Source organism: Clarias gariepinus, chromosome 22 (assembly GCF_024256425.1).
Source record: "Clarias gariepinus isolate MV-2021 ecotype Netherlands chromosome 22, CGAR_prim_01v2, whole genome shotgun sequence".
Lineage (NCBI taxonomy): Eukaryota > Metazoa > Chordata > Actinopteri > Siluriformes > Clariidae > Clarias > Clarias gariepinus.
In genome coordinates, this window is record NC_071121.1 from 1709659 (window position 1) to 1770640 (window position 60982).

Genomic DNA, 60982 nt, shown 5'->3' on the forward strand with positions numbered 1-60982 from the left:
AAAATTAATTCCTTAAAAAAAGATAAACTAATTCATCTTTTTCTCTGGTAGTTACAAAGCAAAGACACTGGAGACTCCCCGTTAATCCTGGGGAACAGTATGCGGTAGCATGCAGTGGCTGGGTTATGTGCCACGTAAGGTTTAAGGGTCTTGCCCAAGCACTGTGGCAAACCAGGGGAGGTGCGGCTCAACCCCCCCGTATTATCACACAATATATATTATTCTGTAATAGTTCTTGCAAGAACAGTATTGTCAAGTTCATTCGCAAAATCCTCCGAGGGCGAGACCAAAACCTACCTCTGCCGCAGACGAGAAGTTCATTTGGAGTTATCAGCCTGAAAAATGACCAATTAACAGCAGCTCAGATTAGAGGCGTTATGAAGTCTTTACAGAGCAGAAGTAGCAGAAACATCTCACCATTAACTGTTCAACGGAGATTAATGCATTTTTGGACGCCTTCAGCATTCCTTTACAATGTAGAAAGAAATAAAAATCAAAAACCATCATGGAGTTAGAAAGTGACCCCAAACTTTTGAACCGTAGTGTACAGTACATATGACCTTTAAGAGGGCTTCTTTAACACCTCCTGACCAATCAGAATGCAGAATTTGGCACGATCCAGTTTCATATTTGATCTTGTGAGAATCGTGACAAAATCAAAATAACTTCAATTTAATAAAAGAAAAAAAAACTACAGTGGAGGTAAACGGCATTCAGCAACATAGCTCGGTTAAATCACGCTGCAGGAGCTCAGGGGTTTAACAGAAAGAGACGGGGGGTTGCAGAGAGAGAAAAGGAACGAGGGGAAACCCATTAAGGGGCAGCTTATGGTGCGTTCAGTGATGTTTTTTATAGTTTTACGGCCTCTCTCTCGGACTGGGTGCACACGGCCAGTGCTGCGATCCGGAGGCCAGCTGTCAGAGCATGAAGGATCTCCCGCTCCGATTCACTTGTTATTGCGCTGTCCGAGTGACAAGTATACCTATAGAGTGAGTATTTATTTCAGGAATGTTTTGTTCTGTTTTCCTGCTGTGATGAATGTTTCTTTTATAAATCCCGCGCCGGGCCTTTTATGCCGTAAACAATATTTCTCGGAGGCTGAAGATCCCTTGTGCAGCACTCTTGAGGAACCTTGAGATTTCCTGGTTGTGATTTAATGGCTCATAACTCCTGAAAGGCAATCCTTCTTAGGGTTTTTTTTTTCTCTACTTCCTCTTCTTTTCCTGGACACGTCTCTCAGCCAGAAGGAGTAAATTTAGTAAATAAGAAATATTGTAGGTACAGCATTGTTCAAAAATCTTACATTCCTTATCCCCACACACACACACCAAAGAAAATCTGATAATAAAATTTAAATTAAAACATTATCAAGGTATGACAGCAACACACCTTAAGAAATGTAACCAGTTTTAAAGAATTCATGTGATGGCCCTAAAGGGACGTACAGTAAGTGAAACATGGAAATATATATATATATATATATACTGTAGGGGGAAAAAAAGTTTTGCCCATTTAACAAATATACAAAACTTCCACTAAACCTGACCCTAGACCAGATGGATGAGAGCAGTGTCAGTGTCAGAGTTTTATTTTTAGAATGACTCATTTATTTCTTTGTAAACTTTTTTTTTTAAGTTAAATTAATTTTATAGGTTAGGTTAGCTATAATTCCCATCTTTCTCTGACAAACCCCACCTTCTACATTATGATTGGTTACATTTCACTTGTCCCATCTCTGATTGGGTAGATCTTCAATGAGCATGAAATCGGTAGGTAAACGGGAGAATACTTTTTAGCACAGTTTAGCTCGAATCGTGTCTCAAATATTTATTAATTGTAAAATTTGTGGCTCAGTCTTTACTGTTTCATTTTAATGTATGAAGTAATTGTGAGGACAATGATGAGAAGAATTTTGTTAGAGTAACTACTTGTCTAACAAGGTTTATTTTAATGACTTATGTAGTTTTATTTCCTCACATAAATTTAGAAGATAGATAGATAGATAGATAGATAGATAGATAGATAGATAGATAGATAGATAGATTGATTGATTGATTGATCTATTTTTTAAAAGTGACAGCATTGTTTTTGACAGTTTATTCTGACTTTTTAAGTGATTTGTGATTTTTGGGATATACAAATAATTTTTGCTTTTGTTATTTGTTGTTTGTTATTTAGATAGTTTTTAAATAATAAGATAAGAAAGACCCTTGCATCTTTTCTAGGCAAATTGTGCTTTGCACAGCTATGTAACAATATGCGAACATATATTTTTTAAAATGTTGGTCTGGACAGATATTTTAGCAACCAACAAAACCCACTGAGGAAGGTAGAAACAAAACACAAATATTTCTGCAGAAGGCAATCATTCATTTTAAACCACACCCACAATCTACGCTCAGTTATGAATATTTACTATAAGCACTAAATTGTTAAAGAGTGCATTCTAGCTAATTCTGTCACTAGCTACATTGATTTGTGCAGGTATTACACTAGCCAGAGACCACCAAGAAAACCATGGCAACCATCAGCAACTTGAGAAGAAGCAAATAAACGTCTTCTGATTTGTTAAAGCTAGGAGTTTTGGAAGCAGCTGAACACTTCTCCCCAAAACTACACTCCTACTTCTATTACTGTCGGTAGACGATATGAATAGATGTGGAGGAGGCGGAGCTTTCAGATTGACCACAAATAGACACAACTTCTCTTCTTCTCATCTAAGATTAGGAGTTTTAAAGTTAACGTAAGAGTTTTACTTTTAAACGGAATTTTTGTTTATACTGTAGGAATGAGAATGAAGAGAAAACATCACACAGGAACTATTATTGACCTGTCACATGAAGTGTCCGCCATTAACATCCTTGTGAACAAGCTGTTGCTATAGAAACAATAACACATTAGCGGTAATGAGTGAGTTAATTATAAACCTGAAGTTTGCATGAAAATTAATCAGCACCTTCTGACCAATCAGGATCTGAGATAATATAAACGGAAATATTTAACAGCTTGTCTTAAATTCACCAGCTACATGATTATATATCATTGTTAAAGATGTTAACACTAACTGCTTTTCTAGTGCTTTGTTACACACACACACACACACACACACACACATACACACACACACATGCGTTTAGAACAATTTGAAGTGCCAATAAATACCCAGTTGCCAATGTCCAATGTGTAAAAAAAAAAAAAAAATCATTAGCCTGATATCTCTAATTGTGTTTTTCTCTCCTCTGGCGTAATCCTGAGCTGTGTTCATTAACAATGCATGAATTAATTAAAGGCCTTCATAGGATTTCTCCACGCTGAAGCAGGGAGATAAAGAGCACCCCGTCCCTCACGCGCTCCTCCACGTCTCGTCCTCTCGTTTCCCCCGGTCCTCTTAATTGTACCGTTTCCGCATCGTGTCGATAGCTGCATTAATTTCACAATAAGTCAGCCGTATTGATCCCTCATCAATGTTATTTCATTTCTTATAGATACTAATTACGCAGGCGAGGAAGGAGGAAATTGCTCTGTAACACACACACTTTCCTAATAACACGAAAACCACAAAGCAGAGATCAACAACACAGCAGCCCGGTATATTAAGGAGGAAAAAAGCTATTTAACTTATTTGTTTCATAAAGTACAAATTCTTTTAGAAGAGTTGTCATACAAGGGGCCAAACATTTCACTGTTATTCTTTCCGTTAAACTTATTTAAACTCAACACAACGCATGAAAACCTTGTTTACAGAATAACTTTTATTTGACAAGATTGCAAACAAGGAAAACTAATCAAAAGTGTAAAAAAATTGACGCTTTTAAGTAAATAGTTTTTTGTTTCTTTCATTTGAGGTTTAATATCAATTTATTTCATATTTTACTTTATTTAAATGTAATGTTTTGATTGTTTTTATTAGCAAAAATATAATTATAGTGTTGGAAATTGGTAATATTGGTAACATTTTTGGGTGGCTGAAACGGATTATCTGTATTTACATCATTTCCTGTGGGAAAATGTGTTTCACCAGAGTTGATTTAATTCGTATGCTGAGGTTCCACTGTATGCCAAATAAATAAATTTTAAATAAATAAATCTCTTTATTTTATTTAATCATTATTTATTTAAAGTGAATTTTACATAATTTTTTTTTTTTGTATTTTTGTTTTTAATATTCAAGTGGATAAAAATTTGGCAAAACAATTTAGTATTTTTGTTTCATAATTTTTTTCCAGGGTTTTTTTTTTCTTACTTTTACGACCAATTTTTTCCATTTTAAATATTTTGATCATTAAGTTGTTGATTAATTATTCCCCCACATAACATACCTATTTACATACAAACATGTAGTGATTTGTTTCATTTCACATGATATAAAACAGAGTTATTCTTTATCAATTTGTTTAACGGTTTGATAGCTGGTGTAATTTTTTGTGAGCTCAGTGTTTCGATGGCAGCCCTGACGGTGCAAAGTAGAAAAAATAAATATCCGCAAGATTTAAGATTTTAAATTGGCTTGTTAATTCAAATTTACTAAATATCGTGTGATACAGTAATTGTTAAAATGTTCAATCACTTCCTGCAAAATGTTTTTTTAACAAAGCTACTTTTTTGATGCATGAACATCACACTGAAGTCACTGGAGAGATGAATTAAAGCTACTAGTCAATGTCCTAATGTTGACAATCCTCTCTCATACACACACACACACACACACACACACACACACATATATATATATATATATATATATATATATATATATATCAACATTGCCTCTCTCCTGCCTATCACCTCCTCTAATGAACAGAAAGGTCAAAGCGCTAATAAAACTGTTAGCAGAAACGAGTCTCTCCGATGTGTTAATGCACTTTTAATTCCTGTTAGCAAATTTCATCCCCCAGCAGTTTCGTCTCACGCTAATGAGAAATAAAACGGCGCGTGATGGCGGAGGGGGAGCGCGTCAGGCCGCCGGAGTCGACCCGCTCTTCTCAGCCGAGCTCAGGAACACCGGGTGATCTTCACGGGCCGAGGACCTGCTTCCAGCCGCCCGATTCGCACGGGTTAATTAAAGAGCAAAGCTCCATCTGTTCTTCATCAGCTCAGTTCTTCAAATGCATGCAAGTTATTTTCTCTTGTTGTTCGGGCTCAGGCTTAAGTTTGCTTCATCGGCAGGATGTTTATTTCAAAACAATGCCAAAATGATTGATATTCCGAGCGAAATTATGATACGTAAAGAATAAAAAACAAGCTGTGTGAGTGCTGTGATTTAATAGTACTTGCTGAAACTGTTTTTTCTTTTTGCCAACAAATTTATTCATTAAAGTTATCGGTTTATTGTTGTGGATTATCCGCCAAATAAGTTAGATGTTCTGATGATCACATTTCTCCCCCGTCTTTGTGAAAAACTTGTGATGTTACTGAAGGACTGCAAAGATTCACTTGTCCATAATTATTACTGTAAATTTGGACTTGAGGGCAAAATTTTCACAATAAGACTTTGGGTGAAAAAGAGCTGACTATAGAAAAGGTGTACAAACTAATCACAGGACAGGACTGAAAATCCAATTGAATAGAAAAACTTCCTGACATCATGAGCTTTGAACGATGGTTGAACCCAAACATCTCCCTGTGCTGGGTGGGTTTCCTTCAGGTACCCTGGTTCTCTCCCACAGTCCAAAGACATGCAGATTAGGCTAATTGGTGTTCACAAAGTGTGTGAATGAATGTAAAGGTTAGAGCGCAGGGTCAGACATTATACACACCCCTGGAGCAGATAGGGTTAAAGGCCTTGCTCAAGGGCCCAACAATTGCAACCTGGTGGAGCTGGGGCTCGAGCCACCACCCTCCAGGTCATTAACTCAGTGCCTCAGCCCTCTGAGCTACTGCTGCTCTTATGCTAATTCACCAAAAAAAAAAAAAAAAGGCTGTTCTGGCAGTGAACATCACAACATCTTAACAACTATATTAGAACACTCATGTGACATTAGATTCCTGCTTTGATGCTTTTTTGATACGTTATGTGAAAAGGGACATTATGCAATTTAGACATTCTGCGAACAATGTATTATATATTTAACAAACCTGCGTGAGATACTGTAGCGTAATCTCCTGTTTCACTTCCAAACTGATCTCTATTCTCTTTTTTTTTCTTCAGCTATCACCATCACTTGCAATGCCATGATACACATACCGTACATTTAATATTTTTTTAAGAAAATGGAGCAGTAAAATAACACTTAAAAAATGCATTAGTGATCTGTGTACAAGAGGCATAAGATACACAGTCTGTGTGTGGGAAGCTGTTGCATGTCTGGTTCTGTTTTGCTACTCTTAATATGTTACAACCATCACGGACGTACTGTATACGCTGCTAGTTGATGAACAAACAGACGTTATGGAATTATAGCATGAGATTGCTATAGCTTTTTTTATTAAAATACAACTATTTTTTAAAATACAACATATTATTGATAGTAAATTGCATACTCAAATAACCCCAAATAGAACTGCAGGCTTAAGTATACAATGTGAGAAAACTGTAGGAGGTGGATTTGTAGCGTTTTGACACAAAAATTCAGAAAATTCAACAATTTTGTCATTATATTTTAGCATGGCACCTCGCAAAACATTTCTCTTAGTTTGTAATACTATTTATTTTATTAGAAATGTTATATTTTGCTATCAAACTATTCAGTTGTTTTCGTTACACATTCGTACAATTGACAATCTGGAGCTTTAAAATTTGTTAACTTTTAATATTTGTTTATTTTTTGGCACAGGCAGTTGAGAAAATAATTTAAGAAAAAAATTAGTTGAGAAAATATGAATAAATGCTAGAAATAAACTTTGATCTTCTGCTGTTTTGAAGTCATATTTGTAATGTTGTGGTATATGTCACAAATTATGTTAAAGTTTTACTTTTGGCATTTAAAGACAATTATTATTAACCTTTCACTGATCTCTTGGTGACATTTGATGGAGAAATTCTCTTAGACTTAATTAATTGTACTGTGTGTGTGTTTTTTGTGTGTTTTTTATACATAGCACAAAAGAGCTGAAGATCAGCAACAGAAATCATATGAATTAATTGATTAGTAAGATTATCGGAGTAGTCACTGAGCGATAAGTCTGACGTCTACCAGAACACAAGGAATACTGTGAGAGACCTGAGATGAAGAAGTTATGGTACTTCCCTTAAAGAACGTACAGTACAGACGTCCTACTGTACACTAAAATTTTGCTCTGTATTTCTAGTTTTTGTATTTTCACTTTTTATTACATTGTCTTTTAAAATTCCTGTTTGTGGTTTTTGCCAGATCAAGCTGCAAGTCAAACGTCTCACATTGACAATAAATAGGACTGAATGTTCTAAATCATGATCTGATTACAAATGAAATTGATTAGACTTGCCTGTTTTACTACAGTATTTATTGTTGTTGTTGTTGTTGTTGTTGTTGGTTTCAGTTGCTCCTGTCGAAGGGGACGCCACAGCGGTCAATCTGATCGACCTTCCTGACGCAACCGTCCCATTTTATCTGCACTTGGGAACTGGCATTGCATCTGATGGTGTAACTAACAGCATTTAATTCTTTTAATTAATCTTGATTTTAAGTTTCAATGTTATTGCTGCCTTTATTAAACCAGTTTTTACACACCATGATATTTGCTAGAAGATGTTAAAGTGTCCTAAATTAAAAAGGTAGACCTTGCTGTGACCTTCACTAAAAGGTTTTGGAGCAATTTCATAATCAGTGTAAGGTCCAATTATAATCACCGCTCTATATAAATCCTATAAACGAGCACGTTCTTGAGACATGTCAAAGTATATAACAGGCAAAAAACTTTTTTTTTTTTCATGTGACAAAACTCAAAACCACCTAAAATATATAAACAGCATTTCAGATGCATTTACCTTCCTCTCCATCCCTGATAATTTGCTTCTTTACATCAGTGTATTTCAGCTGATTTATTTAATTTTGCACATACCGTTAAACTCAATAATTCACCATGTGTTCAAGTCAATAGAACGAATTTTAAAACAACAATTACATAAAAAAAGAAGAAAGAAAACAGGAAAACAAGCTTGTCCTTTTTTTCATCCATCCTAATGCTTTATTTAAAGTCTGATAACTTGGCGGCAGAGTAAGTTCAGCCATTACTGTACACGGTCAGGCAGACAAGAGCAGAAGAAAACACTCTAACAAAGCCATTAGAGGCAGGAGGAGGCGCAGACGCACTCTATTACCAAACGGTGCCTTTTAATCAATAAAGAGATAAAAGATATTTTAATCAAAGACATATTTCCTTGTTTGTGTAATGCCTTTTTTCCGCCGTGCGCGTAATCTTTAAACGGGTGAAAATGATGCATAATGCACTCCCAGAGAGCCACTCATCCATAGAAAGCCAAAAGCAGACCGTCAGCAGAATCGCGCAGCCGGGCCCGGGCGCTCGCACCGCGCTAAATTGCATTACGACATTTATATTAAAGAAAATTGCATCCTGTAAACTCAAATATTATCCATGCCTCCCCCTGCTACACCCACACACACACATACACATACAAAGGATTACATTACACACACACACACACACACACACACACACCCTGGACTACCATTAGAGCTAGACCTATTTGTCCAACACGCTCGCATCCGCAACAGCATTAGCAGGGTAACCCGAGACACTCATGGTTTACTGAACTCCACTCATTCCAGGCTAAAGAGCTAGCAGAGTTAGCGCTGGGGAACAGATCGGGTTCCAGTCTGTGGCTTTAAACAGCTTTTGATGCGAGATAGAAAAAGCTAATCAGAAGTAAAATGTTTTCCAGGCTCGCTAGCATGGCGTCTAGTTTAACATGTTTGTTTTTTGCTCTAAATAAATTTTCTTTCCTGTTTTGATGGACGTAAAATGCATCAGAATGACACTAAATGTCTCATGGTTAGTTTTTTTATGAAACCCGATGCTGGTGCATATCCCAGTTCCTCCACCTCTGGTGATCTGTAACAATCCTCAAGAGACTGAATCTATAAATCACCTCTTGTTCAGTTTTTACAGTACATTTTTTTCTTATTTATAATCCATATTTCTGTTGAGCTTCTCTTTGACAATTTCATTCATAAAAGTGTTTTTTTATAAATAAAAAATTAAATAGGAAATTTTATAAATATGATGTAGAATTTTGCATCAGATAATGTAATTAAATCATAAATTGTTTTGTCAGTAGAATCGCTTAAAGTGTATCTTGTATCCTAAAAGGGGGTGTGTTGGGGTTTGGGGGGGGGGGGGGAGGAGGGGGGATTCTTATCAAAGTTGATGTACTTTAAAGGAATCCCCCGACCTTCTCTTTAGCAAACACTTTTGTTTTTCTCAGTTGTAATGTTGAACATCTTACTAAGGAGAACTGAACAGAAAAGCTTTTTCAAGCAAAAATAATACACAATGTAGCTGTCAATAACATTTTAATCAAATAATATACACTATATTTCCATAGAATTAATTAAAAGTTTGTTTAAGGTAACTTTTTTCTGATGAAGATTTTGTATGTTTGCAAGTTGTGTGTCCATGATACATAAAAAAATAATAATTATAAAGGAAAAGGAAAGGAAATTTTAGTTTCTTACATTAAAGCAAAGTTCAATGTAAGAATCTATTATTTTATTGAATTAAAAAGTTGATAGTTTCCAAATGTAAAAAAAAAATCATATCTGTAACATTTTTCATGATTTTTTAAATATTATTATTATTATTATTATTATTATTATAATACATATGCTGGTAATTGGATAAATTACATGCATTATATATATATATATATATACTCAGCAAAAAAGAAACGTCCTCTGACTTTCACCTGTTTTTACTTTCAGTAAACTTAATGTGTAAATATCTGTATGAATACTAAAAGAGTCAACACCATAAGACATAAACTAAAAATGTTTCCCAATGTGTCCCTGAATGAAGGGAGGCTGAAAATCAAAAGTACCAGTCAGTATCTGGTGGCCACCAGCTGCTTGAAGTACTGCAGTGCATCTCCTCCTCATGGACTGCCTATTGCGGACAGTCTGAGCACTGATGGAGGGATTGTGTGTTCCTGGTGTGACTCGGGCAGTTGTTGTGGCCATCCTGTACCTGTCACGCAGGTGTGACCTTAAATGCCTACTTTCTGTAAGCTGTTAAGGTCTTAACGACCATTCCACAGGTGCATGTTAATTAATTGATTATGGTTAATTGAACATGCATGGAAAACATTGTTTAATGAAGATCTGTAAAGTTACAACATTATTGTTGAAATCCACAGTCCTGAAAAAGGGACGTTTCTTTTTTTTTTGCTGAGTATATATAATTAAAAAAAATTATATAGGGCTTTATCAAAAATAATAAATGCCATACAGTACACCTACACCACATCTTGACCTACAATACAGTACGAGCTTGATCTTACAGCCTACAGTACATTTACTTCATTATACGTCTGAGCAGTTGAGGGTTTAAGGGCCTTACTCAAGGGCCCAACAGTGACAATTTGATGGTGCTGGGCTTTGAACCTGAGACCTTCTGATCAGTAGCCAGTTAACCACTGGGATACCTCAGTGAGGTTTTTTTAGTAAAAATCAACACAAATCAACACAAACATGCTGCCTGGCTAAAAAAAAAAAAAAAAAAAAAAAGCAGTCCCACACTTCATTCGTAAGATTTCATTTAGAAACCTTTAGCTTTAATTACACACACACACAAAGACACACACACACAGAGACACACACACACTGTGGTGTCTAGTTCATGTGTGGAAATAATTCCCCACTCTCTCCGTCCCATCAGTGAAGAAGAAACCCTCCATAGATGTGATCCTCTGGTGATTCAGTACATTCAGGTGGTCAGCTGACTTCATTTTATTGCCCCATAACGTCACTGAGTCTCGACCTGAGTAACTGATCAACCCCAGATCCCCAAGTGGTTTTCTTATGAACAGACAGCTGTTTAGTCCCAATCCTGTGAATTTACAGTGTGTGTGTGTGTGTGTGTGTGTGTGTGTGTGTGTGTGTGTGTGTGTGAGAACACGTTTTGTCCTTGGTTTATTTGTGTTAATTATTTGGTATATTACTTATTCCTATATATTTAAAACCTTGTTAGATGGGTGTGGCTTAAGATTTAAATATAATATTGATAAGGTCATGTGATGCTCAAGAGTAGACAATAAAAGACATGACAGACATGATCTCTCCAAAAAACATGAAACAAAAAAAAAGATTGACTAAGATCAGCTTTTCGATGTACTTGTAGTGATATTTTGTGAACATTTTGCTGAAAGACTGTGTGTGTGTGTGTGTGTGTGTGTGTGTGTGTGTGTGTGTGTGCGTGTTAAAACCAGCTCTCCTAATGGTGATTCATGCTTTCCGTCAGCTCCCCTGGCAGGCCGGGTTCGATCCCGTGCTCACTGCGCTGTAACGCGATCCCCGCCAACATCATCATAACTGCATGTTGGTGGTGTTTGGGCACTGACATATCGATCGGCCTGCCTTCGCCCGGGAGACGTGATAGATTGGCCTCACTAATCCAACTCCGAAAAAAAAGACACAGCAGGCGGATAAAATGCGGGTAGAGCAGCAAAGCGGTCCGAGCGAGAAGGGGTCGAAGGTCAACCGTCCTGTTTACGCTGCAGCCGCGTTAATAGGTTTTCATCACAGGACGTGATGGACAAAGTTCTGCGTCCTCTCACATTCCCACGCTGGGGTTTCACTCATCAGCTCGAGGAAGCGACGTTGAGTCTTCGGCACTTTAACACCTATTGTACACGTGTTTGAACCAAAGCATGATGGATTTACACCCAAGCTGCATATCTGTTTTTTTTAAGTTAGTTATTTTTAACATTTTTGAGAATGTGAGTGATGAAGTGAAGTTACTGTCACCACCCAAAGGCTGATTCTTTTTCACCCAAAGTGTTTTATTCCTCTTACTCCACAGTAACCACTTTTATTGTTGCATATTTAGTTACATTTAATGTTCAAGTTTTCACTCCTGTTCCAGTCGCATGCACTCTCACACTGTTAACTCACTCACTTACTCACCTTCTGTACCGCTTTCTTCTGTATTCGGGGTCTGGAGCCCTTTCCAGGAGGCATGAGGAGGCCACACCCTGGACAGGGTGCCAATCCGTTACAGGACACACACACACACACACACACACACACATGCCCATTTACACATGCCAATCAACCTAATTAGTCTTTGGACTGTGGGATGAAACCAGAGAACCCTAAGGAAACTCACCAAGCATTGGGAGAACATGCAAACTGCAGAAACAAATAAAAAAGAGTGTACAGTAAACCTCTGATTTAGAAAATGCAAAAGTAGAAAAAGAAATTCTGGCCAGAATCGAGAGCTGGACAGCGCTCATCATTTTCATCATTAAAAAATTAAAATAAAGTAAAATAAAGAGGAAAAAAATAACACAATGAAATTTTTTTTTGTTTTTTTATTTTATACTTTTTAGAAGCTTGTTTTATTTTAATTGTTAAGGATTGTTTGGATTAAAATCCAAAAGAAGTACATCAAATCAAAACAAAAGATTTTTATAAAATATATAAAAATGACCGTTTTACTGTAAATTCTCAGTTTGCAGAGAAGTGAAGAGCCCAGCGGTTGTGAAGATGGATCTTTTTTTTTTTTTTTTTTTTGGCCGTGTATTGTTCTGCCAGGTGGCTGACAGGAAGTGATGTAGCACCGGCGAGGCTTACAGGGTTGGGGGTCAGGAGCGCTGGGCCTTAAACTCTCTGGCCGTAAGATGGCTGAATGAATCATGATCCTGATCCTATCCTGACCCGAGTCCTCCAAGTCCTCCGAGTCCTCCGAGCCTCCACAGCCGACTCCGACCTGACAAATCTGGTGTTTATTTACTAAAAAAAATGGGAAGAGGTAAAAGAGAGCAGCAGGGTGGAGGGGAAAAAGTCGGGAAAATCAATACGAGAGTAACGGGGCCGTGGCCTCCGATTGGAGTTTTTCCACAAGCTTTTGGGATCCTTTAATTTATTTACTTTATTTTATTTACCAGTGTTACATTTATTTTAAAATGCAGATTTTTATAAAAATCATCTGTTTGGATTTTTGGTATGAATATTATGTAGCATTTGACAGAAAAAAACGAAGCTGAGGATGAAGGTATTTTTTGTAGTGTTTAACATTTTTTTAAAACACAGTTCTTATGATTTAGTTGTTTTTTATATTTATTATGGATTTGTTGATTATAATTGTACCCAGTTTTAAGCATTGCGCTTGGTGACATTTTATTTGACTTCATATTTTATTTTATTTTATTTCACCTCTAAATGCTTTGAGCTTTCTACTTAACTAAAAATGTGTGTGTGTGTGTGTGTATATATATATATAAGTTTTTTTAGCAGGCTATCAGGAGAGGAAGAAGAAGAAGAAGAAGAAGAAGAAGAAATCCACAGAGGACGTCTGACCGCCGCAACCTTTCCCCAGCGTTCGCCAAATCAACAAATCAACACATACAGTAATGCCTCACCTCAAGCCGACAGAGATGAAAACACAGTCGTAAAAACTCAGCCATCAAGGTTCATGTCATATCTTACATCATCCTGTTGTCACGGAAGCAAACAAAAAAAATGGCAGAACCAACAACCAAAAAATAAATAAATAAATAAAAAAGGCTTGGCCAGGGATGAAAGTGCATGAAAACGGGAAGTAATTCTAAACCATTTTCTTGCCAGAAACTACACACACACACACACACACACACACACGACTAACCTCAGGAAGACAAATGGTCGAGAGCCAATGAAAGACTGGCTGGCCCACAAATCACCCTGCGCCGCTCGGTCCAGTCCTCATCCATCGCCGGCGTCCTCCATTAGTCATGAGCATGCGGGGAGAAGGGAGCAGCCGCCCGCCGCCGTAATTAGACAAGGACAAATCGCCGGTCGCCGACACCGATGCCTCTGGACGCTAAATAAGGGCTCCGTTACAATCCAGACCGAGGGCTAAAGGGACAAGGGTTCCTCCAGACCTCATTTTGCTATCAGGCTTTCAACAACGTTAACCAGGGATTAGTGCTGAGAAGTTTCAGATGCTGGGTCTGATTACTGATTAGCGATGGTGATGATGATGGTGGTACAGGTGTTTGGGATGTTTCTGAGAAGTTACAGTTGGTTCCGTATCTCTGGTTCTCAGAATGAGATGTTTCTCAGTGTTATTTCTACAAATCTCTGCCTCATTAGTCAAGTCAAGTCAAGTAGGCTTTTATTGTCATTCCAACCATATAAAGTTCAGTACACAGAGAAACGAAACAACGTTCCTCCAGGACCGAGGTGCTACATACATGCAACAACATAAAAGAACAACACAACTCTACCGGAAGCAGCTAGCTAACTAAGAGACCTAATTAGCTGACTAGCTCCGATATGACATATTTACATTTTTTATATTTTTAAGTTAACCTAAAACTATTTCTATACAACAAAGAGACAACAATAGACAACAGACAGCAAACTGCAAGTGCAAATGTGCAAACAAAGAGCTACAGAGTGACAAACACAACAATGTAACACGTTTCAGTACTTTTTGTAGTAATGAGGTATGAGTTGAGGTAGTGGGAGGAGAAAAAGCAAACATTTGACATTTCTGAAGTAGCAGATGATTTACTTTGTGAGTAAAGAGCAGGTAAAATAAATATTGTGCAATACAGTGCAAAAAGAAAAGATCAGGTGGGTTGGTATGAACAAATTGTGAGATGGTTGTAGCTCAGAGTGTTTGTGCATGTGTGTGTTTATCAGTTCAGTCCTGATGTTATTTAGATCTTCTGGGTAATTTGTGTGTGTGTGTGTTTTATCAGTCCAGTCCCTTTGTATTGAGGAAAAGGATGGCTTGTGTGTTAAAATTGTTACATAGTCTGGATGTGAGTGCCCGAATTAGCTTGTAGATGTCATGGTTCTGGTCCTCGGTGGTCAGTAAGTCAAGGGTGTTTAAGTGATGGGTTCTTGAACATGGCTCTTAGATGCAGGGTCTACATGACTTTAATGATCCTAAATGTGTAGCGTCATTATTCTTTTTATTTGTTCCTGTCTAGATTTTTGATTTCCAGAAGCTTCACAATTTGACTGTAAAAAAGAACATGCTCATGATGCTGAGCCTGCAGGTTTCAAACAGGTGGAGCAACCACAGAATGAAGTTTATTGTTGATTTGCAGAATTTTTTCTCAATTTGGCTTTGGTTCTAGATCCTGGTTTTTAGAATCTGCCACAGTAAGGCATGAGGTAATAATAAGACATGGGGTCTGGTTCAGATGCTAGACAGTTATGATTGTGTTATGACAGTTAGCTATAAGGGATGTAGTTTGAAGATGGATGGATGGATAAATAAATGGATGAATGGATGGATGGATGGATGGATGGATGGATTGATGGATGGAAAGCTTACACATACCTTAATTTCTACATCTCAAGGGTCTGGATCTCAGTGTTCAGTGGGCAGCAAGTTGAGGGAAAGAGTTACAGGTGTCCAGATATACAAGTTCTTAATGGTAGTCTAATTGATTAACTATAATTTTGATACATTAATTTTGATACAAAAAAAACACAATTTCTTCTCATTTTAACATCTAGAATGGTTCTCAGATGCTATGTCGTTGCTCAGAGGTGTTGATTTTGAGTGGTGTTTATAAAAGCAGGAGAAGTTCTGTTTGTTTGAGAACATCTCAGTGACCTTTTAAGCAATATTGATGGAAAAGCGCAACTTTGTCCACCGTGGAATGAATGGTTGGATCTGGTTCATGACAATGACAGTATAGGTGTCAGTAAAGAAGCTTCAATATTTCTACTCTATATCTTGAAACTTTAAGTGACATAAATATGTGACATCCATATCTTGAAACTTTAAGTGACATGTTCTTCACTGCACCAGCCTATGTCAAGGCAAAGGGTCTGGTATCAGAGAACTTGGAATGGTTCTAATGCACTTGATTCAGCTTAACATGTCTGAAACCTCCTATTTTAAGACTCTCTGGAGAACCAATAAGCACCACTTCAGAAGGACAAACTCTTTAAAAGTTAACAGCGTAAACATTTCTATTTGTAAACCCTCGCAGAACCTTCAGACCCCTTCCCAGAACCACTGGTATCATCCACATTACCCTTGGAGGATTTAGGGGTTCTTTGGTCAAATTCAGAACTTTTAAGGATTCCACCAGAAAGACAAAACAATCTAGCCTTGGATGCTAATACATGTTTGATGGGAACCAGCAAACATGTTGTGCAATCAATGGTTTGATATAACAGTTTAGAATGCTATATCTTCAGGAGACGAAGGAAATGATGTAAAGCCTCTCGTTTTACTCACTTAGAAAAATATTTTCCCAATTTCTTTGAATAGCTAAGGGTTATTTGTGTTCTTAAAAGAATTAGAGGCTTGAGATCTATAAAAAATAATAATAATAAAGGTTGTATCTAAAAGGCATCAAGAAACACTTTAAAGTTCTAGTGTAAATCTAGTGTTAAAAACTTTTCAAGTTCTTTGAACAGTTAGAGTTCTTTTATTGATGTTACTTTTGTAATCAGAACCCTCTTTAATCAGAAAATTAAATGTTCCATTCTAAAATTGTCTAAAGACAATTTTTAACATTCCATTCAGGAAGAAACACTGTTGCAGGGTTCTACAAAAAAAAAACCTTTTAGAGACAAATCAAAGAATGCTTAAAGGTTCATTTTTCATATCCCCTTTTTTCACAAATTCATATGGGTAAACTTTGATTTATGCCTCATATAAAAATAAATAAGATTCTGATGTTGGTGCTCTTGGGGAACATGTTTAGGAGTCAAAGAAGTCTCTTTAGTATTAAGAGTAAAAAAATTCTACTTCATCATTACTATTACAGAAGAGGTGGTTAACATCTCGTTGAGGACAAGGCACCTACTCTCAGCTGAACTTTGACGTAGATGTACTGTAGAGAACATGAGCATCAAGTTCCTTGGTGCGGACCTGGAGAACCTCACATGTTCCCTCACCTCCAGCTCCATATAAGGAAGCCCAGAAGCATCTCTACTTTCTGTGAATGCTGAAGAAAACTTTCTGTAAAGAAACTTCCATCTCCCATTCTCCATCCTCAATGAAAAATAAATAAATAAATAAATAAATAAATAAATTTATTACATAAATCAATTAATTATTAATTATGAAAAAAAGTTTATTTTTGGTTATGAATAAAAAAGACAAATAAAGTTATATAGTTAAACATTCATATTTGATTAAATATATGTACAAAATATAAAAAAAAATTAAAATGTATCAAACCTTACATTATTCTAAATAATAAATATGCATTATTTACATATTTAATATTAGAGTGTATTTTCACTCCTAAGTAGAACAATATGTTTACATTTATGTTTGCATTTATTTTTCTGCTGCATAATATCCTTTTTCACACTTTATTCCACACCTGACTTGTGGGCTGATCTGTACTGCACCCACTCTACTGTTTTTAGGAATCGTTGTTTTGCTCCAAGTAGAAATGTGCAGCAGACTTCTGAGTTGAAATCATTTAAGCAAATTAAATTTAAGCAGAACAGAAGGAAGGCGGAAGGTGAATGATGCCAGATGAGCCCAGCGTGACCCCAGAGTGACCTCTCAGTAAGCAGAACGTTATACGTCCACAGACTTTATACATTTAACATCTCATCACATTTATCACATTTAACAAATCTCAGTGTAACAGAACCACAGAACAACTTCCTAAGACGAAGTGATTTATTTTTTCTTTATGGTTATATCCTAAAATCATAAAAAACAAAATTGGCTGTTATTATATTTTTTATAATGATTTTTAAATTTGTCAAATTTATTCAATTTGTTTTTAAATTCTTGTAAAATAGCAAAAACCCATTTTTTACAATTTAAAATTTTGTCTTTGATCTTTTGAAGTAATTTTAACCTTTTAATATGTTTAGATAATTAAATGATATTCTTTGTTAACTATATATTTTTATCTTTGTAATAATTTTTCTTTAACCACGGAGCAAGGAATTTTCATTTATTAGAAAAAGAAACATTAAATGTTTCATCAGTTTATTGTTAATGATTACTAAAGCCTGTATTTACACCTTAAATATTAAATTTTACCCTTAAATTTAGGTTCATTATTTTATATAACCCTAACCCCTTTTATTTGTTTCCCCTTAAATTTTAAATATGAATAATATTTTTAATTTATAAAGTTTTACATACTAAAACATTTGTTTGTTTATGTATTAATAATAAAACATAATCAGTTTTTTATTGTTTTTTTTTTATCAGTCTGTTTTTTTATTTTTTTTATTTTATAAAATATTAGGGATATTGTGTGGTCCACCAGTCAATATAACGGCTTTTTTTTTTTCAACTTAACTTACTTATTTATTCTAAATAAATAAAAACGAACAAAAAGACCTTTAAAACATCTGTGTTATTGTTGTCAGGGCGATCCCCATCCCGAGCACTGTGTGTGTGTTTTACTCCATAGGTTTAACTATAAATAAATAAATAATAACAAAAAATAAGTCAATTAAAGTAAAGCAGACTGGAGCAATAAAAGGTTTCAGAGTACATTAGCTGAAACACAAGGGGAGGAGGAGGAAGAAGAGGAGGAGGGAATTAGCTGGGAACACTGGGAACATCAACTCAAATCAAACGAAACGAAAAAGACTTTGCTGTGAAAAGAGCCAAGAGCAAATCCACAGAGGCGTGCATGTGTGTGTGTACAGATTGTTTTGGGGTTATAATCATGAAGTTAGCGCCCTGAGGCTCAGGGACCGGTGGAACCGCCGACCGCCAACGAGACCGCGTCACGCTGCAGCGAGCAATATCGATTCCCCGCTAATTCCCTAATTATTTTCCGATTGGATTTCAGATTTTGGAATCGTCATCAAGGCACATTAACAGAAATCCAAAACCCAAGCAGTATTTTTCCCCCCTCTCTCTCATTTTTTTGCAACAGTAAACATTTCTGAAAAATAAATAAATAAATAAATAAATAAAAGCAATGAAATGAAGCTTTCGCTCCTGAGCACAGCTGCTGGGCCCGACCTCTCCCTCTCTCTTTCTCTCTCTTTACAGTTTTTTTTAACATGCAAAACTCCTTCGAAAGCAGATTACGCTTTAGGAAAAGCAAATGCAAGAGGGAAAGAGACTAAATAAATAAAGATCTCATGCTGACTGTGAATCGCTAATGCAAATGTTTAGCATCGCACATTTTCTGCATGATCTGTCTCTGCTTCTGCACCATGGCGCTTTTTTTGTTTTTTTGCTAACTGTGAACTCGCGAGGATTTAGCAGAGAGAGACGCTGAACATGCTCGACGGCGACTGCTGTGATCGAATTCTGAGGAAAGATGAGACTGTCAGGAAATCGGAGGTGTGACCCGGCGTTGCACAACAGCGAGTGAGGTTTAGTCAGCGGGCATGTGCACTTTTCTTTTCCACAGAACTCCAAGAACACCAAGCTGCTTCCTCTTAGCGCGCTAGCACAGGAAGCGCTAACAGAGTTCCTCTGCTCCTTCGCAACAAAAGCACATGTGAACGTGTCTGACAGGTCGTGTCACCCGCTGCTACCATTTCCAAGAAAAACCATGTTGATGGAACATTGTGTGTGTTTAACAGTGTGTGTGTGTGTGTGTGTGTGTGTGTGTCAGATGATCATGAGTAAATCGAGCAGAACTGAACAAACTGAAAGGAGATTCACAGTTCAGTATCCGGCCCTGCCAACCTGAAAACAGCAGAGCACGCCCCAAAAAATTCCCCAAAAAATAGAATCATTCATTACTTTTCGACAACAGGAATTCTGGGAATTCTGTAGGATGAAATGATGAGAGACAGCATTCAGACTTAAAAAGTGAAAAAGAGAGAACATTCCGTACCTTAATTAAATGTGTTTTTATCCCTCAGGTTTATCCCAAAATAAATAAATAATACCAATAAATGTAAATTAAAGCACAGATGTACAGCATAAATAAATAAATAAATAAATAAATAAATAAATGTTTTAACCAGAGAAAAAAAATTACTTAAAATCTAAATATTTGACTATAAGGAGTATTTTTCATTTCTTCATTTTTTTATGCTTGAATTTATTTAAATAATAAAAAGCTAAATTATCATTCACAAAAAAATTACTTTTATATTTTATAATAATCATTAAATAATTATCAATTATATAATCACATAATCAGATACATTGTCTATATTTTAGATATTTTTGCATGCTAAGATTTATTTATTTATTCCTTTGGAGTGTTTTTGCTCAAATATAAGCCAACCTTTTTCCTGAAAACACATTAAAGTAAATCAGAAAAGAAGCTGATAAATGTTTGTACTGTACTACCAAGTAAAAGTAAAATTACAATTTTGTAAAAGTACATTTAAAAGAACACTATTTAACTAAATTTACTCTAAACAACATTAAACCATGTGGTTGATCTTTATTTTTGTCCTATATTTATCTTTGCCAAAAACGTTTTGTGAGACACACACACAAAAAATTTTGCTTTTATTTATGTATGAAGAAAAATGCTTAATTGTTAAACAATTCCTAAATTGTTTATTTAATTTTGTTAAAATAGCAGCAGTTGTCTGTTTTTGCAACTTTAAATTTTGTATTTAATTCTTAATTTCTTAATAATCTTAGTAAATTCTATTTAAATAATTTTATACATATGAATTTATATGCATCATCACTTTGGTATTTCTTATATTATATTATACTGTATTATATTATATTATATTATATTATATTATATTATATTATATTATTAAATGGTGGCTTTATTGTTAGCACTGTCTCCTCACACCTCCAGGTTCTGGGGTTTGATTGTGTGGAGTTTACATGTTCTCCCCGTGCTTGATGGGTTTCCTGCGGGGACTCCGGGTTCCTCCCACAGTTCAGACACGCAGATTAGGCTAACTGGCATTCCCAAATTCCTCATAGTGTGTGTGATGGACTGGCACCCTGTCCAGTCTGTAATCCGACAAGTGCCATGAGTCCCCTAGGATAGGCTCCAGGCCCCTGAGACCCTGAACAAGATAAGAGCTATTGGGAGAATGGGAGAGTGATGTAATGTAATATAATATATTGCCTGCCCAAACAAAAAGTTGCCTCTTTTCAGGCGCTTCCCCTCTTACCCTGACACGCCCATCGCTCTGGAATAGGCAAGTCTCAATAACAATTGGTTTTCTTATAGTATAGCTTAGTCCCAGTCCTGGGAGTTCTCACCACATTTCTTCAACAATGTTGATGGTTCAGCACTGTCCTTCTAGGTTTTTTTTAATGTGTTGAAGGTTCTTAAGGCCTTGTTTACACGGGCGTTAAAATCGAGCGTTTTTTTTTTTTTTTTTTTTGCGTTCGTAGCGTCCGGTAAGCGTGGATCAAGCGACGAGTCTTTTCTACACATAGGAGTCAATGAGAGTGTTTACACGGGCTTTGGTGACGTGTGTTTGTCCGGCTGCGCATTTATACGGCATTAAAAAACCGTTGCATGCAGCTTTTTCTTGGCGTTCTAAACCCAACAAACGCAAGGAAACCACTTCTAGTTTGTTTTCTGCGCGTTCATTTTACGCTTCGAAGGACCGGATATATCCCATGATCCTACATGCTATACATAGAAAAATGCGGAAAAGGGCAAAATTTTTTTTAAAAATGTATCCAAAAACTTAACGCCCGTGTGAACAAGGCCTAAGCCAGTTCCAATAACTTCAAATCCCCTAGTTGTTTTCTTTGCTTGATGCAGCCCAATAAATTGAGTCTTCTGAAATAGCTAAATTGTTCTTGTTTTAGATTTATATTTCCTTAAAATTCCTTCTAAGCATTTTATTATTTAGATATTTTATTCTAACTTCATGGCCAACAGTTTCCAACTGTTACAGAAAACAAACACCTTCTGACCAAACAGATGAGCGTTTCACCTTTAACATAATAGAAAAAGAAGACAAGCATAAATGTAGATATGACTTTTTAAAAGCTGAAGGCTTCATCAAGAGTGAGTCATGATCCAGGATGCATATATTTCATGCATATACTGTAAGAAGGGTGTGTGTGTGCGAGTGCGTGTGTGTGTATGTGTGTGTGTGTGAGAGAGAGAGAGAGAGAGAGAGAGAGTGATTACACTGAGTGCAGCGCTCCAGCTCCTTTTCCCAGCACCGCTTCCCTGACGTTTAACGTTTCCCCATCGCCGCCTTTCTGAGAATCGGCCATACATCAGTGACGTGTTCAACACCGGGCTTGTGCAAAAAAACACGAAAAGATGACAGGACACCCAGATGGATATACAGATAAAGAAAAAGAGGAAGTGAACAGACTGAATGTGTGACATGTTGTGTAGAAGATTAAATCATGTTTTTAAAAAAAACAGAAGTGCTGTGCAGTCAAGCCGAATGAAATGAAGATTAGGGGGAAGAATATTAATATTTTAAAAATAAATACATGATTTCTGTAGTGTGGGATTAAAGTAAGCGCTCTGTGAAAGGACATAAAGTACATTAAACACAATAGGAGACAGGATATAAATGTATAAAAGGTCAATGAACAAGAATCAGACACACACCTAAGTGGCTAATAAAAAAAATGTAGTTTTAAAACACCTTGGTTGCGTCTTGAGTTGTGGCTAAGAAGGAATAAAAACTTGCCAGCTGGATGTTTTTAAAATTATTTTAACTTTTATACATACAGTAGCAGTGATATTTGAACAGGATTAGGTTAACTTAGTTCAAGTTTTAATGCTTGATGTGGGCGTGTCTTCGTGATACCATCATTATACAAACCTTATACATCTATAACACACACACACATCTCGTCTTTAAGAGCTTATTTTGACGTGGGCGGAGTTATATGATCATTAGTCAGTCACATGATCGTAATGTTTGTCAGCAATGAATTTAAGTTAGGTTAGGTTGCTGTACCTCCATTTTTTGACATGTTGTCTTTATACTGTAATGAAGGAAACGTGCAAAACCAATTTCCCTCCATTAAAAGTTTCAGGAATAATATGCAACAATACATAAATAAATAAATAAATAAATAAATATGGGGACTAGATGGATTGGAATGAGACAGTATTTCCAGGGATACTCCAATAATAAGGCCACACACACACACACACCTCCAAATATAACGCTAATCCAGTCTAAATTGAGCTATACAGCATCACAAACCACACCACCTGTGTCTGAGTGAGACATTATAATCACCAAATGATCATTAATCAACCAGTCAATCAGAAAGTAAATTAATTAATAAAGAATAATCCATGGCATCTCTTACATGCGTCACCAGAGGTTCTCTTTTAGCTGGCTGGACTCGATCTCTCTCTCTCTTTCCCTCTCTCTCTCTTTTCATCTGACCCATTTCCTGTTTTTAAACATGCACTTGAATCAACCATAAAGCATTTTTAAATGGAAAGCAGTTTAAATGAACCTGTTCAATCACAGCGCAGGAGCACTTAAGTAATGAAGGAGTAGGCATTGAGGCACTCGGTGCGGTCTAACAGCGGTGAGGACTGGGGTTTTCTGTGCTAACTAGGGATCTTATCATCATCAGAGAAAGATAGAAACGTGCTGGTGATGTGAAAGTGGAATACTGAATGGCAATTATGACGTTATTCTGCACTTAGTTGAGGCTCTAAGTGATGCAGATAGTGATTACATGTATCATATGCATGCAATATAATGTTGTATTAAAGGAAGTAGTGACAATAACAATAACACTAATAGTATTTTATTAGGTTTCCTCCGGATACTTTGGGTTTCCTCCCACAGTCCGAAGACATGCAGATTAGGTTGATTGGCGTTCCCAAATTGCCCGTAGTGTGTGAATGAGTGTGTGAGTTAGTGTATGTGTGTGTGTCCTGCGATGGATTGGCACCCTGTCCAGGGTGTACCCCGCCTCCTGCCCTAAGCCTCCTGGGATAGGCTCCAGGTCCCTGCGACCCTGAATACAGGATAAAGTGGTATAGAAGATGAGTGAGTAGGTGATTGAGTGAGTATTTTATTAATCAGAAATATCAGATATATATATTTATTTTTTGCATATTTCAGCTAGGGACAGAGCGCAGGATGCAGCACCTACTGTAGCAGATATGCTTAAGCGCCTTGCTCAAGTGCTCAACATTGGCAACTTAGTGATGCTGGGGCTCGAACCTCCAACCTTTCAATCAGATACCAATTAACCTACATCCTTAACCATATGACCCACCACTGCCAAATTCAGGGTCCCTAACTGAAGAGTTTGTGTCTCCCAAGCTACAAGTCCAACCTGACTCTATAGTCCCCAGCTCTAGAGTCTGATTTGGTCGCAGAGACCCTAGCTTTAGGGTTTGAGTCTGCAAACTGCAGCTGTATATCCCAAGTCAAGTTCTTCAGAGATGTCAAATTTTTCCCTAATTTAGTCTTGGATAGTTCCCACCCATGTCACCCCATGTCCAGGGTGTCCCCGGCCTTGTGCCCTAAGTCTCCTGAGAAAGGGTCCAGGCCCCCATCACATTGTATACAGAATAAAGCGGTATAGACAATGAGTAAGTATGTTCCCACCCACCAGTCAGTCAGTCTATCCACTCTATCCTCTTCTATATACAGTAAAAATGTGCTCACAGATGCCCTTGATCAGTTAGTGTCCCTGTGATTTACACAGGAGAGAGTGTATGTGTGTATGCCCCTTTCACCCAGACACCATGGCCAATTTTGTTCCCTTGGAGCCCAGTGGCATTGGGTTTGTATCTGATTTGAATCTACAGTTTCCAGACAGTGCAGTGAATGCTTACTTTACAGGTTCACAGTGGAGTTTAAATCCCAGTCCATAGGATCTGTGTCAAGTTCAGGTTCACAAGAGAGTCCAAACTTCCAAACCTTTTGGTATTGTCTAGGTCAAGTCCAGACACAAATGCTGGAGAGTCTGATATGAGCTCAGACTTCCAAGCAATGGCTTACAATTTGAATCCAAGCCAAATCTGGAGATTTTAAATCTACTGTCAAACTGAAGTTCCCGTATGACCATGAGTCATTGTGTTGAGTCAAGTGCAGTGTCTGAAGCTTTAGAGTCCAGGTTTGATCCATGGTCCCATCTTTGGAGTCCAGATAAAATCTAGCCTCATAACAAGTTCTCAGGTGTGTTAAAGGAGACCTATTAGGCAAAACCACCACCTGTAGGTCTCACTCTCCCTCAGCTTCTTGGCCTTTTAAAGCTGGATTTTTCAGTCCAGACTCACTTTAAAAAAAAAAAAAAAAAAAGCTTCCTTTCTCTTTTCACACTTCCACACTCTCTAGCTTCTCTACACTAAATGTTTCCGGCCTAGTTCTCTTTCTCCATTTTCTCAAATAGTTTTCCTTCAGGGTCTTTTTAAAGCGTTTTTTTTTCTCCCTATTGTGACCTCATATAAGAAGACCCCCTCCCCCAGCTTGTTGCTCAGCTCTGCTATTTTCTGGGCGTGGCTTGGCAGTACATAATTTATCGTCTATTGGAATGATGGAATGGTGATGGAGTGGTGTGTGTGTGTGTGTGCGTGTGTGAGGCGGGGGTCAGAAGAGCAAGGTTTAAATCCCAGTGAAGATGTTTTTGGCCTTGATCACTGTCCCAATCGATCGGTGGCCGATCTTGATCTTAGATACGTCTTATTTTATTAGTGGCTTTGGCCTTCCACGGCCCCATTCACACGTGATCAATACGACACGCAGGACGCACCGTATTTTTCTCACTTTTAGTACCTTAACGCTATTTAACCGTGTCACCTGATAAACGAGGGCTCCTCCCGAAACGCTGATTTCCTATCGATTTCTCCCTCAGCCTCTCCTTCCCTCATCCCACGCTCTGCCGTTGTTTTTATCTCCTCTTATCCATCCAACTTTACCAAACCACAGCTGCCTGTTTGCTTTACGTCAGCTGCCATGTTGCTTTTTTCGTCCTTCCTTAGAAGTGGAGGAAAGTGTTGTTTATGGTAATACAAAAAAGGGAAGAAGAAGAAGAAGGATTCAGCTGACCAAATGACATAATTGTCTCCATAACGGGAAGTCTTTTTTTCCCCTGCTTGATATATTTAGGTCTTATTATGCATAACAGGTCATCTGTCATATTTTAAAGCCAACAAAAAACTTTTTGGAGCAGAAAACAAGAGAAATGTTTAAAAATGCTTACACTTTTATATTGTTTAAATAGGGTTGCCATGTTATAAACAGTTTTAATAAAAACATTTAAGAAACTGCAATCAAACCCATGTTACTCTTACCAAAAGTAATTGTTTGAAGTTTCCACTCTCAATCTACATAAACAGATCAGTTCAAGTTTTGTAAAATAAATTATGTTAACATGGTTGCCATTTTTTCCACACTTTGAAATAATTAGACTATCTACATTAATAATAAATTTTAAGCATGTTAATGCATACTAGTTATAAAAACTTTAGTACTTACTGTATGCACTGTACCTTTAAATGTAAATTAGTTATAATTCTGCTTAAATATTGCTAGACAGAGAGTTTTGTAACCATGTATGTAAAATAAATCATTATTGGCTCTCTTTGTTGATTTATTTTATTATTATTAATATAATTAGTTTTTATTTACTCTTTATTTATTTTTTACTTTTTCATGGTTCATACCTATTTATATATTTTTCAGCAGCAATCTAATGTAAGCCAGGCCTTCAATAACCTCCAAAACACTGAGCTCTCTCCAAACAAACTAAAAAACATGGAAGTGAAACTGCCGGGGAACTTGACTATAAAACATCTGGCTGATATTAAAGGTTTTGCAACATTCGTTGGCTCCAGAATGTATTATTCACAATCAGGCATTATATTTATAGAAACAATGCTCCTCCTTTTTTTCTCTAGGTTAGGATTAAACATATCTGTATACTTCTGTTAAGATTCATAAACTTTTTTGCAAGAATTTGAAGATCCAGTCATTTTATTAAAATCTATGTCAAGAAAAAAAAAGGAATTAAACATACAAAAAGAATAATTTAAATTTGTGTAGAAAATTGTTTTTTTTTTTTTTTGGGGGGGGGGGGGGGGGGGGGGGGGGGATGTTGTTTGATTCCCAACATCAGGTCACGCATTAAGTAACACGCAAGAAATGTTCCCTCTTTAAAGCTGCTGGTATTTATGTCATGGGTACTTTATTGTACCTAAACAAATTAAGTAACACTAGAGCACTGATTATAGTACAAAGAATATACAGTACAAAAAGAGAAAAGATATATCATGCATTTAGAGGACACCCAAAAACACGACCTACTAAACCACCAAACAAGCCAACATGCACCTCACACAACCTGTAGGACAAAACAGTTATTTTATCAAACAACAAAAAAAAGAAAAGAATAAAGAAAAGAAATCTAATGAGCTTATCAGTGCTGTTTTAAATAAAAATAAAGTCCATTCTTCATTCCTTTTGAAAGAAAAAGCATTGAGCTGAGAGATGCAGGTGATCCTCGGCTTTAATTTTACATTTGACAGCATGTGCTTCAATTTCAGAAACTTTTGATCTTCAGGGAATCTCACCGCAACAATCTTTAGTTTAATGAATCTAAATTAATGCACAGATACTCCTTTATTCATCTGTCTTCAATATCAAACAAAAACATCTTACATCAAATATCACGTTTTTTTTTTTTTCATTTTGTGTAAGATTTAATGAAGATGTAGCATCGTGTGTCCCAAAGAATGCTATCAAGAAGAAAAGGCAGCCACGTTTGTTTTTTTAAAACAGCCGGTGCCAAGACGAATCATAAATTAAGGTTAAGTGAGGTTTAAGTGGTTTAAGAGGTTTAAGTGTGTCTATTTATTTCATATGTTACTTCATTTACACGTCATTTCTAAATGTGTTGATTGTTTTTATATGCAGAAATATGATTATAGTGTTAAAAATTGGTAATATTGGTAATAATTTTGGGTGTAACAGGTTACCTGCATTAATATTATTTCCTATGAGACAATGCGTTCCACAATGCGAAATTTAAAGAACAGATTAAATTCGTATGTTGAGGTACCTTATAGTATACAGTGGAACCTTGGATTACGAGCATAGTTTGTTCAAAAAGCAGGCTCGTATCCCAAAACACTTGTAAACCAAACCAAATTGTCCCATAAGAAATAATGGAAACTCAAATTATTCGTTCCACAGCACAAAAAAATAAACACATAAATAATTAACACAAAATATAAAGTAATGATAAAACAAATTAACCTGCACTTTACCTTTGAAAAGAATCGCGACAGAGCAGTGTTTCTGTGTAGTGCAGGGAGAAGGGGTGTGTGCCTGTGAAAGCGAAAGTAGGAGGGCTCTTTGTGTGTGTGTGTGTGTGTGTGCACGTGTACAGACACAAAATAAAATTTGTTTTACAAACATGCTCACACACAGGGTTACAGTGTTATAGTAAACAGTACACGCGTGCACAGATGTTGATTATACCACTAAGAGACACGCACTAAGACACGAACAAAAAGCGCCTGCATAATACATGATACTCGGTACTCGTAAACCAAGACTTGTTAGTTTTCCAAGTCAAAATTTATTAAAAATCTTTGCTCATCTTGCGGAACACTCGCAAACCGTGTTACTCGCAATCCGAGGTTCCACTGTATAAGTGTACACATGATGGTAAGGTAACTTTTTCTCTTTACAAAGGTACAACTCAACAAAGTCTCCAGCAATTTGAGGTCGTTGTATAATCACTGTCTGTAGAATTACTGTAAAATTATTAATAAACATAAATAGCTAATTGTGTTATTAGTATATTATGTTTTATCATGTCACTTAAACATCCTTTGATTCTTTTGCTCATTCTTTTAATATTTACCAAAGCTGCATAAATACAGCATTTAAGACCGGACCATCTACTCGGATAAAGCGACAGAATCATCACTTTTCTTCTGGTCTCTTCTTCAGAACTCACTCTTCACATCCTTTCAGTCTCTAGGATTTTTTTTTTTCTTTTGAAGGCAAGGAATAATTTTTGCTTTGCTAAATGAATTCGTCCAGAGCTGTCTAGCGGTGTTTATTGCATGTCAAACAAGTGAAATATGAGGCTGCGTGCCAAAATGTCAGCGTCGTCCTTTGATAAATATAAAACATGGAATATAAATATGAAGCCGTTCCCTGAGCAGCAGCTTGTCAGAGCGTGAGGCTGAGCGCGGTTAGCATTAGAGCGCTTTCGCGAACACGTGTTCAGGTATTGCATTATGAACACGACTCGAGTAGAGAGAGAGAGAGAGAGAGAGAGAGAGAAAGAGAGAGAGAGCGTGTAGGAGGATTTCCCTGGCTAGAAATTAGGATGACAATAATCTCAGATTTTATATTAAATGAAGATTTATCACACACCAGGTTTAATGATCAGCGTTAAGCAGAGAAAAATTATAATAAAACAGTAAGTTTAGGGGAGTGTGGCATTAGTTAAAATAATAATGTTGATATTTTATTAGCTAGCTGAGAATGATACAATCAGATATCCTTGTGGTAAGTGTTTTAGAGGAAATGTAATGATATAAAGAAATCCAGAGTTGATAACATGGTGAAATTACATCCACCAGTTCATGCCGCCTTTAAAAAACCATCACAGACCATTTGTAAAAAGTGGACAATCCAGCCAATCTATTGCAGGCACACACACATACACACACTCACACACTCATTCACACACTATGAGCAATTTGGGAACGCCAATTAGCGTGAGTACCCGGAGGAAACCCACCAAGCACGGGGAGAAAATGCAAACTCCATGCACGCAGAGACGGGGATCGAGCTTGGCAGGGGATTGGACCCGAACCCTGGAGGTAACTGCATCCTTCACAGAGCAGCAACTCAGAGGAAAGCGCTATCCACCCTCTTCTGCATCCCTGACTACACAAACTCCAGTGATTAGCTAGTGTCACTGTGATTGACGGGGTAAAGAGAATGCCCCTCCCACCAAGACATAACGGCCAGTTTTGCTATTTAGGAACTCGAATCATCACAATGTGACCCCACGATCTCCAGACGAGAGGATGCATGTTTATCCAGAGCATATGTGCACATTAATTCTTTTAAGAAAATAAATAAAAATAAATGTTAAATATACATATTTTCATATAACTTTTTTTACAATGTTTTATCGCGATTTAACAAAAATTAACAAAAACCTGTTGTTTTTTCCGCAAAATATTCAATAAGATAATAAGTGTGTGTAAAATAAAAAATAAAAAATCATTCAATTTCTGTGCATCCCAGTAACTACCCAGTCTCTCAACACACACACATGCACCACTCTGCCGTCCTTGCATTATTTATGCAAAATTAAACCATCCGGTGTCTCCTGTCTGACGCTCTGAGCCTCTGATCGATCCTCTCACTCCCTTAAAGCGCTTCCAGAAATCTCCACTCTTCTTCTTTAACGTTACTGCGATGAGTGGAAATCTTTTCCAGTGGATCCAAAGACAAAAATGGTTTAATCTCTGTGTGTGTGAGTGTGTGTAGTGTTTTATCAGTTGAACAGAATAAATCGGCACAGACGTTTCCTAAGTTTTGCACCTGAATGCACTCCGTCTGCTTCAGTGTAGTGTTTGTGTGTTTACCAACAAAACTCAGGGTTAACTGCATTGTAAGGTGTGGCATATCACTTTTTTTTTTTTTTTGATTTATTCATATATTTACAATACATGTGTGATGATTAAAATATATATAATAAAAATAGGTGTAATGTATTTTTCACTCACTCACTCACCCATCGTCATTACCGCTTTATTCTGTATTCAGGGTCGCGAGGACCTGGAGTCTAACGCAGGAGACTTGGGGCATGAGGCGGGGTACACCCTGGACAGGGCGCCAATCCATCGCAGGGCACACACACATACACACACACACTCACACACTCATTCACACACAACGGGCAATTTGAGAACACTGTAATGTATTTTTCATTAATAAAAAATATAGAACTTTTTAAATTAATTTAATGTTTTGTTAGTGGTTTTAAATGATCAGGATCTTATCCAATTTCTTTTATATACCTCAAATTTAGTGTAATTTACTCATAAAACTATAATTTTTTATTTTATTACATCAATCACACCCATGTAATAAGATACATTTTACTACATTTAAGATAGATAGATAGATAGATAGATAGATAGATAGATAGATAGATAGATTTTTAAAGGTAGCAATCAAAGATAAGGTCATTAAAATGTATAAATCAGCAACAATAAACAATTACATCACTGCGCAATGGAATATTTTTATCTGATTGGTGTATTATTTGTATATAACAGCACAAATCAGACACTAGCCCTGACTGTAATGTAAAAACTCTTATATATATATATATATTATTCATTGATGCTCTCGTTCCAATATTATCGTTTCTTTAGTAACAGCTCATTCATGGATACATACGCAAGATATGTCACTTAAGCCAAGACTGATTAGAAAAATAATTGGCATATTTAAGAATGAAAATCCTTGGTGTGATTATGTTCATGTAATATGTATGGAACGGATCTCAGGTGTTTAATAGGTTTTGAGAGAGAGAGAGAGAGAGAGAGAGGGAGTGACTTTATCATAAATACTATAACTCATCGCTCAGAGTGTCTAGAAAATATACATATAATTATAAACTGGTAAAATTGGGTGCATTCATTTATTCATTCATTATCTATAGCTCTTGTCCTATTTACAGGTTCACGGGGGTCTGGAGCCTATCCCAGGACACTTTGGGAACAGGTTTGGATACATCCTGGACAGGCTGCCAGTCCATCACAGGGCACACAAATTCATTCATGAGGAAACCGGAGGAAACCTACAGTACCAAGCTTGGGGAGAACATGTAAACTCCACGCACAGAGACCCCAGGATGGGAATCGAACCCGGAACCTGGAGGTGGGAGGCCAGAGTGCTAAACACTACACCATTGTGCCTCCTAAAGAGCATGTAATAGGAAGAATACTTTTCTCATGGTGTAATTATTTTCCTATATTTGCACAGCCTGTATTGTGTTATTTCTTACGTATCTGCAATCAATTAAATATAATCAAACGTATGTAATATTATCAATTTTAAAAATGAGAGACACTGATTTCTCGGCAAACAAGGCGAGTTCTTAAGGTGAAATTTTGTTTTGCGAAACACATCGTCCCATAGGAAATGATGTAAACACAGATAATCCGTTTCAGCCCCCCAAAAATATTACCAATATTTTACCAAAAATAAATACCATTTTCCAACACTATAATCATATTTCTGCATATAAAAACAATTAAAACATTTAGAAAAAGCATGTAAATGTATTAAAATACAGTATGAAATAAATGGACATTAAATCTCATTTAACATTAATTTATGATTCCTAAAAAAACAAACTGAAAGCGGCTCCCTTTTCTTCTTGCTACCATGAACGACCGTCTCGTTCGCTCGCATGCCGAGACAAATTGCTTGCAAAATTTCAGTTCTTATTAATTTTGCAAGGCGGGCATTCATATGCCGAGGTACTACTGTATGTTTATTAAACCTACTTTTCCACTTATTTTACTTATTTTTATTTCACTTAAGGTTGAAATATGTCACCGATTTGATAAATATTAAGCATTCGTCTTTTTAGGAAGGGGCAAAATGAGCTCTAAGGCTATTCCTTTGTTAATGTTTTTATACGATTTTTTTAAAGGAAATGAATAAATTTGACGAAATTTGATATGGTATCACATCTCATCGTCATTTTTTATTTTTTTTTGCAATGATGAAGTATACATGTGCATTTCATATTTAACAGCTATCAGGTCACTCCAATCATCTCAGCTGAGACGCGGCTGTCGAGAAGCACTTTCCCTAATGAACTCTAGGGTTCTGAAAATATTCAGAAAAGAAAAGAAAAAAAACTCACTTCCATCTCTTAGTTTTTAACCGAGTGGCTAAAGCGAGAGGATGTTAAAGACTCGTTCTACAGCGGGGTAATGCCACCTCAGTGCGCTTTTTATTAGACCTTTCAACCCTTTTACAATGGGTTAAGTGATAAAGTGACATTTACTGCCCGCTGCACTCCAGCACCGTTCACACATACACACTGAGAGGGAATGAGAGAGAGAGAGAGTGAGAAAGAGAGAGAGAGATTTTCTATTAACACTCAGACTCGGATCATCTGCTCGAAAGTGGAGAGATTAGTGTATCCTGAGCGCCACCTTGTGTCCGCCCGGTACGCAGGATGTCACCCGAGTGTGTGCAGGTATTAATCATAGGCAGGAGAGTGTAAAATTCAATCGGCTCCCTCCATCCATTTGAGGACTCGCAGCCTGAAGGTTGGCCTTGTAGAGACGGAGAGAAAGAGAAAGGGGGGAGAAGAAATAAATAATAAAAAGAAAGAGAGAGAAGCCCTCTCCGTACACTTCATCAGAACCTCCTTGTTGGTAACAAATGGCGTGTCTCTCCGGTGGAGTTGTGCCATCAGAAACTCGCCCTCTCTCGATTCATTTCATTCCCGCGCCGGAGGAAGAGGTCAGGGTAGGAGCACCAGGCTGCTTCCCTCGCTCACGCTATAAACCACTTTTTAGGAATTGTTTCTCAATAAGAAATGATCAGTCCATTTGTCTGCGGCCGACGGCGCCGTCTACGAGCCAGGACCGCCAATATTTTTTCGTTTGACCTGATCAGGGCAATAAACTAGTCTGAGACACTTTCAATTTGTCACCGTGTTCACAGAGCCTGGGAGATTCAGCAACTGATTACATCCACACACACACACACACACACAGGTAAAAATTCCTCCCTTTCTGATTCTCCTCAGCCCACAGCATCAGCGCTTCCTCTCTGTTCAGCATTCAGCTCCTTCAGCCGTGTGATGAATTAGTTTCTCTCTTTTAACATAATGCACATGCATGGCTGATGGAGCGAGCGCCGAGGAGGATATGATGAGTGATGAAGCGTGTCCCGTCCGAAATATTAGAAAACGGACATTTCCCGAGGACGTTTGCGTATTCAGAATAAGGAATGTTTCTAATCTGGAAGCAATCTAAGTGAACGTTCTGTGAGAGACTTTGTGAGGCTTTTTATTTTATTTTGGCCAAAATTGAATAATGGGACCAATTAAGAATCCACACACACACACACACACACACACACACACACATTAACAAAAAAAATTCAATACCATAACAATCTAACAATATTTTTATATTTAATTAAATTTCATACCTTTAAAACTTTAATTGTGCACTTTTACAAGCTTTTTATTTTACAGCGTAATAAGTGCTTAGATGGTTCAGTAGAATCTCGGGACAAAAAAGAAAAAAGCATTAATTTCATTATTAAATAAAACAGTTTGGTTCTTTTAATGCTTAAAGCTGCAAGCTAAGGGTTCTCTGGTTGTCCTGTTGTTTCATTGCTTTCAGGTGTAAATAAAACAAAACAGGTGATTTGGACCAACTTGAAAGTAAGTTTTTAGGAGACGGCGTGTTGTTTAAGACGCCATAACGTTATCAGATGTGTGTTCTTACTGAAAGTGCTTCTGTGACTGGGTGTGAATGTGGGTTTAGTCAGACAGCTGCTCTCTCCTCAGTACTGCGAACCGTACAGACCTACTCTCACCCACGCTGAGACACACAGTTAGTTAGTCATTAACCACTGGACAACACCTGTGGTTCATTCATTTAAACATTCATCAAAACCATAAATTATACAAGGATCCAGAAAAGAACCGATGAGGAACCCTCCACCAGTGAGACACCCAGAGAATCTTTACCGTCAATTTTGATCTTGTTTGATTTGCAATTGTTGACATACGCATAAAGCTCAATGTGTAATACAATGTGTGTTCTTTAAAGAGAGGTTTCCTTTTAAAAAATAGAAACCTTGTAAGAGTGTAAAGTGGCAAGTTATAATACGCAAAACAATGTTCAAGAACGTTCAAAACAATGTGTTTTCTAGTCAGAACGTAGACAGTGGAACGTACCAAGTAACAGGAAGCAAAATTTCGAACTTCTGCGATAAAGAGCAATAATATGGGGTTTGTTCTGCACACTCACCCTGAATATGTTTTAATGGGGTTTTCTTTTCTTTTTTTCAGGTTTATTGGATCACATTTTCAACAACTGTTTTTACTTGTTAATTGTTCCTGGTAGGAGAACACTTTGAGGTTTGGTTTATGGCTTCCACCAGAACAACCACAGGACCCTCAAGGGTGCAATTTGTTTTATTATGAACTGATTTGAAATGTTTGAAACAAATCTAGAAACACAATGCTCTTAAAAAAAAAATCTACTTCTTTGATACTTTTTGATAAAAGGAAAACAGTTTTTTGTTGTTGTTGTTGTTGTTTTTGTTGTTGTTGTTTTTTTTTTGGGGGGGGGCAGGTTGAACCTGTAGGGGATCTTCCAGATGACTTTTAAAAGCTGAAACTAAAACAAGCAAAGCATAGCACCATTTCAAATCACATAACTGGAGGAATTTTTTAAATATTAGAAAGCTCAGCAAAATCTCCCAAATCTTGACAATGTTAGTTAATATTTAACTCAACTTGAGATCTTCATCTCAACAACACTTATAATGAATGATCCACCTGCTTGTCTAACCTGTTAGCTACAGGCTGCTAATGCTATAGTAATAATCAGTGCAACATGTAAGATAATAAGAACTTGTGTATTTTTATTAAAATTGATTGTTTTAATAACTTTGCTTCTCTTTTACTTCTAAACGTCGAATATTAAAATTTGCTTAAGGATCTGTTTATCGTGTTTACGTTGTCACTTCTGATCAGTACCCATAAACAAGTAACAATAAATAATCTTCATGAGATCTAAAAGGAGAAAGATTTATGAAACCAGTAAAGATTTTGTCTTTTTTTCCATTAATTTATAACAGATTGCAAAACATCTGCACCTTATTTTGAGCCCTAACACGTACAGCAACAATTAATCCGTTTAAATCTTAATAATTATTCTTGTTTAGATTTTTTTTGTTGAGTGTTTGTTTCTTTAGAATTTACTCTTCGTATTATTTTGTGTATTTTATTTCTTTTTATTGTACTCCTATCATTTTCTGTGTTGATTTAATTGATCATTTCATAGTTTTTACAGCCCTGAAAGGGAACAAAATTATAAAACAATTATTACGCAATATTTTTATATTGTATAAAAAATATTAATAAAAATTATAATACTATAAATAAATAAATAAAAATTGTCACAACTGAAAAATATTATACTGTAATGCAAAATAATTAAAATAAATGAGAAATGCATTACATTTAAAATTAATTATTTTATAAAAACTAAATCAATTATCAGAAAAGTAGAAATTATACCAACAAAATAAAAAAATAAATGAATCTAAAGAACAAATATTACAGAACAGATATTTTAAAACTTTAAAATTTTAGTGACTAAAAGGAATTTTTCCTTTGAGTGGTGTGTGTGTGTGTGTGTGTGTGTGTGTGTGCGCCTATATTTCACTATGGAGTACAAAATCTAACGTACGTTTTTACAAAGATAAAAATTAACACATCTGTTAATTTTTTTTAAACTTTGAACAAGCCTAATAACAAATAATTACAAAATCTGTAACAAGGTCCACTCAGGACACACACACACACACACACACACGTGTGTGTCATCAGTGAAGCAACTCTGTCACTGATTTTGCCCTAAAGTGTAAGTCAGTAAAGCGAAGCCCGGAGGGAAAAACAGGATATGTGTGTCATGTGACTCGGAGGCTCTCATACGACGTGTCATGAATTTTACAAAACCTGCAGATCAATAGCAGCTATTATTACACACAACTCTGAGACGATTTCATGTAAAAAAAACAGGCTGAGTAAATCACGTTACTATTGATGTTATACGTACTTAAAGAGATGATGGTAAATTTCTAGATTTGTTTTTGATTACGCTGTATCCGGAGGGAGAATAAGCTGACTTTGTGCCCTGATGTCAATCACAGAGCCGTATATCAAATGACCCCGGTGTGGGCATAAACCCCAAATGTCGTCTATTCATCCCTGAGGAGTCGCGATCACATGACCTCACTCAGACCACAGATGCTGAGTTCTGATTGGTCCAGAGGTGTTGATAAATTTTTAATAGAAAGCAACTCGGACAGTAGCGCAGGTTTTCTATGAATGCACTTGTTCTGATACGTTATCGTTTCTATAGCAACGGCTCATTTCACTTACGTCGAAACTATCTTTTAGCTGTAAGGAGAAGTGTGTTTGTAAAACAGAAGTCACAAAAAAAAACTATGGACAAATAGAGAGTGTGTATTAAATGGGAAATTGCTGTGTGTGCATTTACACGATAACAATAATTAACCTCATACTGTATAATAATTAACACATACTGAGTTTAAACAGCTAATTGCTATAACTGAAGGTTAACTTTTACACCCTGTATATAAGGAACTCTCATATGCCGTGGACACACTGTTTGTTCGGACATGAATCATTCACTTGAGGTTCTCAGGAAGAGGAAAACGCCAAGAAAGTGTTTCAGACACATGATCACTTCACTACGCAACTCTCACACTGTTCACTCCCTGATGATGTGGCAAGAACCAAATCGAAATCTCTTGACCTCAGTTTTACTCCTCACTCCTCACCGCAGTATCCGGGGCCACGATTCACACTTGCACACACCCGTACAATAGATCATGCGCCGTTTTAAAAGGATACGCCTACAGCCTAACTTTATGTAAGTTTCTACCCTGATGTACACAGTTTCCCTTCGAGTTTCACTTCCATTTAATTCTATTTTATTTGTATAGCGCTTTTAAGAATAATCATTGATGCAAAGTAGCTTTAAAGAATCAAAGAAAATATATATGAACACAGACGTTTTAACAAGAGCAAATTGTACTTATAAACCAGGACTTGTGATCAAATTTTTTATGAATGAAGGCGTAAAAGTGACATTTACAGAAGACTTCAAGCACAATACAGTGATGAGACAATTGAACGAAAACTTTCTACCTTGATGGTGTTCAAGCTTTAGTGAAACACTGGGATAAGTGCATTAGTGTAGCAGCAGATTATATAGAGGAATAAAGGGAGTGTGGACTGTGTTCTGTTATTCTGTACAAATCAAAAGTCCCGACTTGACTTGAACATTCTCTATACATATTTAGCATTTTCAAAGCATCTTTTCACATTGTATTTTGATTTGTTGCTTCTGGAGATGTAGGAAGGAGGTGAGGAGGCTGCAAAATTGCTATAGTATCTAACTTCATACATGACACGATACAGCAAAAAGTATATGCACCCTGACCATCACACCCATGGGTGGTTCTTCCCACACAAAGCATGACGACTCATGAAGGTGGGGGGGGGACTGCCTTCACGTGCATATGAACTTGAGTAACATCCAATTCTCATCTATAAGGTTTAATATGATGTTGGTCTTTTGCAGCTCTAACAGCTAACAGTTTCAACATGACTACAGAACAGTTTGGTGTGGAAGAACTTGACTGTCCTGCACACAGTCTTGAACTCAACACGTAGAACACCTTTGGGATGAATTCGAGCGGAGACTGTGAGCCAGGCCTCCTCATCCAACATCAGTGTCCTCACATATGCTCTTCTGGAAGAACAGTCAAAAATTCCCATAAACACACTTTAAAGCCTTCACAGAAGGGTTGAAGCTATTATATCATACGAACAATATAAATTAAGAATTAAGAAATGTTGTTTCTCATATGCTTGTTAAGGCAAGCGAGCCAATACAGTAGTTTTGGCAATACAGTGTATATAAAGGCCATTAGTGGCTCAGTGGCAGGTTTTTCTTTGCCCAGTCCCAGCCAGTGGATGCAGTGCCGGTCCCAAGCCCGAATGACACCCCCTCGACAGGAGCAGCCGAAAGAACCCTAACAACATTCATATTGAAGAGGCTTTGCTTTATCTCTCGTAATCCGTCTTGCTGTGTTTGGGAACCATGACGCACTGCACACTAAAACTTATAAGAAAATTTAGCAGCAGACAATCAAGAGGTGTGAATGTGTTCTGTACAAGAGACATGAAATTCACATGGGAAGCCGTTGTGTTTGTGAGGTGATTAAAACGGGTTTTGTGTGCAATAAACTTACTAAATAAATACTTTCAAATTTTATTACATTTCCTCCAGGTACTCTGGTTTTCTCCTACAGTCCAAAGACATGCAAGTGAGGTTAATTGCCATTCCCAAATGTGTGTGAATGAGTGTGTGTATGAATATGTGAATGTGTGTGTGTGACCCTGTCCAGGATGTTTTGATTGATGAAATACTCAAAACTCATTTCATACTCATTTCCTTCATTTTCTTTTGATTCTGTAAAGCTGCAAGGACGATTGTTAAACGTGCTATAAGGATCAAATTTAATTGAATAGAACTAAGGGTGTACCCGCCTCGTGCCCTACGTCTCCTGGGGTAGTTTTCACCCAGTGAAACTGAGGTGGTATTGTATGTATAAATGTTTCAGTATTATTTATAAAGGCTTTATCTTTGCTTTTCAGCCTTTTTGTACAACACTGTATAGAGAAAGAAGAAAATCACTGAAGTAGGCAGGTTTTACACCTGATGAAAAAGGATTTTATTCCATTCAGCAAACATTTCTTTAAAAAAAAAAAAAAAAGCCAAATATTTGAGGATTAATAGCCAGTTGAATAATTCTGGATTTGAACTCACAACCTTCAGACTAGCATTCCAGACTCATGACTTCTGACCTCTGCTTGGAGAAACACCCTTTACCATCAGACATCGGATGAGAAGCTCATGGGATGAAGAAACTCCACAGCATTACAACAGAATGTATTGTTTGTTTATGTGAAACATTTACCTCATTAATTTATCTCCAAAATGGAATACTCCAAAATCTAGTACACAGTGTGATGGGGACTTCATATGCAGTGTAGAAAAGCATATTTATTATTTTTATTATTATTATTATTATTATTAATAATAATAATAATAATAGCTTTTCTGCTTAAATGCAAAATTAGAAATTACAGTTTATTTGACTGAAACTGGGAAAGTCTCAGAGAGAAAAGTATCTCTTTTGTATTTGTTGAAATTCAGTTTAAAAAGAATTAATAATATTTTTTTAACAATAAAAGGTCTTTAAAATGCAGAAAAGAAAAAAAGAGGGGAAAGGAACACACCAAAAATGTAGTTAAATAGAATTTATTTAAATAGAAAGGGGAAAATAAAGTAAGCACAAATATGATTATAATATAAAAATTTCTCCAGCTGAAGTGCTCACTCAAATAAGTCTCTAAGTTTAGAACCAGCTTCCTGCTCTTATTTCTAAGGTTTTAATCCTTACTTTAAAGTGGTTTATACTTTAAATTCTGCAAATTGCTAAAATAACTACTGTACATGCATGTAGAAGATCTTTCATAAGCACAAACAATAAATGTTTCCCAAAGCATTAAAAACAGGATGAATTGTGTTTCTGCAGCCATGCTAAACTAATAGAACCTCCAAAGATTCTTTTTTTTTTTCTTCTGTTTTTATCTTTCTGTGTGCTCACACTGACACCTTGTGGTAAAGTCAAAGGCCAAAACCTGATTTTGTTCTGTGGTTTATTTGTTGGATTTATTTTATGGACAGCATTTCTGCCAAGTGCTGGGACAAAATAGAAAAGAAATTCAAATGTACATGATCCCGGACACACCAGGTCACACCAACATATAAAAAATTAATTTAAACAAACATTAAATAAAAACCATGGAATTATTAATCAAGCATAAGTGATAGTTTGTTTTTAACTTTTTAAAAGGGAAATTATACAGATTTTTGTAATCTGACCTTTGTGACCTAGTTTCAGTAAAGAGCCGTGGCCATGTCCTGTAAGTTACAATGAACGAGGCGTGGCCTCTCTAGACAGTGCTTGTGATTCCACCAGGCGTGCTTGGCTCTAATCTGCTGAAAATACGTGACTATTTTTGACGAAAGCTGTTTTGGTCTGCGTATGAAAGCAGGTCAGTCTGTCGATCAGGTGTCCTTTTCCTTGTAAATATTCACATCAGGACAAAGGATCAGATGAAAAATGGATGAAAAAGTCAGGTTGCTGGGACTTTTTCCTAGTGGAATTCTGCATTAGTCTCAGTGACGGAGGCGTGGCCTAAGTACATGATAGACAGTCCCAGTGAAGGATCAATGATCTATTATTTTGTTTAAAATTTAATGTAACCTTATTGTTGGATCTCAGCATAAAGTGTCCTGCTGTATGAAACCGAACGCACAGTCTCAGCGATCACGCTCGATAGAAACAGCGATCCGGAAATCATTCACAGCAACATTTACACAAGAAATGGGTTTTAGATAGAAAAAAAAAGTAGTTTAGAAAAGCAGTTGTATTTTGCGTTTGTGTAAACTTTTGAACAAGGAGACTCGGTCTAGTGAACAAACGCTGGAAGTTTATAAACTGATCGTGTTGTCGAGTTTAAACCCCAATTTAAGAATATAATGAACATTTGTCTACATTTCAATTTCATATTCATAAAAATTCCAAAACAAATAAATAAATGAAGATAAATATGACCCTCTGAAAGAAGGAAAAGTTCGGAGCAGGTGTGTGTGTGTGTGTGTGTTGATGCGCTGCAGTGGCTGAGCTGCATTACTGAAATATTTATAGCATCTCACACTTAGGAGGCGCACTTTCATCATTTTATTGCTATTTTATAATTATAAATGACAGTTTCACCTTTAATGGAGTTCTGTAAGCATGTCTAAATGTAAATATTAACCCTTAATGTGATCGGTATTTCACAGCTCAATCAATTCAAAGTACATTTATTAATATACACATCACAAGAAAGTGTAAAGAAAATCAGTGACGTAAATCCGAAGGAGATTTTTATTTTTTCTTTTCATTTTGGTTGAAAAATAATTATAAATTGCTAAATGAGCCCTGATATTAGCATTGATTGAATAATATTTCACTTTTCAAAGCGATAACACCTGATTTCATGATAAGAGGGCTGAATACAAATGCACAGCACACTTTTCAAATATTTATTTGTAAACAAGTCTGTAAACCATTTGATCATTTTCTTTCCACATGACAATGATGTGCCACTTTGTTTTGGTCTGTGACAATAATAAACTCCCCATGAAATACATTTGCGTTTGTAACGTGACAAAATGTGAAAAAGTTTAAGGGGTATGAATACTTTTGCAAGACATTGTAGAAGTCAGTTACATGAATAATTTTTTACATAATGTTCAAAACAACTTGTACAGAGAGGGAAAAAAAAACACATTGCACCATGTTTGTGTGAAGATCTGGATTTATTTGAGGCCAACAATCCTTTCATATCTGTACAGAACTTTGGGATGAAAGGAACTCTGGAGGACGTTTTCGTTTGCTCGAGGACGTCCCACACTTCGTTATACGGGTAGAGATTATTGCTAAGGTCACGGTCAGTGTACTACACACTACGTTAGAGCTTCACAGTGTTCTGAGAGGGACTGGACATGCAGGAGTAAAGACTTGGGATTAAGACTGACGGAATAACATGAGCGTGACTTGAGCAGCAGCTACAGCTTAACTACATGAGGTTATTAAACTGGTTTCATATCAACATCATCGTCGTCGTTATTATAATCATCATGCAGATAATAGTTGCAGAGATTGTAATTAGGCTTGAGGAGAAGTTTTAATAAAATGGAAGCAGGTTGATGGATAATTTCTGTTTGTGCTCTCTTTCAACAATTGTATTTAATTTTTTTAAACATGTATCCTGGGGCAACAAAGTCATATTTATGGAGGGGGAAAAAATCTTATTTTAAAATAAAGAATTTCAGAAAATCTAAATAGAACGTTATGTAAGAATTAAAAAAAAAAATTAAGTCAAAGCACATTTTTAGTCACCGTGTAAAAATGGCAACGTTAACACAGACAAAGATTAGAAAATATGTTTAAAATTTGGCACATCATGGTGAGGAAAAGGCCACTAAATCTCTTAGCTACACAGTATTTATATAAGGGGAAAAATTAAAAATAAAAATGGGATGATTTACAGAAATTTCACTTTCCTAGTTAGGTTATGGACAAAGTAAGTAACTCATAGAACGCAGTACAAAAATGTAAAAAATATCTCTAAATTAAAAAAGGAAGCGCCATGAACGACCTTTTGACCTCAAGACCAAATCGTGTTCATGTTCATGTGCTGGTGAAGGAGTTAAGTCGAGTACGAAGAAATAAATATTCTGTACACGTATATACAGGGCTGCTTTAAAGCAAAGAACTTGCCTTCCCATCCCGTGTATGTGTGTGTGTGTGTGTGTGTGTGTAGACGGTCAAGTATTTTAGGATCACTAATTCAGCAGCCGGTCACGATGGACGATGGATTCAGAAGACTTTGGAGCGTTTGCTTCCCAGAGAGCCGTGCTGCAGAGGAAGAGAAGATTAAAGAGGAAATGAGAGAAATAAGTCACATTGACGAAAATAAAAGGGTAAAAATGTGTCAGAGGTGAAATCTCTTTCCTCTTTGACGCAAGTAGTTAGAAATTAAAAGGTTAGAGGAAGTTTATCTCGCATGACTGATTATATAAAACCTTACAGTCAGAGTTTGTTCGAGAAAAACGAAACACTAAAAAGTGAATTAGAATTATGTAACGTTCTTCCCAGCGTACAGGAGCAGTCGGGACAGGAGTGCCGGAGAGAAAAAAAAAAAACTCGTATCCACTTCAATATTAATATTTGATCGTACTTTAAGGTTTGGAACGTTCACCTGTATCTATGTCCCGGACCACAACTGTATTTCCTGTAAATTTCCCATCATCCTATTAGTGGCTTTTATATGATCGCTGTAGAAATGCTTACACTCTGGGATTCACAATCAGTCACAAATTACTTGCAATGCCAGAAGTTCAGCAACAACGACAAGCTACAAACGTTCTGGACCTGATATTCGATGGGCTCGGCGATTCCTCGGGTCAATCATGGGTAGACTGTTGCTTTAAATGTGTTTCTATTTTTAAACATTGTAATTTTTAAATTGAATCAACAGCAATACTAAGTTTTAGTAGCTTTTAATACCCGACAGTAATTAAATGAATTTAATACCTAGACAATAGATTACTGCTGCACAGCGGTACCTCGGCATACGTTCTGAAAACGAAATTGCTCATTTTTCTATAGGAAATAATGTAAATGCAGATCATCTGTTCAAGCCATCCAAAAATACAATTTTCAACACTATTATCATATTTGTGCATATAAAATTGATCAAAACATTTAGAAAAGACATATGATATGGTAAAATATGAAATAAATAGACATTAAACCTTACTTAACATTAATATATGATTCCTCTCGGCACCGGCTGCTTTAAAAACCAAACTGAAAGCGGCTCCGTCTTCTTCTTGTTACCGTCCTTGATAATCTTCTTGGACCCTGCGGTGCTGTAAACTCACTTCGCTTGGCTTTCCACTGAAGCAGAGTTTACAGATCTTTTTTTTTTTTTGCATTTTGTGCATGATTTAGCTCGGATGCTGAATTGCTTCGTATGGCGACGCAAATTTCTTGCAAAATTTTAGTTACTAAGGCAGGATATTCGTATGGCGAGGTACCACTGTATAACCCGTCCAGATTTTAAAGTACTGTATTAAAAACGACTCAAACTCTCCTATAAACTCTGAAACACGCTGTAACCTGTGTTGCTGTTGATTTGTTTAAATGTCACATCTTATCCAAATCTTTTTTTTTCCCTGCTTAGTTTCTGCTCCATTCTCTGGTCATGTAGGCAGCAATAATGTACAAACTGCTAATAGACTCCATACAAAAAGAAGAAGGAGTGATAATCTCACAAAATAAGGTGATATACAAAACTACTGTATAAATTCATAGATAAAATGGGAGTTTTTTAAAAGGATAAATTCATGGATAAAATGGGAGGTTTTTAAAAGGATAAATTCATGGATAAAATGGGAGGTTTGCATCAGGACGGAGATCCGGTGTAAAACTTAACAGTGCCAACCACTACACAACCGTGTCGCCCAAATCTTGACTAACAAACAATTACTTTACAATAAATGAGGCCACGCGTCGTCTAGTGTAAGACCAGGTTAAGAAAATGATAGACAGTGGATCAAAACACAAACAACACACTGTTTCATAAATAAATCAATGTCTGTTGTAACTGTGTGTGTGTACTTATACCGTGGCCTGTTTATAAAAATGCGGTGCCAGCTCCACCAGCCAGGACGATTCCACTGCCGTCACGTCCCGCATGTAGTACCTGGAGGTCTGAACCACCTCGTTAAACACCACCCTGTAATTACACACACAGGTCCGGTCACTGAAATGAAGTTCAAGAGGTTTAAACAAATCCAGAATTTTCTGTAACCTGGTTCTGAGGTCCCTCTGTCCGCTTCATATTACGTAACACTAATTATGAAAGTGGGCGGAGTCGCTCTGCACGTTAGAGACCGAGACTAACACCAGATATAGGACATTCATAAATTTACATAAAACGTTTAGGGGTGTGTCATGTGGCACCTCTACAAGAAGCATGGTGAGGGGTGCCAATACTTTATCCACACATTTTATCCAGTAAGATGTCAGGTCTATGCCAAAAATATTGGCACCCTTCGTTTAAAACCAAGAAAAGTTAAAGGGAAAATGGCTTCAGTTTTAAGTTCACAATGAAAGTATGAAACAGACATAACTCTGAATTAAAGTTCATGTAATGTAGATCCTCCCTTATGCTTATATAATAGTTTTATAGAAAAAAAACTCGGTGCTGTTATGTCGGCAGATGGATGGTCACTTTTCAAAGTTTCTGCTCTTAAAACTTTAGTTTCACTTCAGTCTTATTTATTTTGTTAAACAGAAAGAAAAAACATCTCTACTCTTATAAAATATAACTTCGTAGAGCGAGAGCACGGGTTGTGTACCATTTCGGTGGTTTCTCGCTGTAAAGCACGGAGTTGGGATGAATGTGAAGCTCCCGGTCATCCCGTAAAGTCCTGAGTGTGGACAGAACATGGGAAGTTATATAATTGTAATAAATTATACATCATACAGTAGATCACACAGCCCTACTGAATCCTGAATTCTGATTGGTCAGGTGGTGTTGATTAAATAATTACATTATACAGCAGTTTTTATAGGAACAGCTCTTTCCTAGGAACATGTTTCTATAAGGAGACGTTTATGAGGCCACAGTGTTGGTTAGCAAAGCTGTAAATAAATCTGCTCTTTTCTTTCACTTTGAGGAACTAACTTGTTTTGCAGACAGCGATTCTGTGCTAAATTTAAAATTTCAGTGTTGGCAAATACTTCAAGTTCAAGTTCAAGTAGGCTTTATTGTCATTACAACCATATACAGTTAGTACATAGTGAAACGAAACAACGTTCCTCCAGGACCAAGGTGCTACATGCAACATAATACTAAAGAAATAAAACACATTGTGGTGTGCTGTTACTGGAAAATTATCACCTTGACATGGTAGCCATAACGCTGCTTCATCACACCAGACCGTAACCTCGACCCGTCTTTAACTTTGTCACCATCATAAAAATGTAGCGGTTAATTTGTTTGGAAATGGTGCTAAAACTCTACTCTGTTCTATATGACGATGGAAATCTAACGTCAGTACACGATTATCACACGTGAAGTGAAACGTGTCACCTGTAGGATCCAGAGTGATGCAAGCGAGCGGCGTTGGCGAAGAACCCAGAAACGATGCACCTCAGAATCACATCGGGGTCACCTGTTAACGTGTACCAAACAAATAAAGAGAGAAATAAGAAGAGATTTAAACGACTTTAACACTTTCACACATCTATTGTTTAGACAATTTGTTGCTGTTTTTCACTTGGAACTGCATCATATATGAATTTTGATATTTTAAATATAATTTTTTTAAATTTTCAATTAATAAATGAAAACAGAACATGAACGGTACAAAAAGAAAATAAAAATTAAAATGTTATGTCTAAAATATTTTTTCAAAAATGTGTGACCGTGTCATTTCTAAAATATCACAAAAACAAAACAAATTAATATTTTTTTTAAAGGGAAGGAGAATAATCATATTACCAAAATAAGCTGTAAAAATGTAAATAAAAAGTAAAAAAATAAAAACCCTGATTAAAATGTATTGCAGTGGAACCTCGGATTGCGAGTCATGCAGTTTGCGAGTGTTCCGCAAGACAAGCAAAGATTTTTAATATATTTTGACTTGAAAAACGAGCATTGTCTTGGTTTACGAGTGCCGAGTATCATGTATCACGCATGCGCCAAGCGTCACGTGATCAAAACTGAGCCAGCGGTTTTTCTTTTTCTTGCGCCGCAGAATTGTGCGTGTATTTGCACGTGTGTATTGTTTATTATAACTAACGTGTGCGCGCGTATAAAGCAAAGGCAAGTCTTATTAGAGGGTTAAGATTAATTTTTTTTCTCTCCCTCTCTGTAACAGCCTGTCGTGTGTGCGTGTGCGTATAATTTGACACCGTGCTCCTTTACTCACACCAACACACACACACACACACACACACACACACACACACACACACCCTCTCGCCTTTACAGACACCCTCCTGTACTGTACCTCCCTCCTCTCGTCTTCCCACACACAAATAAACAAAATTTATTTTAAAAAATTAAGAATTTACCATACAGTATTTAGAAGTTTGGGAAGTTGCATGAAGCAAGAAGGGGAAGCAATCGTCTTATCAAAAACATTAGTTTAAAGGAAAATAAAACTTAATTAAGTTAGATTAAAAAAATAGTTCATGGAGGCTCAGTTGGAGGCAGGAAAATGCCACATAGCCTCAAGCACTATATAACTTCATATTAATTTGTAGTCACTGTGAGGGAATTTACATCATACATATTTATTAAAATATAACTGACAGTCACATAATTGAACTGACAGTCACATTTTAAAAAAGTTAAAAAAAAAATTATTAATTAACAACGTTTACGAGACACCCTGACCCAGGGGGTGTGGCCTATTTAACTGACAGGCTTTAGTTCTTGTTAGTCTCTTTTTCCATTTCATCATAACCACTTCTTTATATCTTATCATATCAAAACTCTGACTCCCTGTTTAATCAGGATTGAACCCTGACCTTCACTGGAGGTTCGAGGAACCTTGAACTTGTTGAGCAGACGCCGGAGCTGCTCTCGCACCGTCAGGGCACGCAGCAGACCCTTATAGTTCAGGAAGTGCTCCTGACACCACTGAGAACTCTTCTGATGCTGCAGGGAAAAAAATAAAACAAAAAATATTAACATCAATTAACTCAGATATGCATGAGTGTATAAGAGACTTAACGAGAGATTTAACGAATGTAAAACCTGCTGTTTTAGAGGTTTCATTAAATAATTGTAACGCAACAACTTTTCTAACCTTCACGAAAGCCTCGTAGACGTTCAGCATGGTCAGGTGATCACCTTCAGCCACAGCGAACTTCCTGTGCTGACATGCCTGACAATCAGAAACGAACAAAGGCTCAATCACAAGGACTTGGACAGATCAACAAGGTGATACGGTACCGTCAATGGATTAAAAAAAATAAAAATAAAAATAAATTAAATAAAAAAGGAGAAATGGCAGACTTACGGCCGCTTTCTTTTGATTGGGCGGCACCACGAAGACGTTCTGGATCTGCATCATGGCGGCGATGGTGATGATCTCTTTGGAGCAGCTGAAGTTCCCCGACTCGAGCAGCATCTTGGCGAACATGGGACTGAGAGGGAACTCGGCCATGCGCACCCCCGTGGGCTCTGTCAGACGGCCGTACTGATCCAGACCTAAACCAGGACGTCGTCATGTCAGATTTCTCAACGATGAACTAATAAACATTTTATAAAGTCACTCATCAGGAACAATAAAAACCTTCGTACCACCAAGAGCGAAGAGCAGCTCCAGAGCCTGCACCATGGTCTGTGCCGGGGGCGGCTGAAATACAGAATTACACACTCCATCATGCTGTTCTTGGAAACTAATCAACAGTTTAAATATTCAGAGTCAACTGTCCAAAGCAATAAACTGTTGACCCCAAGTTTGGTAACGGTAACCATTTATACACACAAACACATGCATATACTGAATATATGATTTCTGTAGCTTTTCTGTAAAAATTCTTATTGAATAAAGTAGAACACTCTCTCTTTACTGTTCTAGTCCCTGTGTGTAAGGTAGAAAACCCAGGCGCATATTCTCGCTATACAAATAAAATTGAATTGAATTGAATTGAATGTTCTCCCTGTCACTGTATTAAGCTTAATCATTATAGTTTTTACTTTCAAACTGTATCGTTATACAGTGGAACCTCGGATTACGAGCATAATTTGTTCCGGAAGCAGTAAACCAAATCTAATTTTCCCATGAGAAATAATGGAAACTTAAATTATTCGTTCCACAGCCCTAAAAAAAACATAAAAATATTTAACATAAAATATTAAAAAGTAAATCCCGACAGGTAAGTGTTTCCATTTGTGCGCGCAGGCGCTGTGTGTATGTGCGTGTGAATCTAAAGTAAGCTCCCGTCTCCCCCTTCTCGTCTTACACAGTTCCTCTTCCTCCACTCTTTTCACACACATGCGCACATTTACCTTTCCTTTTTAAGAATCACGACAGAGCAGTGTTTCTGTGTACAGCAGAGAGAAAGTGTGTGTGGGTGTGGGTGTGTGTGGGTGTGGCACGGTCTCCAATGACCCAAGAGCAGCCTTGAGCAGAGAGAGAAAATGGATCTTTAACCTCTCTAATGAGACTTGCCTTACACGCACGCTGTACACACACGCATACAGACACAAAATGTTTTACACACACACACACACACACACACACACACACGTGGTCACAGTACTATAGTAAACAGTACACGCATGCACGGATTTTGATTACACCAGTGAGAGACGAGCACTAAGACCCAGAAGGAGAGACGATTACCCACAATTCCGCAGCACAACAGAGGGAAAAACTGTTGACTCATTTGTGATCACGTGACGCTCAGCGTCAAAACAAGAACCGCATGCGTGATACATGATACTTGGCACTCGTAAACCAAGACTTGACTTCCAAGTCAAAATTTATTAAAAATCTTTGCTCGTCCGGCAGAACACTCGCAAACCGCGTTACTCGCAATCCGAGGTTTCACTGTACTATAAACTCTATTTTGTCCCTCCTTCTGTCTTTAAACCAATTTTGGATGCTCTCACTCCTATATGTCTGCTCATGGAGTCGGAATCAGAGCTTTTGATCAAGCTAGTCTCTGCAGTGTGTGTGTGACTGAACAGAACCCTGGTGTGTTCGCTCCTTCTGTGCGGTTCTTTACGCAGGTGAGAACACACTCAGGCGGTTCTCAGCAAACTCTATTGACGAAATGATTCAAATCTGAATCCACTCGAGTGCAGGAAGTCATTCAACCATGAATTCAAGAGTTTTAACTGAGCCAAAAAAACTTTTTGATCAAGATTTTAGGAAAAAGTTTAAAGTCCTAAATGAATATTAACTTTTTTTGTTAAATGTATGAACTCACAATATTCTCCAGCGTTTCTGGATTACTTATTCTGTCTGTTCCGCCCTACACTCACCGACAGGAAGCTGAAACGCAGGACGTTGTCGATGCCCAGAGCTTTAAGCTGCAGGATCACCGGCGCCAAATTACTGCGCTGCATCTCGGGCACGGTGCTCTCCGGAAGCTTCTCGAAGTCCTCCTCTGAATAAACGAGAGCAGTTTCATTAAAGCACAGACAAACGAGGAAACTTTAATCTGTCTAAGGTCAGAGGTGACACGCCATACGCGCCATGACCCACCCGTGTAAAGACGGAAACACTTCCCGGGCCGGTTGCGCCCGCCTCTTCCTGCCCTCTGAGCCGCCGAGGCTTTGGAGATGGGCGTGACCACCAAGGACTCGATGGCAGTGAGGGGGTTGTAGCAGCGCAGCTTGACGAAGGCACAGTCGATCACGAACATGATGCCGTTGATGGTGATGGAGGTCTCGGCGATGTTCGTGGCGACGACCACCTGCCCGAGAAGCGCGATTTATTTCACTGTAATATGTTTTAAATCTTAACCTTGTGGATATTACTTTAATATTATCCTGGTTGCAAATTAAAGCGTCACTTGTGCACTTTCACCTTTCTGACAGTAGGGGGCAACCGTTCGAAGACTTTGAGCTGCTCAGAGTACGGCAGGCCCGCGTACATGGGAAGCACACGCAGATGTTTCTTCATGCCGTGACGAGACAGAGAGCGAGCCTGGTCCTGCAGCATGGAGACCACCTTCTCCACTTCGTCCTACACACACACATAAAGGGGGTTAATTAATTGTCTGTAACAGCAGCTCTGACAGTAATGTACCGGCGAATCATTATTACTGTTTCTATAGTAACAGCTCGTTCACAGGGGCCTGTGTGAGAGTCCAGTAGCAGCCAGGAGTGTCAGGGAGCGAGTGTTTATAGCCGATATATAAACTTGTAATTGTAATTAATTGCTCTGGATGAAAAGAAATAAAATGCTTGTCCACTTCATCATTGATTATCTTCCTATTTAAACACAGCGCTGAGTGTTTTATTGCTAACTTGTAAAAGATTATTTATTATTTTTACTCTCTCCATTAGAAAGAAACGACTATCTATTAATGCTTTTTATTTCTATTTTTTGTCTAATTTAAAAACAGCGTTGTTAATAAATTGTAAATAATTATAGTGCATTTACATGCCAATCAGACACAGGTAAATATTTCTTATAAATATGTAGTCAGGATTAGAAAGCATAATAAAATCTACAATGTAATGAATTAATTAATAAAACTGTTAACCAAGTAAAATATTGTCTATTTCTCCATTGGTTAATGAATTGGTTAGTTAAGCATGATCAGACTGAATTATGTTGAATTACATAGTACAAGAGGTGTTCAGGTCAAAGCGGGACTTTTGATTGTACAGAATGACAGAACGCAGTCCTGGGAGTAAAAACTTCTTTTATTTCTCTATATAATGCCCTGATACACTAATGCACTTATCCCAGTGTATCCCTAGTGCCTGGACACCATCAAGGTAGAACGTTTTCTCCATGAACGGACTGCCTGTCTGATTCATATCTGAAACGCCGGCCTCCCAGGAACTCTCAGGGGGGGGAATAAATATTGGAAATTGAAAATGTATTTAATGCTGTTCCTATTAAACCGAATATTGTAGGTTAGCCCGAGATTAAAAGTGCTGAAACATAAGCAAGTTAGCTGACAGTCCGGAAAAATCATCTAACACGAAGACTATTTTATACACCTAAAACATCCAAACAACGCTGACCGCACTGTGCACTGTAACATATCCGCTGCTTTCACCCCTAATGACTGGCTGACCGGGAGCTGAGGCTCACTGCTGCCACCCAGCAACATGAGAGGGTACTGCAACCAATATCGCTAACTCACCAAAAAATTACTATTCTACTTCAACATGCATTTCTTTCAAAAAAAATATTAACTGAATCTTTTGTAAGTTATGGAGACTACATTTATAGTATGACATTAATGTGATTTAAAGGTAATATAGCCGTTGGGGTGGAGCAGAACTTTGCGTCGATCCTCAGCACGTGGGGATTAAGATTATTCAAGGCTTTAAAAAATACATAATCTTGTCCGTGTTTATACGAAAACAAATTGTGTTAATGTAACTAAACCAATATATGCTTTTGCAAATAAATAAATAAATTCAGTCTCACACACACACACACACACACACACACACACACACACACCTGTCCGGTGAGGAACGCCAGAACGTCACCGTCATCCTCAGCTTCATGAATCTTCAGCACAGTTTCCACGGTGGCCTTTACGTAATCTGGAACTGGACTACACACACACACAATTAAAAAATCAATTGTCATGTCAATCACATTGACGGCATACTGTTGAGTGCAAAGGTTTTTACACCATTTGAAAGAGAAGGTATAATGTTTTCTGGCTTCTCCAATTTCTTTCATATTAGTTACTGTACATCAGTGCAAATTTACTTTGTTAATTGTAATTAATCAATAAATATTGATGTTAATTTAAATCAAGTTAAGATAAGATTATCACATGACACCTGACTGTGTAGAAAACATCCACGGGGAAAGTGCGGCCCTCGACAGTCAGGATCCCACAGGTGTCCTTGCTCGGGTCTCCCGTTTCATTCAGGTTAAAAAAGTCGCAAAATTTCTATAAGAAAAAACAAATATTAATTATGGAAATTATTTCTTAGAAACAAATTCCCAATAAAAAATACAAAAGGATTAAAGAGAATAAGCTTGTAATGCAGACTGCTTCAGTGCATTTGTGCTGTGTTTTTTTCAAAATCCTTTTTTTTTCAAAATTATTTATTATTAAATGAATAATTTTTCATTAATATTATTAATATTTATCAAGTTTGAGTCCTCCAACTCTTTTATCACATTCCTCCTTTCTTTTTCTCTGCAAAACTATTAAGTTGTTTCAAAAGCAGGAGTACCACAAGGCCACGTGCTAGGGCCTGTTTAGTTTTTCTTCTCTTTTATCATTATTATTATTATTATTATATTAAATTAAATACTAAGCTTTATATTAAATACTGAATTTATATTTGTGCAACATCTTTCCTTGTTGGGAAATCTATTCAGATCAAGAATGTTGGTCAATAAAAATCTCTGACAGATTACTTTAAACAGATGCATGTTTAAAATGCCCTACTGAGGCTGTTTCTCTAGTTGTCTTGCTGTAGCAGGACAAAATTTCTCCACTATATTTAGGAACATCAATTATTCTGTACATAAATCTAATCCTGTTTATGTTAATTTTAACATTCATCATCAAAAGTAAGACAGAAAGTAGAGTGTTAGAGTAGTGTTAGAGGAAACACATGACCGTCTTCACTCTCACTTGTTTTTGGGGGAGTACCCTAATGATGGGTGGAATTGATTACGACTAAATTTGGAGAGAAAATTTTTTTAAAATTCAAAATAAATAAATAAATTGAAAAATAAACACATATAATGTAAAGTAAGTGCAGTAAGGAGTTAAATGCTATATACGGCATTAAATGTACATACATTCACAGTAAGGGCGAGGTAAGTAATAATAGTATAACTAGTGACAGTACGCCTTTACTGCTATTCAGAGATACAGATATTCGAGAACCAGACTCTCGCCACTCCTGACTCTCCTCACATATTCCTGAGACGCATTCTTTTATGGCAAAATCTTTTATGGCTAGCTGGGTAAGGAGGCTGTCTGAGAATAAGGTTTCTAGAAGTACAAACTACCATAGTTCTATATCCATTTTGTTTAATCGCCGCACCTGCCCCAGAGCCCAAAGAGCTGTGGACATCCTGCAGATATGCCTAAGGGATATAGGGGCTGTATATAAAATAAACACGTAGGGCAAAAGTAAGTGGCTTGACTGGCTTTTGGCCAAAGTCTTCTGAGAAGAGGAAAAAGCAAGGCATGGCTCCAATGCCAAAAAAGGTTCAACCCAGGGCAAGTCTTGACCGGCCGATCGATAGGAACGAACCCTTCCAACCTCCTGTCTTTGTAAAGTTGGACTTACAGTAGCCATAGCAAACCACCCTCCTCAAGTGCCAGGAGGTTGTCTTTTAGAGTTACAGGTCACAAATCACAGCAACAAACACATTGCGCCATTTATCGCAACTTAGATTCAGCAAGTGGGAGCTAGGGACCTGCTGAACCGGCAGGACTATATCAGATGTGTGAAAGATATAGGGTTTGGCTAAAGGAATAGGTGATCTTTCAAAACCAGAGAAAGATTTTCACAATGATCAAACGTGAAAATCGACTACAGCTTTCTTCCTTACTTGACGCTTGACCATGATGCTTTACGGTACAGGGATAGCGTCAAGTAAGAAAGTAAGCTTTAGTTGTTTTTTTTTCTGTAATAACCACAGACTTTTCATTTCTTTTATTAAACCAATTAAAATACGAATATCTAAATTATTTGATTTTGTATACTGTTATACAAAACGACTACAATGTCGAAGCACTCAACAACCTTGGCATCCAGTGTAGCGGACGCGACGATCAGTCGCAGGTCCCTCCTCTTCCTCTGAATCTAAAAAAAAAAGAAAAAGAAGGTAAAACTTTAATCTGTTCCGCACAATATATGCTAAAAGACGTAAAGTGACAGAAGCTGTTGTTGGGTTTAAACAGTTTAAATAGTCACTGGAGGTCAAAATGGAGAAAGAAAAAAAGTTGTGTAAAGGGCCATTTCCCTGAGAATCATCAGTTCAAACCTGGTTTAAAATGTCCAAAACTGAGAAAGAGATAAACGACAGAAACAGAGCGAAAGAGTACTAAAAATAAATCTCGTGCTGCAGGGAGCGGAACGAAAGAGTCACCTTCTTGAGAAGGCCGATGGCGATGTCGGTGTAAAGCGTCCTTTCGTGGGCCTCGTCCAACATGAGGACACTGCAGGGTCACACATATACATACACACACACACACACACACATCAGCACACTGTGTCCCAAACTACTAAGTAATAGATCCATAGGTAAGAAGTTTTAGCATTAAACAAAGCCTGACCTGTATTTTTTGAGCAGCGGGTCAGCCATCATCTCTCTGACCAACATCCCATCTGTAAGGAACTGCAACAAGAGAGAATGAAGCCGTTAAAGGTACAAACGTTTAACTTATCATAGAGAATATGCAGTGTAAAGTAGCTTGAAATTGTAAAACCATCAAAGAGGAGCAACACAACAGCGTAACAAAGTAAAGTAGAGTAAAAGGGGAGTAACATTACTGTAAACCAATGTGAGGCAATGAGAACTGCTAAGCAACAAAGTATTGTAAGTTAAAGTAAAATGAAGTAAAAGTAAAGTCACAAATGACTGTAAAATAATGACAAGCAACAGTAACAATGTAAAGCAATGTAAATTTTAGAGCAACTTAAGTAAAGTAAAAAAAAAGTAAAGTAATAATTATAAGTGTAAAGCAATGTAAACATTATTCACAAAGTAACATGTAAATTTAACAAAGTAATGTAAAACCATGTAAAAGTTCAAGTAGCAACATGATGTAAAGTAACAATGTAAGAAAACCCATACTGTAAAGTAATGTAAAGCAATGAAAGGATGTATGAAACAGTGATGTCATGTAAAATATCAAAAGTTTAACTAAAAAAAAATAAAATTTAAGCTTAAATACATCAGGGTAACAAAGTACCAATAATGTAAATTAAAGCAAAATACACATTTAAGTAACGAAACACTGTGAAGCCAAATAAAAGTAAAGCAACATATTAATGTAAAGTAACACAAACTACAGAAAAGAGTAAAATTCTAATTATTAAAAGCTGATGTAACATTGTAAAGTAGTGTGAAAATGGAGTAAGATAGTAAAATACAGCAGCAGTGGAACAAGGTGAAGTAGCCAACTTTCAAAAATAATCGTACCTTTATGCGAGTGGCGTTAGGATCGGAGCAGTCGTCAAAGCGGATGGTATATCCCACCTCGTGCCCCAAAAACGCTCCACGTTCCTCTGCTACCCGAGTGGCCACCTGAACACGTACAAAGTACCAGAACATTTTACACCAGGGATCAGAACTAGCAGTTTTCAACTGGCAATTAACACCGTACTAGATCGGCTTTGGGTACAAAAAATGTAAACTAAAGGTTTTTTTTTTTGCATCAAAATGCCAAACACAATCGTATGGTCATTGTATGGTCTTATGTATTAAAGCCTCATACATTTGCGAAAACCTTAATTTACTATTATACAAGGTGACACAAAAAAACGGGACCTTTTTTACAGTCCACTAAAACTAGAAGTGATAAAAGAAAAACATTTTATCGCCCGTTCCACTGATCCATGATTACTAAAAGGACGGAGTGTTTACTTGCTAAATGTCACTAACCCGCAGTGCTACCGCCTGCTAATGGCTACCAATACGCATTTTAAAAATCCCCGTTATTCTGTGTCACCTTGTATTTATGCTTGTGCAAAGAAGGTCATGCTCCCTAAGGTTGCCAGATCACAGTGAAAAAATCCACATTGTTTTCAATCCACTGAATTAATACCACCATAATTATTGGTGTTATTCACTACATTCTAACTTGGAACAATTGTAAATAATCATGCCTCATATTGCACTTTAATTAAATAACTAAATATTGAATATTTTACTTCGACATTAACACTGGACATGTTGAAATGTTTTAATATGAGCCTGTGAGCAAATATTTTTGCTTTAAATCTCCTGTAAGTCCAATGAGTAATGAATGATGAATATATTTGTCTCCCTTTTATTGCTGAACTGAAAAATGAACTGAAATGTGATCGGATCCAAAACCGTGAGTTTTGTGTACGATGCCTTGCACCCCTATTTCAAAGCCTCCTCTGGTACCTTTAGTACACTTCCAGGACATAAAGCATTTACAGTGAATTAAATCACAACAATATACAGCGATACACACCGACGTAGCAGCTACTCTCCGGGGCTGAGTCACACCGATTACCTTCCCCTCTGCAGCCCATCCAGCCTCCAGGAGGTACTAAGAAACACACACACACATACAGTACAAAGACACACACACTTTCAACACACCGGTCCATTGCACACAGCCTGACACTGCAGAACTGGGCTCAAAGCAATCAGCGTCCTACAGCAGGGCGAGATAAACGTCAAAAACTGCACAACGGCACATTTCCCCTCGTCACGTCAGCACATTACACGCAAAATACAGCCTGTAATCATAACTCAGGCCGTGTGGCGAGAGCAGAAGAGAACGAGGTTTTCAAGGACTCTACCTGAGGGATCTGGGTGCTCTTCCCCGAGCCGGTCTCACCCAGGATCACCACCGTCTGGAAGCTTTCCACCATGTACAGGATGTTGTTCCTGTGCTGTGGGTTCAACATCAAGAGCAATTCATTTATCAGTTTGTATTTAAAAATTTATTTAAATCATAATAAAGTCCTTGCAACCTAAAGTAAAATAGATTAGAGTAAAAGAGTAAACATAAAATAATGTCACGCAAATCGGAGTAAACATAAGAGCAACAAAATAAAGTAAATGAAATGGACAAAGCAACAAATTTAATTAGCAGTGTTAAGTTAGACAAGCGCCATTATAGTATGAAACTAATGTCAAGTAAACTAACGTCAAGTAATAAACCATTAAATGTAAAAAAAAATAGGTAAACTTAAACACATAGGTAAACAATAAAAATGTTAGAACAAAAAGTCATGTAACGTGAAATTAAAGTACCAAAATCAGGTAATGTAACGCAGTAACAAAATCATGTAAAATTATACATAATTTATACATAAAATTATGTAAAATATTGTAAAGCAAGGTAATGTTAAAGTGAAACCTACAGGAAAAATAAGTATTATTATGTAGCACTGAAAATTTACCATAAACTCACTAAAAGATTAGAGTAACAAAAATCGTGTAAAATTAGTAAGTGAAACGTAGGGTACCAAATTCAGGTAATCTACAGAGTAATACAAGCATGTGAAGTAATGTGAAGCAAGGTACAGTTTGGAGTAACAAAAGCAGGGTAAAGTAGATAGGAAAAATGTAAGTAAGGTAAAGCACTTCCACTAAGAAGTCAGGTAAAGCAAAATTAAAATTACAGTCATGTGAAGCAAAGTCATTTTTAAAGTAAAATAAAGAACATAAAATAGAAGCAGTGTGGAACAATAAAAAACTTAGCATTAGGACAAGTAAAGTCGGCTAATAAAAGTGGAAATTAAAGTAGCAAAATCATGTAAAGTCATGCAAAGCAATAGTAAAAAAAAAACAACTAAAGAAAAAAAACTGTTAGACAAACAAAATCATGTAAAGTCGTGTAATCAAAGTAAACTTTAGAGAAACAGTCATATAAAGTATTATGAAGCAATGTAAAAGTTACCGTAAAGTCATGTAAAGTTGTGTAAAGTTTAAAGTAAATGTAACATAAAGATAAGTACAGCAAGGCAAATGTTTGAGGAACGATGTTATGTAACATAAAGCAACGTCAAAGTACCGGAATCGAGTAATGTAAAGTAACGTAAAGTAACATAAAACTGAGCAACAATGTAGAATAAAAGAATGTCATCTGATGCTAGATCGCCAAAAAAAAAAGTTTTAGAAGATTTACATCATTTAGTGTAAACTGGAAAACCTACAGTACAAGAAACCGAGGTATAGAAACATTTAAACATTTAAACATCATAAAAACATGAAAAATATTACATTTTAACAAATACAAACATGTTATATCTAAACTAATCTCTAAGGAATATAATGATAGTTTGATTGTACTGGGTGATCTCTCCGTGTCTGCGGTTCGTGGTGATTGCGGCTGTAGATAAGCTGAAGTTACAGTACATCTGTACCTTAAAGACGGGCAGCTTCTGCCTCTGTTTCTCCACAGACAGGGCACTGTGAGGGTTGTAGATGACGGCGGTGCCGCTCGGTTCTGTGTTCAGCTCCCGCTCCTCACTCACTCCTGGCGCCTCGGCCCCTGTACGTATGAACACATAGTAAGTTATTGGTTTTATACTCACAGCTCATTCACTGGGACTTTTACACCGGACGCTCTACTAATAATAAACTAATTATAATTACCTTATAATAAAAAATAAGGTAATAAGAAATCTATTTAAAGGGCAACCTTTACATTAAATCTGCCTTTCAGTCATATTTACACATCAAGACGGGCTTCCAGAGAGGGTACAAACAAAAAGGTTTTTTTGTTTGTTTGTTTGTTCCTGTTAACTTGTTAAAGGTCGTATTTTTTTTTACTATCACTTTAGGATTTCTTTAAGGAAGGAGCCTCCAGTTTTTGTGTTTCTGAGAGAGAGAGAGAGAGAGAGAGAGAGAGACTGGAGAGAGAACAAGTTTTGTAAAGTTTATGCTGTGACTTGAGTGACGTTAGGAATGTTAAAGCTAACTACAGCGGTACCAGTTCAGTCGCTCGTACGCTGAGGTTCTCAAGGTGAAAAATCGCGGCGGATTCATATATTACCCCCCCAATGTGACCTCACATGAGAAAAGCCCCTCCCATTCATTGGGTTATAAACAAATACATTATCTAAAGAACTATTTCAGCCGGAGCATTAACACACACACAGACACACAGACACACACACACACACACACTTTAAGGGAGCTGTGTTAACTTGTAAAAGAAATAGTGAAATACAGGACCTTTAGGATTTATGGAAGGAGTCTCCAGTGTTGGGGGGGGGGGGGATGGAGAGGGAACGAGTGTGACGTCAGGAGCGTTAAATCTAACTATGAAGTACAACATACTTACAATATGTTTTAATAAATTAAAATGAAATGCTGGTGAACATCAGGGTTCATTCTAGACTGTTGGGTTTTAAATTATTCATTAAAGGTAACAATAAAAATACAGCAGAGGACAAGCCTTTAAATAAAAATGATGTTTATGATTAAAACTGCAGTAATTTTATAACCAGCAGAAACCAGTTTAAGAAGCAGAAAAGCATCTGATTGTATAAGCAGGAACACACACACACACACACACACACACACATACTGATCAGTGCTGCTGTAAATTGAACAGGATTCTGTAACACTTCTAAGCTCTTACATCCACTAACACACCCATGCACATAAACACACACACACACGTGATCTGCGGATGGATTATACTCGGTGTGATCTGGACTCTTACCGGGTTTCCAGAATTTCATGACGGACTGGGGCGCCGCCATCTTGAAAAACTACGTCATCTGTTCGAGCGAAACTTAAAAACAATCGATGCGCCACCAGGGGGAGACAGAGAGCCGAACACTAGTGTTAGTACACGTCGCTGACCGTTAAACAAACGATGCGCCACCAGGGGGAGACAGAGAGCCAAACATTACCGTTAGTACCTGTCGCTGACTGTTAAACAAACAATGCGCCACCAGGGGGAGAAAGAGAGCTAAAACACTACCGTTAGTACACGTCGCTGACTGTTAAACTAACGATAAGTCACCAGGGGGAGACAGAGAGCCGAACACTACCGTTAGTACACGTCGCTGACTGTTAAACAGACGATGCGCCACCAGGGGGAGACAGAGAGCTAAACACTACCGTTAGTACACG

At 37.0% G+C, this 60982-nt stretch overlaps 1 protein-coding gene across 1 annotated transcript; it reads right to left on the minus strand.

Moving 5' to 3' along the window:
- Positions 1 to 41942: 41942 nt before the first annotated feature.
- dhx35 (DEAH-box helicase 35) lies at positions 41943 to 60634 on the minus strand. Its single transcript, XM_053483266.1, has 21 exons — positions 60567 to 60634; positions 59260 to 59387; positions 57688 to 57780; positions 57354 to 57431; positions 56333 to 56437; positions 55464 to 55525; positions 55277 to 55346; positions 54931 to 54990; positions 52996 to 53108; positions 52664 to 52760; positions 51044 to 51202; positions 50720 to 50930; positions 50497 to 50621; positions 48805 to 48859; positions 48521 to 48711; positions 48308 to 48385; positions 48027 to 48156; positions 46582 to 46663; positions 45845 to 45916; positions 45108 to 45219; positions 41943 to 43334 (listed from the first exon to the last, which is right to left on the minus strand). The coding sequence occupies exons 1-21, from the start codon at positions 60604 to 60606 to the stop codon at positions 43296 to 43298; spliced, it is 2100 nt and encodes a 699-aa protein (XP_053339241.1). The 5' UTR covers positions 60607 to 60634; the 3' UTR covers positions 41943 to 43295.
- Between the last annotated feature and the right edge of the window lie 348 nt (positions 60635 to 60982).

What these genes read in the sequence shown, in the direction of transcription:
- dhx35 (XM_053483266.1), bottom strand. Translation starts at nt 60,606, where the DNA reads ATGGCGGCGCCCCAGTCCGTCATGAAATTCTGGAAACCCG. An exon ending in CCATCGGCCTTCTCAAGAAG is followed by an intron (nt 54,991 to 55,276) that starts GTGACTCTTTCG and finishes TTTTTTTTTTAG; the next exon opens with ATTCAGAGGAAGAGGAGGGA. An exon ending in TCCTCGAACCTCCAGTGAAG is followed by an intron (nt 46,664 to 48,026) that starts GTCAGGGTTCAA and finishes ACACGTTAACAG; the next exon opens with GTGACCCCGATGTGATTCTG.